The 72089-nt window shown below is 40.7% G+C and overlaps 1 protein-coding gene across 1 annotated transcript; it reads right to left on the reverse strand.

The window, feature by feature from the left end:
* Window positions 1-18672: 18672 nt before the first annotated feature.
* On the reverse strand, window positions 18673-41503 carry LOC118842720 (zinc finger protein 2 homolog). Its single transcript, XM_036750096.1, has 7 exons — window positions 41480-41503; window positions 41037-41228; window positions 37086-37244; window positions 36892-36987; window positions 24081-24207; window positions 23424-23519; window positions 18673-20473 (listed from the first exon to the last, which is right to left on the reverse strand). The coding sequence occupies exons 1-7, from the start codon at window positions 41501-41503 to the stop codon at window positions 18804-18806; spliced, it is 2364 nt and encodes a 787-aa protein (XP_036605991.1). The 3' UTR covers window positions 18673-18803.
* Window positions 41504-72089: the final 30586 nt, after the last annotated feature.

Consider the following 72089-nt stretch of genomic DNA (forward strand, 5'->3'; position numbering starts at 1 on the left):
GGAATAAGTAGGGCTTTGGGGGAGCTTCCCATGCAAATGCACAGAGATGGCAGGTGAAATGTCATATGTGAGCAGCTGCAAGAAGGTCAGTGAATTTTTATCTGTTCAGGGCTGTGGGGTGGGTGGCTGAAGAGCTGAATTTTGATTTGCTGGACTGGGAGGGATACTCTCATGAATACCTTTACTATAGAGATTCTTAAGGCCTTTGGGCAGTTATCGAGCGATCATTGCTCTTCCCCGACAAGAAGTCCTTGCTTTGTACAGCTGGAAATCAGCAGCTTTGTTATGCTACCCCTGAGGCTGCCCCTTCCACACTATCTGTTCACATAGGTCTCAGATTCTCCACTATAATCCCAATGTAGATAACTACAGACTTCTCCCAGCAGAATAGGAATGTGTTAAAGTGAACTAGTTTCTGTGAGCCCACATCAAACCCTCTGTCCAATCACTGATACTACTTCACTGGCATGTCCAGGCATGCCCTCTTATCTTTAAAGAGAGAGGCCAAAACTGAGTTCTGAGATATCTCTCTGTTCTCAACACTTTCCACTTATTTCCCCTTGAATAGGGCTTCCAGTTTCCAAACCAAATGTGATCTCTCAGCTAGAGAGACATGAAGCCCCCTGGCTATCAAGGGGAGAAGATTCAAGACACGTTTCAGTGGGTGGGTAAAAACTAGGCAGGTAGATTGTGCAGTAGATAAAGTACCGGGCTTGGAGTCAGGAAGACTCAGCTTTCTGAGTTCAAATCTGACCTCAGACACTTTCTAGCTGTGTGACCCTGGGCAAGTCATTTAACCCTGTTGGCCTCAGTTTCCTCATCTGTAAAATGAGCTGGAGAAGGAAATGATGAACCACTCTAGTATCTCGGGCACAACAAACCCAAAAGGGGGTTACAAAGAGTCAGACGCAACTGAAAACAACACCAGGCATAGAGAGGAGTCATGGCAAGCAACAGCTTGGCTGTTTCATTAGAATGTGTTACCTTTATGCTGGACATGGAGCTCTCTTTAGAGGTCCTTAGGCCTGCAGAGAAGAACTATGGTTGTCCATCCTGTACTCCTTCCTATAACCTCATCTTTCATGTCAAAAAAAAATTTCTGCTCTTATCTGCCCTTCTATTTCTCTCTAGTCTCAGTAAAAGAGGTATTTCTTCCACCTGTACTCTGGATGCCATCCTTTATTTCCATAATTGTTTTCTCTTCTTCTTGAATCCTTAGACTTTTTTCTCTTTGAAGAGTCTTTCTGAGAAGTGAAGGGAAAAGAGCTTTCAGACATAGTTAAGTTTTTAAAAAAACAAACCATTGCTTCATCTGATTGCCTATTTCATCTTTCACTTTTGTCTCATCCTTTTCACTGACAGATCCTATAAAGATGCCATCTACACCTTATATCCACTTCCTACTCCCTTTACCATCTTGAATTGCTGCAATAGACCTTTTATTCCCATGGCTTAATGGAAAATTACCCTTAAGGTCATTACTGACTTTGTGCTAATAATTGTTAACTAATATACCAGTAGCACTTTATGTTTTACCAATCTTTGGGTTGTGTGATATGTGTATTTATCCCCATTTTACAGATAAGGTTTGTGAAAATCAATGGTGTCTTAACTTGCCCATGGTCACCTACCTAGTAAGTGTCACAACTGGTACTCAAATCTAGGCTTTCTATCTCATCAAATCTAGGCAGTTTTCCTAGTATGTGGTAACATAGGACATGAAAGTAGGGTCCAAGGATTTGAAGGGTTACCAAATGGAAAAAGCACCGGCTTCAAATCTCCCCTCTGACACTACCTGTATGACCTTGGGTGAGTCACTTAATTTCCCTAGATCCCAGTTTCTTCTTTTGTAAAACGAATTAGATGGATTAGATGGCCCCTGAGCTACTTGGTTCCGAGCTCTGCACCTGTGATCTGAAGTTCTATGATCTGAACTCTGTATTCACTACTTTTTGAGGAAGGGTATTCACCTGTCTACTAGTCCAATCAACTACACAATCATCCAAAGCCATAATTTTTCTTCTCCACAAAGATCCATTGAGACACTTTATCAAATGATTTTCTGTACATTAAGTACTCAAGATCTATGTTCTTCATCTACCAGGCTAGGGCTTTAGATAAAGGATATACTTTAAGGTTTTCATGATCTGTTCTTAATAAATCAATTTTGAGTAATGAGGGTCAACACTGTTTTCCTCATGCATTCACAAACCATCCAGTTGATTATGGTTTCTCCAATTTTAAAGAGAGGATGGTATAGCAAATAATCAACCTCAGAGCCCAAAAGACCTGGGATCAGGTTGCACCTCTGACTCTCACTGGCTGCGTAACCTTAGGCGAATCACTTGACCTCTCAATGTTCTTTTTTTGTTCAGTTGTGTCTGACTGTTTTTGACCCTGTTTGGAGGTTTCTTGTCAGAGGTACTAGAGTGGTTTAGCCATTGCCTTCTCCAACCCATTTTTCAGATGAGGAAACTGGGGCCAACAGGGTCAAATGATTTGCCCAGGGTCACACAGCTAATAGTGTCTAAGTCAGTATCTGAACTCAGGAAGATGAGTCTTCTTGACTTTAGGCTCAGCACTCTATTCACTGTGGCACCACCTAGCTCTTCAATGTTCTAGGAAGCTCTAAAAACTACAATTTTCAGAGAAGGTGCCAGCCAGCTTTGGTAGAGGGAGTTTCTTCATCTGGGAATGCATTATATCAATAAATGCACAGCTTCAATCACTATCCCTTCTTCAGTTTTACCAGAGATCTACTTGAAATATCACAGTGTATAGTTTTTTTTTAGATTTAATGTTTTCCTTTCTGAAAATTTCAACATTTTTGAGGTCATGAGCAGTTCTGTTACTTTCCCCTCACCTTTCTTGGGTTTCAGCAACTTCCTAGCCATTTTTGTTCTACCTTTTCCAAATTAGTCACCCTTTTCCTTACTGGAGAAGACTGAATCTCAAATTTTGTATAAAGCAATTTTCTTTTTCCCACAGCATTGAGCAATGGGGTTGACACTTTTATATTCCTTTCAGATTCCTCTGTTCAGAAAATAGAAAGTGAAACCAAGAAGTCAACTCCAAAGCAATGTATTTCTACAAGAGGGCCATCCACAGAGAGACTCAAAAAGGATGGCTTCTGGAATTCTAAATTGGGAGAAGCTTGGAATTATGAAATCGGATTAGAAAGGCAGATAAACAACCTGAAGAGACAGCCCAAGAAGGTAATAGTCAATCATAGAAAAACTTCTCACAAGTTCAATGTTCCAGAGTTTATTAGATTTGGGAGAAAACTCAGTTTCCATTTAATCCTCAATTCCACAACAGAGAGTTTCTATAGAAAAATGTTTTCATAAGCATAATAGAGTTGGAAAGTTCTTCAAATGGTTTTCAGACCTAATTAAACATAACAAATTTCCATAGTGAAGAAGCTTTTTAAGTTTAATAAATACAAGTCTTTCAGTTACCACTCAAAACTTAATCATTATCATAGAGTGCATTCTCAAGGTGAACCTCATAGAAGTAATGATTGTGGCAAAACCTTCAGCATCAATTCACGCCTTACTGTACATCAGAAAGCTGATAATGAAGAAAAACCTTTTGAATGTAATAAATCTAGCAAAACTTTTAGGCAGAGGAGATATCTTAATATATTAGGAAGGCAGAATTTATGATTTCAAAGAGAATCTCATATGTGTCTAAAAGGTCCGGAACCGCAGGATATAAGGAATTCTCTAGGCAGAAGGCAGGAGAACTAAAGCATGTATTTACACTCCACAATAACAAGCCCACAAACCAGCGTCCCCATTTTGATATTTTCATCAAAAGCTTCCAGGCCCAATGAGTCCGCCTTACAAGGGTAACCAGGAGGCCACAGAGAAGCGAGATGGTATAAGGCAAAATCGTATACATGCTTCCCCTCTATGGTAAGAAGATTACCCACTAGCCTCTAGTCAGCTCTGCTACTGGCAGCTCAGCTTCAGCTGTAGGCGTCTCTGGCTCCAACCGGAAAAGGAAAGGAGGATCTTCAAGCTGTCCTCTCCCCTCTTATAGAGTTTTTGACATCATCAAGTGCCGCCTGAACGACCAGGGCCGATTGGTTCTTGACTTGGCCCCTCCCCCTAGCGTAGACCACGTTAACACACCTCCCCTCAGCCAGCCCCACAACTCATCACACAGGAAGCTCTCTGATCCCTGGCATGGTCGCTGGGCCTCCTGCCCCGGAAGAGCAAGCCCCAGCATCCAGGGAAGCTCAACGAGGCAAGCTGAGTCATTCAAAGAAAACAAAGTCCATTCTGGCTACACTTAGTCAACATAAGAGAATTCATACTGGAGAGAAGTCCTATAAATGTACTAAGTGTGAGAGAGCTTTCATCAGTAATCAATGGCTAACTCAACATCAAATAATTCATACTGGAGAAAAGCCCTTTGAATGTAAGGAATATAAGAAAACTTTTAACCAGACAAGTTTTCTTAGTAAGCATAGTAGAATTTGTTCTGGAGAGAGACCCTATAAATGTCAGGATAGTGGAAAGTATTTCAAAAGAAAGGAAACCCTTAATGTACATAAGAGAATTCATACTGGAGAAAAACCTTCCCAGTGTAATGAATGTGGGAAAATCTTTTATCAGAAGGGAAATCTTAATACACATAAGAGAGTTCATACTGGAGAGAAACCTTTTCAGTGTAATGAATGCGGGAAAGCCTTCAGCCAGAAGGAGGCCTTGATTCACATGAGAGAATTCATACGGGAGAGAAACCCTATAGATATAATGAATGTGGAAAAGCTTTTGTGTGGCAAATGAGCTTTATAAGGCATAAATACATTCACGCTAGAGAGAAATCTTTTGAATGTAAAGAATGAGGGAAAACCTTCAGCCAGAAGGGAGACCTTACTTCACATAAGAGAATTCATACTGGAGAGAAACTTTTTCAATGTAATGAATGTGGGAGGGCCTTCAACCAGAAGGTATACCTTAATTCACATAAGAAAATACATACTGGAGAGGAATGCTATAACTATAATGAATGTGCAGATACTTTTAAATGGTATAAAAACTTTAAAAAGCATAAATATATTCATGCCAGAGAGAAATCCTTTGAATGATGTTGGAACAGCCAACAAGTCAGAGTCCAATCTTCACATAATAATAAAAGAGAAACCCTTTGAATGTAATGAATGTGAAAAAAACCTTACTGCACAGCTCAAACTTTAAGAAACATCAGATAATTCATAGTGGAAAGAAGTCATCTAAATGTAAAGAATGACAGAAAGCTTTCAGCCAGCAGGAACACCTTAATAGATCTAGTAGAATTCATCCTGGAGATGAATTTTTTCAATGTAATGAATATGGGAAAGTTTTCAGGTAGATTGAAAATGTTAAAATACATAAGACAATTCATACTAGAGAGAAATCCTTTGAATGTAAGGAGTGTTGAAAAGCTTTCAGGAAGAAGCAACAATTTATTGTACATCAGAGCTTTCATTCTGAAGTGTTTAGTGTAATGAATGTGGGAAAGCTTTCACACCTTAAGGACTATAAGAGAATTCATACTGGAAAGAAACTCTGAATGTAACAAATGTTGAAATACCTTAAGGTTAAGGCAAAGCTTTGCTACACATAAGCAAATTACTACTTTTGACAAACCCTTTGAATAAATTGTATTTGGAAAAGCCATGAGCTAGAGAGAATACCTTATAGAATATTGGATAATTCTTACTGATCAGAATAACTGCAGTGTAATCCATAAATTTAATGAATATAGTTTGTCCCTCCTTGTAAATTCCATGCTAACTGTATTGATGTTAAAATAGGGAAGACTTTGTAAAATTTTATTATTTAAATTAAATTATTAAATAAATCATTTAAATTAAATATCAGAAAATCTGTCAGATTTTTGTCACCAGCTACAATATTTTTTGTTTCTCATATGTGTTCTTTCTTGTAGCACATATTAGCTGGTAGTTGAATTGCACTATTTAGGTGCTAGGGAAGAATAATTAAAACTTGGTTGCTGACCTCATGAACCTCAAAATCAGGGTCTGAGACTTTGAGGCTAGGGTGGGGATCATGACATATACCCAGATAACTATAATACAAAGTGTACAAAAGAGGTACATCAGAGTATGTGAGATCCAAGCAGGTCTGTATCCTTACTGACCAGGGGAGATCAAAGAAAGCTTTATGGAGGAAATGTCATTTGTGCTGGGCCATAAAAGTTAGCTGAGTTTTCAAAAGACTGAAGGGAGTGGGGAGAACATTACAGATTTGGAGAACAGCATAAGCACAAGCATGGAGGCAAGGAAGCATGAGCTATGTATGGGGGTTGATGTGTAGCTGGTTCAGCTAGAGTCATACTTGTAAGAGTGTAGAAAAAAGCACTGAAGTTGGAGTCAAAAGATCTGTTTGCTATCCCAGCTGTATTCCCTTTGGGACCTTGGGCAAGCCTGTAAAATGAGAGCATTGGGTTGGGTCAGGGATTCTTAGCCTGGAAGTCCACAAACTTAGATGGAAAACTAATCTTTTCTTCCACCAACACTTAACTGAAATGTAAGCATTTCCTTTATGAACGTAGACTACGAACCACAGTATTAGGCTTTATCAAATTGTCAAAAGTGTCCATGACACAAAAACAAAGTTAAAGACCCCTGGATCAGATGAAGCCTAAGATCCTTCTCATCACTATTTATGATACAATTATCCTAAAAGTGAAATACAGCCAAAAAGGTGGGGTGACGCCAGATTAGGGAGGACCCTAGATTCTAAGCTAAAGAGAAAGATCTGTGCCATAGGAAGATTAATTCAACAGTCTTAAAAACGATGAATTGGAACAATTGCATAGAACAAGGACAAGTTAGTGGATCACTGCTGTAGTTCATATGGGTGGTGTTGAGGGCCATATTAGGGTGTTGGCAGTAGAAACAGACAGGAAGCCTAAAACCAAACCGCACATGCTTCATTCAGTCTTCTGCTACTTCATTCCACTGTACTCTTTGGAATCTCCCATCCAATAAATAGCCTTTTATTCTGAACCTTTGTTTTATGTGTTGTCTCAATAAAGGTCTGACTTTAGATTATAACAAATTCCCTGGTGTCCTCTACTTTGGGAGCCTCACCTCTCACTACTATGAAAGGGTAGTCAGCATCAGTTCTGGACCACTAATCTACCACCTTTTCCCCAGTTTTCTTTGCTATAAAAACATGCCATCCTCCAAACATGTACCATCCACATTCTTTACTCCCTTCTCCAGCTCTTAGCCATCCTCTCTTAGAAACAACTTCTGCTTTTCTAAGTGATGTAAGCATTTGTTTCATATTTCACTTCTCTGTATTAGAAATGGTATTTTCCTTGTTGACTTTAGCATCTGGTCTGACATACCAGACTTTACAGTTCCTCGACTTCCCTGACCATCAGCTTCATTCAGGATTCCACTAGCAGGTCAGTGGACCTCAGACCCATATGACATCACTTCCCTCCAAAGTCTCACAATTGGTAGCTCCAATTTCCAACAACAAACTGTCATCCCAAAATCTCTCAGTGCTGAGCGTAGATGTTCCCAGAAGTGGTCAGGGGTGCTCTGTTCAGTTCCAGGAATGCTCTCTGGGGTAGACTTGAGACCCTTTGTTATTGCAATTACATCTAAAATGTCTCAATAAATTTTTTTTAAGAAAGTCATGACTGTGTTGTGTCTTCCACTCAAAAACGCTATTCTATTCCAACCATACCACCTTTTCAGTTTTATTAGTATAAACCATTTGTGGTAAGTGTGAGGTTGTGAGAGAGTGATGGGCAATTTTAGAGAGGAGAACTGATGTGGAAAATATACTAAATGAGATTAACAGCTGTCTTTATAAGTGAAAAAAATATTAGAAAGCATAAATTTGTAATAGTATAATTCTGCTTGGTTCAATTCAATAAACATTAAGTGCCTATGAGAAAGGCACTGTTCTACATCAGTTTATTGATTTTGTGCTGATGAGATGTGAATAAAGGGGACTGTGAGGGTAATCCAAAGAGCCACAGTGAATGGGCCAGAGCTATAGTGAATTAACACTAAAGGAATCATTTACCATAGAATTTGGACAGAGTAGTCAAGTGTGATTAGGGTGGGATTTAAGGTTAGTATAAAACGGGAGAGGTTGAAGGGTAATCCCAACCCCTAGGGAGGAATAAGCCAAGGATTATAGGATTTGAAACCATAAGGGACTTTAAAGCATGTATAATCCATCCCCAGATAGAGAAGGCAAAGCCAGTGACTTGTCCTTCAAGAGTCATACATATAGTAAACAGAGTTGGGATTCAAATATATGGCTTCATTCCCATTTCAGTTCTTTCCCTACTGCGGCACATCACCTTCCCTAAAAATGCTTGGGATCACCACATTATACCAAAAGAAGAAAAAGCTAGGAAGACACCAAGTCTCACATTCCAGATACCAAGTGGAGTCCTTTGAAGGCACTGGGTAGAAGCAGGGCTAGATACCTCTCCCATCCAACAGTGCTTCCTGAGGAGCTCCAGTTCTGAGGGACTTGGACAGAGCTTGAGGTTGTACATCCTCTTATGCATTTAGCTTCTATATTTTCTCCCTTTTATGTAGGTAAGTACTTAGTTTTAAAAAGCAACATGGCATAATAGATAGAGTGCTAAACATGGAGTCAGGAAAACCTGCTTTTGAATCCCACCTCCAATACTTGCTGGGTGGCTGAGGAAAGTGAGGGAATTAGAATAGCAAGTAGTTAATTGTGGAAATTGAGTGAACCATATTGATTCCATCTTGCGATAATTCTAGAGCTAGCTCAGGTCCATTTCTATTCAATTATACATCTAGTCCAATTTCTGTCTTGTGAGAAAATTTTATTCAGTTGTGGGAATTGGGAGGAAGCCTTATTGCATTGTTTGTACCTAGCCCTGGAACACCTCTACCTGCTGCTTAGAGACCCTTAACCAGACCTCAGTTATGCTAACCAGAAATCTGGTCAGATCCGAAGACTGATATAAGTTTTCTCACAACTGTAATCTCATACAACACATATGTCTTATATGAAAACTGGCCCCATACTGATCAATCAGTTATTGTTTCCATGTTCCTTTGATTGTTTACAGACACAGAGGGGAGTAGGACACCTCCTTTTCTGATGTCAGGGAATTTCACTCTCCCCTTCCCAACTTGGAAAGTCATTCATCCAATTTCATCCAATTAGAAATCAGATTACCTAATGTATAGTTTCCTTTTAATTAATTGATCTCATTTGGTTAATTGTGTGGGTTTTTTGGTTTGTTTTAGCTTTTTGTTAATTGTTTTCAATATATAAAAATGTCTCCCTCTATATTCAGGGTCCAGCCCTAAGCTGAGTAAGGGGCCTGGTCACAATTTGTTCAACAGTTGGTATGCATTGCTTAATAAATCAGAAGTTCAAACATTTGTTTCCTCAGTATATTAGGAAGGCAGAATTTATGATTTCAAAGAGAATCTCATATGTGCCTAAAAGGTCTGGAACCGCAGGATATAAGGAATTCTCTAGGCAGAAAGCAGGAGAACTAAAGCATGTATTTACACTCCACAATAACAAGCCCACAAACCAGCGTCCCCATTTTGATATTTTCATCAAAAGCTTCCAGGCCCAATAAGTCCGCCTTACAAGGGTAACCAGGAGGCCACAGAGAAGCGAGATGGTATAAGGCAAAATCATATACATGCTTCCCCTCTACGGTAAGAAGATTACCCACTAGCCTCTAGTCAGCTCTGCTACCGGCAGCTCAGCTTCTGCTGTAGGCGTCTCTGGCTCCAACCAGAAAAGGAAAGGAGGATCTTCAAGCTGTCCTCTCCCCTCTTATAGAGTTTTTGACATCATCAAGCACCGCCTGAATGACCAGGGCCAATTGGTTCTTGACTTGGCCCCTCCCCCTAGCGTAGACCATGTTAACACACCTCCCCTCAGCCAGCCCCACGACTCATCACACAGGAAGCTCTCTGATCCCTGGCATGGTCGCTGGGCCTCCTGCCCCGGAAGAGCAAGCCCCAGCGTCCAGGGAAGCTCAACGAGGCAAGCTGAGTCATTCAAAGAAAACAAAGTCCATTCTGGCTACACTCAGTCATTTCATCTTTCACCTACCACAGTGACCCTGAGTGTATCACATAACTTTTCTCAGACTCAGTTTCTTTACCAGTAAAAATGAGATAATTGTAGCATTTGCTTCAAAGTGTTATTATGAGTATCAAAGTGATGTAGAAATATAATTTCACTTTCTATAGCTTATCAATTTATGTAGGTATCCTATGAAGAAGGAAGAAGAAGAGAAGAAGAAGAAGAAGAAGAAGAAGAAGAAGAAGAAGAAGAAGAAGAAGAAGAAGAAGAAGAAGAAGAAAAAGAAGAAGAAGAAGAAGAAGAAGAAGAAGAGGAGAAAAACCCATCCTCCTGGGGATTGTTGCCCATGCCAGACATAGACTAATATAGATGCAGCTGGACAAGCCTCCTGCTTATGCCATTCTTGAGATTAGGTATCATTTGTCCACTAACTCCATTAAAAGATTGGATGCTTGTGGGGAGTGTGTCTAATACTTCCTTTCTCCAACTTGTAAAACTTTTCTGAACTGGATATTTGGTGCATTGAGGAGATAGTTATGGAGAAAAGAAATGAAACAGGAGGTAAGATGACTGTCGATTATAGCCCTGTGACTTAGCAGCTAGTTAACCTCATCAATTAGTTCTGGAATCCAGAGAATGTGCCCAAAGAAAATGAGGGGCTGGAAAGATGACAGTTTTGGCATTAGAGCATTGAGAAGAGGAGACACTTCTGGAGCATGGGGAGGAGAGCACTAGAAAGGGAAGAGCAAACCCAGGGACAGCTAGAAGACCTGATAGAGATCAAGGAACATTAGCTGTATTTCATTTTTGTTCTATAGAGTATCTAAGTTACCTTCTATTGTCCCAAGGAAATGAATATTTTAGGAGACTTTTAAAAAATAGTTCTGTATTAAATATTTCTAATTGGTTGTGTATCTGAATGCGTACTTGTGATTTGTGTAATTAAATTTGTGTCTTAGCTTGTTTACATGATCAAGTAAGTTCATATGTTTTCCACATTGCAAAACCCAAGATAATTTAAGAAGTTGGATAGAGTTTATCAGTCTCTAACTGTGAGTCACTCTGAGGAAACTTTCCATGAGAGAAGAGATGGAGACTTTTGCACAGTCTGGAAGAGAAAAAAAAAAGAACTATAACAAGAAGTTGACTAGGGATTTATCAATCATTCCAATTCATCTAAAAATACAATTTGCCAATGAGAGTGGGAGTTGGGATAAGATAGATTGACAATCATTTACTTAGGAGCAGGAAAGAATAAAACAAAAAGACAGAAAAACAGCAGTACCAAGCATATATAGCTCTAAGGTGAGGAAATAAGGGCATGTGACCTATGTCATTTCTTGTCTTCATTCACAGCACCAGAGAGAGATTTGGTCAGTTAGCACCTTTTGTATATCCACTCAGTTCCAGCTCTACAGCCAATGAAAAGGCTTTTATCCATCTCTGAGGAGCACAAGAAATGCTTGTGTATGCTCTGATTCGGGAGTAGGCTCCTCATCACACACCTCCCAGGTTCCCAAGCATTCACCTGGGTTGGCAAAGCAGAGTGACTATGCTTCTGGGACTGGGACCTCATTGGCTAAGCCCACCCCCACCCCAACCCATCCCACACACACCAGAGTAAATTTTGAGAGGAAGACACTAGCATCTTGGAAAGTCTTTATATAGGTGTTACTGAACAGTTTTTTGAAGGAAATGAGGGACTCTTAAGAGGCAAAGGTAAGGTGGGAAAAAAGGCTTTATATAGGTGTTCTTGAAGAGAGTTTTGAAGGAAATGAGGGACTCTAAGAGGCAAAGGTAAGGTGGGAAAAAAGCAGCAAGACCAGTTTGCCTAGAATTCTGAGAATGGGAAAGAGAACAATGTCTAATAAGGTCGGAAAGGCAAATTGGAATCAGTTTGTGAAAGATTTTAAAAGCTAAACCAAGCTTATATTTGACCTCAGAGACAATGAAGAACCACTGGAGTTTATTGAGTTGAGAAGTGACATAGTTAGACCTGCATTTCAGAAAAAAAAAATCACTTTGACAACTGTGGGTTGGTCCAACCATTCAGGAAAGTAACTTGGAACTATACCCCAAAATTTACTTAATTTTGATTACCCTTTGACCCAGCTATAGCACTAGTAGGCCTATACCTCAGAGATCAAAGAAAAAGGGAAAGAATATATACATACAAAAATATTTATAAGCATCTCTCTTTATAGGAGCTCCAAAACTGGAAATGAAGGGAGTGCTCTCTTTTTTGGGGAATAGCCAAAAAATTAGGGTCGATGTATATAATGGAACATCATTGTGCCATAAGAAATTATAGAATAAACTATTTCAGAGGCAACTGAGAAGACCTCTATGAACTGATGCAAAGCTGAGTGAGCAGAACAATTCATACAACAGCAATATCATGAAGAAAAACAACTTTAAAAGACTGTAGAATTCTGATCAATGCAATGAAAAACCACAAATCCGAAAGACTGAAGGTGAAACAAGACCCCTCCTGCTAGAGAGGTGTTAAACCTAAAATGTAGAAAGGCATACATTTTTTGACATGGCCAATGTGGAAATCTATTTTGAAGAATGATGTATATATGTAATTAGGGAGTTTGTTGGGTTTTTTTTTTTCACTTGAGAGAAAGGGCAGATTTGAAATTCTTGTAAAAAAAATTTAAAGAAAAAAATTAAGAATAATTTTCCTCTTATATTAGGGATTAAGTGTACAGTGGAAGGGTGACTGAAGTATGGGTGCTTTGGTGTGCAACTTCCCATTTCTAATGTCAACACCCTAATTTGGCGGCACTCAGTGCTACCAAAATGATCTGTGGCAATACTCTATTAACCAATTCTCCTTTCTCTACTTTTAACATCCCAATTAATTCTTCATACAACCACTAGATTTTTCTCATAAACAGATTTGATCATGCCCCTTCTCTGCTCAAAATTCCCGAGTAGCTTCCTACGACCTGCCACATAAACTTCAAAATCTAGGTTGGTATTTAGGCCTCGCCCCAATATTGCACCATCCTAATCCTGCCTTTTTAGCCATATCATACTACTTGTAAGAACATACCTATGTACCATTTTGTTTGTGAGAATGTCATATTCATCTGCCATCAGATCTTGACTATAAGGTACACAAAATTGAGGCCTATTTTACTTATTTTCCTTAAAACATAGCAGAGTGCAATCCAACTGCCATGTCATGGTGGCTTCACCAATCACAGGATTTCAGAGTTGGAAGGGGCCTCACTGGCTATCTAGTCCAAATAATACCTGAAAAAACCCAACCACAACCTACTTACCTAATGATCTTCCAGCCTTTGCTTGAAGACCTCCAATGAAAGGGAACCTGCTCCCAGTGAAATTCATTCTACTTTCGGTTCATTCTGTTAGGAAGTTTTTCACTCCAGATGTCTAACTTTGCTTCTAAATTTGCCTACTGCTCCTGGTTCTGCCTTTTGGTGGTAAGAAACAAATGTCTAATCTCTCCTCTACATGACAGTCTTATGAATAACTGAAAACAACTATTATGTTCCCTGGGAGTCTTCTAGTCTCCAAGATAAGCATTCCTAGCTCCTTCAACTAACCCTGTCAAGAATATTCTTTGGCTAACTAATGTCATTCATAATTTGTGGTGCCCGGAACTGAACACAATACTCTAGATGTGGTGTTCTAGAACAGAGTACAGAGGAGACAATCACCTCCTTACTCCTGGAATCTATACCTCTCAATGTAATCCAATATCCCATCGACTCTTGGCTCCCATGTCACAATGTTGCCTCATTTTTAGTGAACTGCAATTCAGAGATGTTTAGAAGACAAACTATTAAACAGGTATGCCATGCCCTACACTTATTCATTTTTTTATTTTATTTTTTTTTAATTTCTTTATTTATTTTTAGTTTACCACACACGGTTCTACATAGTTTTGAGTTCCAGATTTTCTCCCCTCCCTCCCCCCTCCCTCCCCAAGACGGCATGGAATCTCATATAACTGTCATGTATAACTTCGCATTGAATTAATTTATGCACTAGTCAAGTCGTGGAGAAGAATTTTGACCAATGGAATGAATTATGAGAAAGAAGAAACAGAACCAAAAAAAGAAAAAAAAACCATCCCAAAAAAACAAAAGAGAAGCAAAAAAAAAAAGGCGATCATGTAGTGTGCCTCGATCTGTATTCAAACTTCACAGTTCTTTCTCTGGATGAAGATAGCATTCTGCATCGTGAGTCCCCTGGAGTTGTCCTTGCCCCTTAGGTTGCTGAGAAGAGCGCAGTATGTCAGGTTTGGTCCTCACGGAATCCATATATCTGTGGCTGTGCACAACGTTCTCCTGGCTCTGCTCCGCTCACTCAGCATTATGTCGTGTAGGTTTTTCCAGGTTGTTATGAAGTCTGCATCATCCCCATTTCTTATGGCACAATAGTATTCCATCACCTTCATATACCACAGCTTGTTCAGCCATTCCCCAATTGATGGGCATCCCTTTGATTTCCAATTCTTGGCTACCACAAAAAGAGCTGCTATAAATATTTTTGTACATATGGGTCCTTTTCCCGCTTGTGTGATTTCTTTGGGATACAACCCTAGAAGTGGTATTGCTGGGTCAAAGGGTATGAACATTTCTATAGCCCTTTGGGCATAGTTCCAAACCGCCCTCCAAAATGGCTGGATCAGCTCACAACTCCACCAGCAATGCAACAATGTTACAATTTCCCCACATCCTTTCCAGCATTTATCATTTTCCTGTTTTGTTATTTTAGCCAATCTGACAGGAGAGATGTGGTATCTAAGAGTTACTTTGATTTGCATTTCTCTAATCAGTAGTGATCCAGAGCATTTTTTCATATGCCTGTAGATAGCTTTAATTTCTTCCTCTGAAAACTGCCTGTTCATATCCTTTGACCATTTCTCAATTGGGGAATGGCTTGCATTCCTATATATTTGGCTCAGCTCCCTGTATATTTTAGAGATGAGGCCTTTATCAGAGATACTAGTTGCAAAGATTTTCTCCCAATTTTCTGCTTCCCTCCTAAGTTAAACGACATTAACTCCTGTTTGATTTAATCTTCTTGTAGGCTGCTCAATATTCTAACCTAATTCTAATTAAAATATTTTTCAATTCTATGTGTCATCTTGTATGTTAGCTACCCTTTACAACTTTGAATGCCATTAAAGTATATTACAAAAATGAAGGCCATATAAAACTGCCATTCCTACCTAAATAACCCCATCTCAGAAAAAGAAATTGAGCAAGCCATCAATGAACTCCCCAGGAAAAAATCTCCAGGGCCAGATGGTTTTACATGTGAATTCTATCAAACATTTAAAGAACAACTAATTTCCATACTTTATAGACTATTTGGGAAAATAGACAAAGAAAGAGTCCTACCAAATTCTTTATGGTACTTAATACCTAAACCAGGAAGAGTCAAAACAGACAATGAAAATTATAGGCCAAATTCCCTAATGAATATTGATGCAAAAATTTTAAATAAAATATTAGCAAAAAGATTTCAGCAACTTATCATGAGAATAATACACTATGACCAGGTAGGATTTATTCCAGGAATGCAAGGCTGATTCAATATTAGGAAAACTATCAGTATAATTGATCATATCAACAACAAAACTAGCAGAAAACATATGATTATCTCAACAGATGCAGAAAAAGCTTTTGACAAAATACAACACCCATTCCTATTAAAAACAGAAGAAAGCATAGGAATAAACGGAGTCTTCCTTAAAATTATAAGTAGCATCTACCTATCTAAAACCATCAGCATTATATGTAATGGGGATAAGCTAGATGCATTCCCAATAAGATCGGGGGTGAAACAAGGATGTCCATTATCACCCCTATTATTCAATTTGGTACTAGAAATGTTAGCTTTAGCAATAAGAGAAGAAAAAGAAATTGAAGGAATTAGAATAGGCAAAGAAGAAACTAAGTTCTCACTCTTTGCAGATGATATGATTTACTTAGAGAATCCTAGAGAATCAAGTAAAAAACTACTTGAAATAATAAATAACTTCAGCAAAGTAGCATGATACAAAATAAATCCATATAAATCCTCGGCATTCCTATATATTATTAACAAAGCCCAACAGCAAGAAATAAAAAGAGAAATTCCATTTAAAGTTACTGTAGACACTATAAAATATTTGAGAGTCTACCTGCCAAGACAAACCCAGGACCTATATAAACACAATTACAAAACACATTTCACACAAATAAAGTCAGATCTAAATAAATGGAAAAACATCAGTTGCTTGTGGTTAGGCCGAGCTAATATAAAAAAAAATGACAATTTTACCTAAATAAATTCACTTATTCAGGGCCATACCAATCAAACTACCAAAAAACTATTTTACAAACCTGGATAAAATAATAAAAAAATTCATCTGGAAGAACAAAAGGTCCAGAATATCAAGGGAATTAATGAAACGAGATGCTAGGGAAGGTGGCCTAGCCACACCACATATTAAACTGTATTATAAAGCAGCAGTTATCAAAACTACTTGGTACTGGCTAAGAAACAGAGTGGTGGATTGTAGTGGCAATTGGATTTGAAGATCTTTCCCACCCATTGGTGGGCCATGTGGCCCGTTTACATCACAGGAAGCCCAAGTTACATGGTGGGAGAAGCTTCCTGATAGGAAAAGAAAGTTATGTCACAGAATATGCTGAGAGAGAAAGATGTTATGGCTGCTGATGGCTGCTACTGGCCACCCTTGTGATTGTTAGAACTGAACAGGCTGACTTAGCTGTACTGTGAATTTGTTTTGGGGAGACCCCAGCAGGGCGTCAGAGAGGTTTTGGGATGGTGAGTTTCCAGGTTGTGATATTGTGTGTGCAATGTTTTACTGCTGTGGTAGACTGGATAAATGGCTTGTGGGATATGGTTCTCTGGTGTCTGAATAAATGGTTTACTTCTATGTTCTATGTGGAGAGTCTCTTATACTTTGCGATACAGAACTACATAGGCATTTTGACAATTATCATCTACATTGTTATTATTACCTTACTGTTTCACGGATGGTTTCACGGTTAGGTACACAAGATGCAGTAGTCAACGACTACAGCAATCTACTCTTTGATAAATCCAAAGAATCTAGCTTTTGGGTTAAGAAGTCACTATTTCACAAAAACTGCTAGGAAAACTGGAGAACAGTATGGCAGAAACTGGGCATAGACCAATATCTTACACCATATACAAGAATAAAGTCAAAATGGGTTCATGATTTAGGAATAAAGGCTGATACTATAAGCAATTTGGGAAAGCAAAGAATAGTTTACCTGTCAGATTTATGGGAAAGGGGAGAATTCATGACCCAACAAGAGAGACAGAGAACATTACAAAATGAAAAATGGATAATTTTGATTATGTTAAATTGAAAAGTTTTTGTTCAAACAAAGCCAATGTAACAAAGATTAGGAGGAAAGCAGAAAATTGGGAAAGAATCTTTACAACCAGTGTCTCAGATAAAGGTATCATATCTAAAATATACAGGGAACTGAGCCAAATGTATAGGAATACAAGTCATTCCCCAATTGAGAAATGGTCAAAGGATATGAACAGGCAGTTTTCAGAGGAAGAAATTAAAGATATCTATAGTCATATGAAAAAATGCTCTAAATCACTATTGATTATAGAGAAATGCAAATCAAAGTAACTCTTGGGTACCACATCTCTCCTGTCAGATTGGCTATCATGACAAAACAGAAAAATGATAAATGCTGGAGAGGATGTGGGAAAATTGGAACATTGTTTTATTGTGGGTGGAGTTCTGAACTGATTCAGCCATTCTGAAGAACAATTTGGAACTATGCTCAAAGGACTATAAAAATGTTCATACCCTTTGACCCAGCAATACCACTTCTAGGGTTGTATCCCAAAGAGATCACACAAGTGGGAAATGGACCAGTATGTACAAAAACATTTATAGCAGCTCTTTTTGTGGTGGCAAAGAATTGGAAACCAAGGGAATGCCCACCAATTGGGGAATGGCTAAACAAATTGTGGTAACGAATATAATGAAATATTATTGTGCTATAAGAAATGAGGAGGAGACGGACTTCATTATAACCTAGAAAGACTTACATGAACTGATGCTATCTGTAAGGACTAACTTTGATAGACTTGGCTCCTCCCATCAATGCAAAGTTCAAAGACAGCTCCAAAAGACTCATGATGGAAAAAGCTATGCACATCCAGAGAAAGAATTATTGAGTCTGAATTCAAATTGAGGCAAACTATTTGCTCTTTTTTTTCCTTCTTTTTTGGTTTTGTTTCTTCTTTCTCATGATTCATTCCATTGGTTATAATTTTTCTTTACAATTGGACTGTATGTAAATAAGTTCAACATGAAGGTAGATGTAGAACCTACATTGGATTACATGCTGTCTTGGGAAAAGGGGGGAGGAGAGGGAGGGAGAGAAAATCTGGAACCCAAAAACTTGTGAAACTGAGTGTTGTAAACTAAAAATAAAAAATGAATTTATAATTTAAAAAAACAGCCATTTTTCTCTCTCAAAGAAATAAGCAGTATTGTAGCTGAAAAAGTCTAATAACTCAATTCTTGTATATTTAACAAATGATAAAATTTTATTAAGCTCTCCCCCTCTGCACATCTCCAGCATGAAGTCTCTGATGAGTGATGAGGCATTTATTACATTTATGGAAATTCTCACCAATGTAAATTATATTAAGTCTTTTTAGGTATTCCCTCTAACTGACCACCTTCCCAAACACATATTCAAAGGGTTGCTCAATAATATGAATTTTCTTATGAGCAGCAAAGGTCTGCCTCAGCCTGAAAGCTTTCCCACATTCATTACATTCAAAGGGTTTCTCTCCCGTATGAGTTTTCTTATGTGTATTAAGGTTTCCCTTTTGGCTGAATGCTTTCCCACATTCATTACATTCAAAAGGTTTCTCTCCAGTATGAATTCTCTTATGTGCATTAAGACTTCCCTTACGGCTGAAGGCCTTCCCACATTGATTACACTTATAGGGTTTCTCTCCAGTATGCATTCTCTGATGTTGCAAGAGGTATGAACTATGCCTGAAGCTTTTCCCACACTCGTTACATTCAAAGTGCTTCTCTCTAGTATGAATTTTCTTATGTATATTAAGGTAAGTACTGTTGATGAAGGTTTTCCCACATTCACTGCAAGACCAAGGCTTTTCTCCAGTATGAAGTATCATATGTACCTTAAGACTTCTATTCTGGCTAAAGGCTTTTCCACATTCATTACATTTATAGGGCTTCTCTCCAGTATGAATTCTCTTATGTACATTAAAGCTTCCCTTCTGGCTGAAGGCTTTCCCACAATCACTACATTTATAGGGTTTCTCTCTTGTATGAATTCTTTGATGTTGGCTTAAATATTGATTACTACTAAAGGATTTCCCACATTCATTACACTCAAATGGTTTCTCTCCTGTATGAATTATCTTGTGTATATTCAGGTGAAAATTGTTGCTGAAGGTTTTTCCACATTCATTACATGAGCAAAGCTTTTCTCCACTATGAATTATCTTATGTGCATCAAGACTTCTCTTCTGGCTGAAGGCTTTCCCACAGTCATTGCACTTATATGGTTTCTCTCCAGTATGAATCCTCTTATGCACATTAAGGCTTCCCTTCTGGCTGAAGTTTTTCCCACATTCATTACACTTATAGGGCTTCTCTCCAGTATGAATTCTTTGATGTTGAGTTAGGTATTCATTACTGCTGAAAGCTTTCCCACATTCATTACATTCAAACGGTTTCTTTCCAGCATGAATCAGCTTATGTCTTTTAAGATTTCCCTTCTGGCTGAATGCTTTCCCACATTCACTGCATGGATAAGGTCTCTCTCCAGTATGGATTCTTTGATGTACGGTAAGGCATGAGTTAATGCTGAAGGCTTTGCCACATTCATTACATTTATGGGGTTTGCTTCGAGTATGTCTTCTATAGTAATGAATAAGGTTTGAATGATAACTAAATGACTTTTTGCACTTAGCATACTTACAAAGTTTCTTCCCTAAGGTTATATTGTGTTTAACTGGGTCTGAAAATGGTTTGCAGCTCTTTCCAAGTGGATCATATTTGTGAAGACACTTTCCTAAAGGAACTCTCTGTGGAAGAATGAGGATTGCCCCAAAGGTATTATATTCTTGAGTATTCAGCTCATTAAAAGCTTTTCTGTTTGGGATTGTCACTTGCCTGGACTCTTTCTCTTGACAACTTTTCTCTTTCTCTAACCTGATCTCACAATCCCAAGGTTCTCCCAACTTAGAATTCCATGCATCATCCTTGGTGAGTTTCTCCTTAGATAACTTTTCTATAGAAATAAGCTGTTCTGGAATTGACTCCTTAGTTTCATACCTTGTCTGCAAAACAAGGGAATCTGAAAAAAAAATATATAAATATCCATTATTTTCTGTGCTAGGAAAAAGGAAACTTGTTTACTAAATTCTAGATTGCGTCTTCTCAATCAAAAAGAATGGAGAATTGTCTTACTACTAAAGTCAAGTGACTGCTGTTATCTCCCTACAGGAAGAAAAGAGAAAGGAGTTTGAGGAATATCTGTCCATTCTACCAAGTAGCAGGGAGAATGAAATTAACATTTAAAAAAAGGGGGTGGAGGAACCTTGCAGGTAAAAACAATAAAGAAAAAAGATCTGAAGAGACCTTAACCTATGCCCAGAGGTTAGAGGAGGGAAGAACGTGAACAAAAAGAACAAAGGAAAGGATCATTGAACAACTGAAGCTAAATTATGGCTTCAAAAAAAAGCAACAATTCGAGTCAGCATGGCTTCATCAAGAATAGAATCCTAAGAAACTAAACTCATTTCCTTTTTTTGACAGCACTTGATAAAGTCTCTAATGTCATAATTGTAGATAAGACAGAGATAAAGGCTAGGGAGTGGATTCAGAACCAGTTAATTACCAGACCCAATTTATGTCAACTTGGAGCAGAGACTTTAAGAGGAATAACCTATTTAAAATTTCCATCAATGGCTTGAAGCCAAACACAGAAAGCATTTCTTACTACATTTGTATATAAGATAAATCTGAAAGGTATAACTTTATATGAGATGATCATATGAGATGACCGTGTTCCTATCTAAAATATCTCAACAGGCTAGAATATTGGACTTAATCTAATAAGATATTTATTAAGGGACAACTATAAAGTCCCTTGGGTTTCAAAATAAAATTTACAAGAATAAGAGTGGAACCTGCAATTCCCTGAAAGAAGTTCACTGAAAAAAAAAATGAAAAGAATAAGGGGGAGATTTACAAGCTAAGTGAACTAGAGAATGTCAATTTTATGCTACAATGAGAGAAGGTAAGTAGGAGTCCCATTATCCCATCACAATGGCCTGGTAAGTCCACCTTTGGAATGCCGTATTCAGTTCTGGACACATCTTAGGAAGGACTTTGATATGCTAGACAGTGTACAGAGTAGGCCTCCAAGATGGTGAAGGGACTCAAGAGCATGTGGTAAGAGATTAAAATGAAGTAAATGGGGATGTTAACCTAATGAAGAGAAGACATAAGATGTCTCCAATATTTTAAGGGCTACTAGGTGGAAAAGACATTAGCACTAGACTGCTCTCTTCTGCCCTCTGGAAGGTTGTAATACAATATACCTTTTCTCACATGTTAAAAGGTGGAAAGAGAATGAGCTAACCAGTCAGTAAAGGGAAGAAAAGTTATTGTGTTGCTACTTTGGAAGCAAAGTCAGAAGGAACCTTAAGAGCCATAAAATCGGGCAATACCTGAGGCGTCACTGAAGAGGAGCAGAACTCATCCACAGTATAGTTGGGAGGAGGAAAAGGATACCAGAGTAACAGACTAGAAACAATGGGGATAAGGAAAAATGTTGGAAGGTAAGAAGGGATTGTAGAGACTTTAAGCCTTCATTATTTTACATGGGAAGAGATGGTGGTAGCCTGAACTAGCGTGGCAGTCATGTGAATAGAGGAAAAGGGATAGATTTAAGAGACAGTACAGAAGTAGAATAAACAAGACTTGGCAACCGGCTAAATGTTCATGAGAAAAGTAAGAAAGAGGAAAGAAGAATACTGAGGTATGGGTGAATGAAGGAATATTAGTGTCCTTGATATAAATAGAAATGTTTAGAGCAAGGGGAAAACAGTAAGTTCAAATTTGGACAAGTTTAAATTTGAGAAACTAATGGAACATCTAAGTGGGATATCAAGCAGGCAGTTTGTGATGGTGGTTTAGAGTTCTGGAGAGATATGAGGGCTAGATGGATGGATTAGGAGTGATCTGTAAATATAAGGAAATTGAACCAAAGAGAAATAATCAAGGAAGAGAGTATAGAGTAAGAGAAGAGAAGAAAGAAGAGTTAAAACCTCTAGAATGGATGAACTGTCTGAAGCAGATAGAAGAGCAGAGAGATAAAGAAAAAGCCCTGAAGTGACACCTAGAATTGGTGAGAGTAAATTTGGGAGATGAAGGAGAAAAGTAATTAGGGATAACACCATTAGAGAGAAAAGATAACCAAAAGAGTGAAGCATCAAGGGGGACCACAGAATATCATAAAATCGCCTATGGGAGACTCAGAAACAAGATGGCCTTTGAATTTGAAGGACCCTCAGAGAGCATCTAGTCCAACTGAAAAACATCAACAAGAATGCCCTCCACAACAAATCTGAAAAGCAGTCAGTGGTCCTCTGCTTGGAGACCTCCACTGAACCCTGGAACCCACTGCCCCATAAGAAAGCTCATTATACTCTAACTGCTTCAAAGTTTTTCCTTATTATCAACTCTAAATTTGCCTCTTTATAGCATACTCCTATTACACCTAATTCTGCCTCAGGGGCCAAGAAGGATAAGCCTCTTCCAAGTGGCAGTCCTTCAAACACAGAACTATAAATCCCCCTCTAAATACCCCTGTTTGGCATCACCTGCCCCACCCCCTCCCAGTTCCTTGCACCTTACCCCCTCACACTCTGTGATGCAGTGACACTGGCCTCCTGGCTGCTCCCTACACGACACACCATCTCCAGTCTTGGAGCATTTTCACAGACTGTCCCCAAGGTCTGAAATTCTCTTCTCATCAGCACCTCCTGGTTTCTCTGGCTTCCTTCAAGTCCCACCTAAAATCCCAATTTTTCCAGGAGGGTTTTGCTGCTTGGTTCCCTTTAACACTAATGCCTGCCCTCTGTTTTTCATCTCCAATTTGCTCTGTATGTGCTTGTACAGGGTTGTTTGAATTAAGACTGTGAGCTCCTTGGGACTGTCTTTTGCTTCTCTATATCCCTTGCACAGAGGAGACCTTAATAAATGTATAGTAACTGAACAGCTACTTTTTACTCACTCACCTAACCGAGGGTTTTTTAGGACTTTTCTCTCTAGCAGCCATGGAGCTTCTCTTTTCTCCAAATGAGAGATCACATCTGGCTTAGAAACTGGAAGACCTGCTCATGGGGAAATGGAAAAGGAAAGAGGACAGAAAGACATCTCAGAATTTGATCTAAATCTCTTTCTCTAAAAAAGAGAGCACATGCCAAGAAGCCCCAGAGGGTGTAATGAATGAACTGTGAAAAAATTTTTCATACTGTATTCCCATCATGCATAGTTGATGGCTTATGCGGTTTGGTCTAGACTCAAGAAAATTAGTTCCTTTTAATATCCACCCTGCTGAGAGGATGAAAACCTTTCACATCTTCAAGTAGCTACTCTGAGATTTTCTTAAAGATTCTTCGATCAAAATGACCAGACGGTAGTCTCTGGAGCAGCACAATAAAGTTGCTAACTTATAGTCATCCAAAGCCTTCCATCTGGAATAAATACTGGGCCTCTTGGTGCTAAAGAATTTAGGAATCTCTTCACATTACAGGTATTCAGGAGAATGTCCCTGCAAACCAAGCCAGACCTCAACCAAGTACTGGAGTTATCTCACAGCCGTTAGGAAGAGCAAATCCAAAAATATCCCAACGGACAGGTGACAATTCCTGGGGAAAAAAAGCTGTCATTACCAAGGGAGATAAAATTCTCATAATTCTCCAGCATCACATCTCTATACATGTTCTTCTGAGCAGAATCCAGCTGGCCCCATTCCTCTTGAGTAAAGTCCACAGCCACATCTTGAAAAGTCAAGGATTTCTGAAATTAAAAAAAAATTCCTGTTCACCCAAGGAAATATAAGAATAAGGGGATGATCTGATCTGAATCTTTTATCATAGATGTAGACCTAGAAAGAACCTTAAAGGATATCTTATCTAACCCTTTCATTTTATATATGAGGAAACTGAGGTCCACTGGTGTTAAGTGACCTGCCTAGGGTCATACCAGCTATAAATGGTGGATTCAGGATAGGACACTTGTCCTGCCCCTTAAAAGATAACAGAATGTTAATGGGAAAAATGGGAAGAACATTATAAGCAAAGGCAAGAAGACAAAGCAATGAGGGGCATTTACAAGGGCTGGTGAATTTGGTCTGAAGGGGGAAAGAATGAAAAGCCTAAAATGGTAGGGTGATACTCCCTATACCACAATAAATATCATATACAGCCACGATCTAAATAAAAAAGATCACATCATAAAACAATTAGAGGAGGATGGGAAGATATAATTGGACAACTATGGCTAAGGGAAGAATGTTTAACTAAAACAAGGGACAGAGATCATAAAAGATGAAGTAGATGATTAAGATTACATAACATTACAAATGTTGTTGCAGTAACAAAAATCAATGCAGCTGGCATTAGAAAAGAAACAATTAAAAAGAAAAATACTTGCTGCAAATATTTCTTATAACGATCTAACAACTAAGATAGATAGGGAATTGACACAAATAGGTAAGAAAAAGAGCTGTATATTCTCCAATAGATGAGTGGTCAAGGGATATACGATAGAAAGAGCACTGGCTCTGAAGTCAGGGACATGGATTCAAAATTCCTCTGATGCTTTCTACCTATCTGACCTGGAGCAACTCATCTTCGCTCATAAACATCAGGAGAGGTATAAAACAAGGAGACATACACTCACCAAAGGTGAGCCACTATGACAGCAGAAACCCAAAGAATATGAAGCTTGCCAAAAAGATGAAATGCAAACTATCTGCAATTATGTGGGGGAAAGATCCAAATCATTAATAATAAAAGAAATTCAAAATTTAAATTCTTAAGTTTTCATCTAACACTCATCAAATTGGCAAAGGTGAGAGATGAAAACAGTCAAGATTGGAGGGATTCTCTGAAGTCAGTCACACTTAGTACTGTGTACTGGTACAAAACAAAATATTTATGAAAAGCATCTTCACATTTAATAAGGTCATCTGTGATGAAGGCAGAAGGAAACAGGCAGTCTTTCACAAAAAAATATTCTCCAACAGACTACAATGTTTGCAGCTAGACAACTGACTGAAAGGTATAGAGAACACAAGATTCCACTGTGCTTATTGTTTGCTGATATATATATATCTATATCTATATCTATATATACATGTGTGTGTGTGTGCGTGTGCGTGTGTGTGTGTGTATACATATGTATATTTGACACAAGATTCCACTGTGCTTATTGTTTGTTGTCTTTTATTTATAGACATAGATATAGATATAGATACATATTATATATATTTTAATTGGTAGATCAAAATGCTGTCTTAAGGGCTCTTGTCCACATTAGGTGTACACCCTATGGTGAACTTATTATAGTAGTACAATGACAAGAGTTACACAGGACAGGCAGGCACAAATGGGTTGCAAACTGTATTATTAGAAGGAACATCTAAATTGCTATGACCAGAGCTCCATTTGAAAATTTAAAGATTCCTCTTCAAGGAAGTGCCTCCCATGCATATGTTAAAGTTACAAAAGACTCCTTGAAAGAGGTGACAATAGCTTCTTCAATGATCTCCTAATTAATGATATTAACAAAAGTAAGGCATAAAACAAACATGTGCTCATCCAAGAGGTCTGCCACAAAGAGGGATTCTCTATAGAATGTCTTCCAGATGCTCTTGGTTTCTAGATTACGATGAGCTAACCGCATCCAGCCTCAGAACATAGAAGAAATTCCTAAACGAGATCTGCAATCACACAAAAGAATTGAGCCTAACTATTCAGAAAGGGAAAACCAAGTAGATAAAGAATATCTAACCAGACTATGATGCTTAGTTCCATTCATACACACATCTTGAGCAGGAACTACAGAGTAACAATAAAGTGGTTCCAGAACTGCAAACCAATAGAATAAACTGGATGTCATTTGGGAAACCTTGTAGAATTTAAATAATAACCCCCATTATTCTTCAACATCAATCCTCTTCCAGTCATATTATGTGGCTCCATGTGTTGGAATAACGTAATCTCTAAAGCATGCAAGATGTGGGACAGCCAAAGGGCCACAGAAAACGATGTGGTAAAGGTGAGTATACTGAAGCACAAAACCAATGAAGAAATACACGGGAAAAGTGGCATAAAGGAGACCAGAAAAGAAGGTGGGACAATCATGTGGCAAAATGCAAGGGCTCATGCATGGAGGGGCCAGGTATCGCAACTAAAAGGAAGGGTACCAGAACTGTGAGCAAACCCCCAGCAGAGAACTTACAGGAGGAAGTGGACAAGTTACAAAGGATGAAGAAGAGTCAGTAGGTTCTGAGAAGCACAGAGGAATATAGCACCAAAACTGCTAAGACTGCAAATCAATCACTGCTGGGCACTGAAACACAGAAGAAATCATGTGCCTTTAGCACAAGAATGCTGCTTCACTTTTTTCCAGAATTTGTTTTTGTTTTAGTATATCTACCTACACAAATACATTTTTATAAATACCTTCCAACACTAGAAGCTGCAGAGAAGGTGCCAACATGCATTGGCAGAGGTAGTTGCCTATACCAATGAAATCACAAGTCCAGCCATTATCTCTATCTTATTTAAAATTAAATCAAAACAGCTTTCAACTGGAAAAAAGGGAAGGGAAATAAATATCTACACAACTCCACTATGATATCAGAAGGCTGGTGGGCTGTGGAAGGCATCATGGCTTGCAGTCTGAGGTGTTCTCACCTAAAGAGGCTGCCTCTGAGTGAGCACGTGGTAGCATAGAGTGCAGCAGGTCCCCTGAGCAAAGGCAGTGAGGAGCCCCGCTGCATCTTCCAGCTGTGCAGTCCAAGACACACCCTCCACATCCTGCCACCAGCCCCACATCCCCACCAGGAGGTGGAGAACATCCTATGCAAAGAGGGGAAAGCCTCCCTAAGGCCTCAGGCTTCCCCTCTCCTGCTACACTTGTCCCATGAGGGAAGAGGAAGAGTAAAGTTGGTGGGGAAAGGGATTTCCTTCTTCTGCTGTGCAGATTCCAGCTCCATCTCCAGCAGAGTACTTTTCCTATCTAATCTCCAGTCTTTGGAGGGAAGAAGAGTAATAAAGTGGGTTCTCCAATCTGACCATCCAACCATGTGCCTTCCATCTCATGCTGCACTTGCCTCCAGCCCAATATCCAGTCTCTTATGGGAAGATGAGTGGTGCCCTCATCTCAATGGTTAACATTTTGACCCCTGGTCACAATCTTCACATCCCAGTGACTCTAAACTCCTGTAGACCATCATCCGAACCCCACTCCCCACTCCAAACCCAATTCTTCATTCCTGTTTACCTTCCCCCCCAAAGCTTCATCCTGCCTCCACCTAGTCCTGGAATACCCATTACATAGGCAACCAACTTCCTTTCATCTTAAATTTCTTCCTCTCCCATGCCTCTCATCTACTAGCTCCTACTGAAACCTGGTTTCCTCCTGCTGACACGGCTGCACCTTCATTCATTCTCCTCAGCTCACTGGTCTTGGCTGAGAGTTGGAATACTCCTTGCTCCCCACTGCCACTTCCAGGTTCTCCCCCTACCTCCATGACTCAGTAACTGCTCCTCCTTTGGGGTTCATACAACTCGTATCTAAATCCTAGTTGCTATTGTCTGAAGACCCCTAGGCCACACTCCTTCCTTCTTCAATGAGTTAGGAACATGGCTCACAATTTTTCTCTCCTCCCCAACAACTGCTTCATACTAGAGGACTTCAACATACATATCTGACCCTCCATCAAACACCCTAACCTTTCAGTTCCTCAACCTATTTAATTCCCATGAGTTACTCCTCCAGCCCACCTTAGTCACACACAAAGATGGTCATACCTTTGCTCTTCCCATCACCCACAAATATACCACCTGTAAATTCAAGAATTCTGAAATCCCTTTATCTAGCCATAATCTATTGGCTTTCACTTTTCCCACTGCCTTCTTATTAAAAAATCCAACTTTTCATCTGCACCGTGACCTCCAAGCCCTTAACCCCTCAATTCCCTCCCAAGGCCATCTGCCCTGCACTAAACATACTCTCCTTTTTTCCCCTTCTCGAACCCTTTCCTCCAGTTGCAATGTATGGCTGTGGGAGCTGGACTATAAGGAAAACCGAGCACCGAAGAATTGACGCTTTCGAGGTATGGTGCTAGAGAAGACTTTAGAGAGTCCCTTGGACAGAGAGGTCAAATCAGTCAATACTTAAAGAAATTAATTCAGGTTATTCATTGGAAGGTCAAATACTAAAGCTGAAGCTTAAATACTTTGTCCCCATAATGAGAAGATGGGACTCATTGGAAAAGACCCTGATGTTGGGAAAGATTGATGGTAACAGGAAAAGGAAAAGGAAAAGGGGACAGCAGGGGATGAGACAGATAGATAGATGGCATCATGGAAACAAAGAACATGAACCTTGACAGACTTTGGAGGATAGAAGGTCCTGGCATGCTATGGTCCATGGGGTCACAAAGAGTTGGGCACAACTGAATGACTGAACAATAATGACCCAATTCCTCTATACTGTCCTCCTCTCTTGAGTCCTTGGTCCCCTCATCAGATCAACAATTACACCCTGCCAAGGCACAGCCACTTTCTCCTCCTTGATACTCTCTTCTCTCTAGGTTTTCAGGACAGCCCTCTGTCCTGGTCCTCTTCCCATCTCTCTGACCACTCCTTCTCAGTCCCCTTTGCTGGATCCTCTTCCAGATCACACCCTCTAACCATAGTTGTCCCTCTGGGTTTTGTTCTGGGCCCTCTTCTACTCTCCCTCTATATCGCTCCTCTTGGCAATCCCATCAGCCTTTATCAGCTAGGTGGTGGAGTGAATAGCATTGGACCTGGAGTTAAGAAGACCTGGGTTCAAACTCTACCTCAGACAGTTACTAGTTGTGTTACCCTAGACAAGTCATTTAAACCTTCTCAGCCTCAGTTCCCTCAGCTATAAAGTGAGAATAATAATACCACCACCTATCTTCCAGAGTTGTTTTAAGGATCAAATAAGATAACATTTCTTATGTACTTTGTATACCTTAAAGCATTGTATGAAATGCTAACATGGAAGGAGTTTGGAGTAGTGTTAAGGCACTGGACTTGGTACCAGGAAAACCTAAGGTCAAATCCTGCCTCAGATTGACTTTCTAGGAAACCTTGGGTCAATCACCTGAGTTGTCCATGCCTCACTTTCCTCAGCTTTAAATGCAGGAGTTGGACTTGGCAGACTCCAAGTTCCTTTCCAGCTCTAAATCTATGATCCACGATTTAGGGAGAGATTTCAAAAGGCTGAAAGAAAGGCTAGGTAGGATCCCATGAACTAAAATTCTACACAAAGTCAGACTGGAAAGATGAGAAGCTCTCACAAATGATATTCTAAAGACACAGAGAAATAATTCCAAGGAAAAAAGGAAAGGGGTAGATGTATAAAGAGTGATGAAGATGCAGGGAGAACTTACAAACCAAGTTAGGATGGATATTTAGAAAGAAAAGAAAACTAATGGAGGACATGATCACATCAGTGATGGCTCAGAAAAAAGAAAACACAAGAAATGATGGCGTAAGATTTTTGGAACAGAGAATGAGATGCTGCTGGACTGAATCATTGACAAGGGCTCCCAAATACAAATAACCTAGACCTATTTTATTGTACTTTTGAAGAAGTACCGCACAAAGTCAATAGCATTCAATGACTTAACGTTCCCCAGGATAACATCCAAGATTCTCAAAGTGGCATTCAAGGACTTCCAAAATCTGACCCTGCCTTAATTATCTTTACCACTCCTAACATGAACTTGTCTATTACAACTGGTCCAGTCTCCTCGTATTCCCCAGAGATGCCAGCCACTGATTCTAAGCCTTGACTCCAGCTGTTCCTCCTCCTTGTAATGTCCTCTTTCATCTTTCAATTACTTTACTCACACTACAATCCCAGTCCAAATTCTGTTTCAGGAAGTCTACTCTCATCTCTCCTTTCTCTGAATTCATAACATTCCTTTCCTGTACCATTCTGTTTGGCACTTCCTATGAGGTACCTAAAAATCTATCTATCTATCATTATCTAACTTTTTCATCAATAGCAATACAAATTATAATTATTTCTGGTGTGTTTGTCCCACCAGGAATTAAGTTTTATACTTGTTCTCTTTGCAGCATTTTATCGAGTTCTCAGCCTACAATAGTCGAATGGATGAATGAAAGTTTGACAAAGGTCAGATGGAAGATATCTGGCACATGGGGAACATTTCTAGATTCCACAGTAAAATGGAAAGAGGACTGGACCATGTGTCAAGAGGTCTAGGTTCTATGAAAGGGTCTCCCACACCTCTCTGTATCAAATCAGAGGATTGGACCGCATGAATCTAGCAGTAATGATCTACAGACTCCAGGAATATCATCTATAAGAAGAAACAATCTTCTTGGAGAAAATAATTAATATTTAGGTCCCTGATTGTGGCTTAGTTGAGCTTAGAAAATGGAGGCGGGAAAAGGGAAAGAGATGCGTATATACCTTGAAAAATGGGATGGCATTTCAAGAGTGAGAGGAAAGCCTAACTCACCTCAGACCTGGCTGTCAGGAACCCAGAAGTCATTCCCTCCTCCTCCTCGCTTCTCCTTTCTCGGGGCAGGGCAGAGTCTTGAGATGCCAGAACTGAGAGAGGAGAAAAGTCATGAGGGAGACTAATCCTGCCTTGCAGCTCCAAAACTCACCTGGTGGAATACCTTTGGACAAGCTGTATGTGAATCTCATGGTCCTTACAGAGAGAAGTCACAGTTAACCCAGAAGCTGGCCCATCTTTTTCTGAACTTAAGGGTCTTTTCTAAGATCCTGACTTTATTCCTCTGTGCAAAGCAGGCTCCACTGACTTCTGGTAGGGGCATTACAACACACAGTGAATTCACAGCACTTCCTTTTACGTATCATTTGATAAGAATGAAACTCAAGCACTCTGTGTCTCAGTCACTCTTTAATTTAATGGGAAAAAAGTTTCCATTCTTCTCCCTAGTTTCTAACACAGATGAAGAATCAGTTTGCCAATTTTTTTAAGACAACTTGACAAGAAAGACAAAAAATGGCCAATAAAGACTTGAAGCCCAAGATAAGGAAGACAAAATGAAAGCTCATAACTAACTTAATGATTTCAATTCACAAAGCATAGAGGAACTCTGCCAAGTTACTGAAATAACGTTCAAACAGGTTTGCTAAGCCACTTCATTTTCTCTGAGAAATCTTGGACAATGGGAAAGGTGCCACAGGACTGGAGAAGAGAAAATACTATTCTGATTTTTTTTTTAAAGAAAGAAACAAAGGGAATGATATGTGAAAACTCTAGCTTGGATTCCTGGCACAATTTTAGAATACATTCTTAAAGAGCTGGTTTGTGAACACCTAGAAAAGTGATCAGAAAAAGCCAGCATGGCCTCATCACAAATAAGTAACACTAGACTCAATAAGAACATACCTCAGGATGAAGAACTACAAGCCAAATGACAGTACTATTAAATGGAAACTACTTGAATGACCATACCTAAAGTGTCAACCATACCTTAGTGTCAACCTAGGTGGTCTCAGGAGACCACTGTGGCGATCAGTGCCTTGCACTATTTAATATCTTATTCATGACTTAGATAAAGGCACATATGGCATACTCATGAAAGTTTTATATGACAAGAAGCAGAGGGGGATAGCTGACACAAAGCTGGGAGGGATATCTAACAAGTGGACAACAGAGTTAAGATCCAAATAAATCCCTGAGAGGCTAGAATACTAAAATGAATGTAATAAGATGAATACAGTTCAAAAAATTAACTCCACAAGTCCAAGTAGGGAAGATGTGGCAGGAAATCAATTTGACTGAAAAATATTTGGAGATTCTAGTGGATTACGAGCTCAAGCGGAGTCAACACTGTAACATGGAGATCAGAAAAGCTAATTTCACCTTAAACTGCATTAGAAGCACACTATACAGAATGATGGATGTTGGTGATGAGAGTCCTGATATATTGTCTTGGCCAAATCACTTCTAGAGCATTGTCTTCAGTTCTGGGTGGCACAGTCTAGGACAATGGATAGTCATGAGAGAGGAGCAGCCTGTGTTCTTGCTGAGGTATATGGTGCCATATATGGCCTCCGAGTTCTCTTCAAACTCTGAAATTCTCCAAGGGTGACAGGCCTCAAGATCATACCACGCAATGATCAACTCAAGGAAATGGAGTTGTTTAGCTTAGAGAAGAAAAGACTTAGGGGTTATATGAAGGAGGGGAATTAGATAGGTTCTGCTTGGCCCAAGGGCAAAACCAGGGACAATGGATAAAAGCTGCAGAGAAGCAGATTTACAGGTAGATATAGAGAAAAATGAACAAGGAACAAATGAGCTGCTTCATGAGGTAAGGGGCTCTGCATCACTGGTGATCTTCAATTAGAGACTGAATCACCACCCACCAGAGGTGCCCTATTAGGAATTCTTATGCACACAGATTTGACTAGATGAGACCTAGGGCTTCTTTCAACCCTAAGAAGCTAAACTCAACCTCATAGATGGGAGATTACGTCAGAGTAACCTGTTTCGTTTCAGAGAGTTAGTAGATTGCTAATCAGGTAGATACTACAGACAATGGATACTTGTATTAGAGCAAAGCTTCTGATAAAGTCTCATGATATATTCTTAAAGACAATCTGAAGACTTCCATGAGGTCAGATGTCAGGTAGAATCAGAACTAGTTGAAATACTAAACCCAAAATGTGTTGTTTGATTAATGGATCACTGTCAAAGCTAGTTTGAGAGGTAGCTATTGGAGGTCCCCAGGCAGTTATTTTTCCCCACTCCATTCAATAAATTTTTCAATGCACTGGATAAGTGCATAAATAGCATGCTTATTAAATCTGTGGATGGCATGAAGCTGGGAAAGATACAGCGGATGGGAAAATCACCATCCCCAAAAGACCTTGGCAACTTTAGAATATCCAGATACTCTAAAGTACACAAGTCAAAGAATTCATGAACAAACAACATGGTGGTTTTAATAGACTTTTAAAGATACACTATGCTGTAACAGACAAAAATGTTGTCACATTCATTTCTGTAATCTGGAAGGCCGGTTTTCATTTTCTCTTGGTTTCTTAGTAAAGTTACTTCAAAAATACAACTTTTTCTAAAGCAAAGAAAAAGCACTACACCCTCATATCAGGTAGTGTTGCCCACCCATTCTAGTCTACCCCGTCTGGTGTTGTGGTAGTCAGGGACCTGGGTCAGCTCAGAGTCCAGAAAACATCAGCTGAACTGGGCCAGATACATCCATGTGCGTGTTCAGCAACAGGGGGATAAAAGAGTCAGGATCAGCAGCATGATGATCTTTCACCTAGACCAGTCCCTCATGTACCCTCCCCAAAGGTATCTGTGCCCCTCTCCCACTGTCCCCGCCAAATTCCTGCACTTCTCACCTCTCTTAAGCATGAGGTCCAAGTCCTCCATAGTTACCCCCTCCTCTTTGCTGCTTTCCTGGATGGTCTTTCTGACTTTTCCCAAGTCTTGGCTCCCCAGCCACTATGGAAGAATTATAATCTACCTCCCACAGCAGTAGCTTCTCATTAGAATCTGGAATGAAGCTAAGGTGAAAAGTCATAGGGCAAGTATGTTTTTTCCTAGGATGGTTTCTTGCTCCCCAACATTATCCTCTAATACCTTCACCTCTCTGAAGAGTAGGCACTCTGATACCATAGAGTTCACCAGGGGCCAATAGAGCCACAGATAAGACTGAGTCACCAGGGGGGGATCCCAGCACCCTCAGCCACCCATTCCAACCTAGGGCCCTGCACAGATAACCAGACTACCCTGGGCTGACAAATGGTCACATGAATTTTATTCAATAAATTTTATTCGATAAATATGTAATGTAATAGGGTTCAGGCCCTGGGGTGGGCACAAGACTTTGTGACCTAGGACCAGGGTTAGCAACCTACCTCAGTCATAAATACATACACACACACACACATACAGATTTTATTGTTTGTTGGTATAACACCCCCTGATGCAGATCCCCACCTCTTTGTAAATTGACAGAAGGTTAATCCCTTAATCTTAGTTGAGAGAAGCTCTGAAGTTTAGGCATCAAGTAATCCAGGTTTAAAATAAATGCTAGTTGATGGACTGATGCAGACCACAAACACACAGCGTATGGGTCTTAATTAGTGTGAATAATGGAATTACTGCCCTGAAGTGATCACATCTGCATTACAGACTTCCATATCTGATACTCCTCAGTCACACTCCCCAAGACATAGCTGTCTACACACAGACACTCAGACATTTGCAAAGCCCTTTGCCCACCCTGACCTTCACAAGAAAGACAACCTCTCACATTTCAATAGTGCTTTGTGGTTTGCCAAATGATCACAACCTTGCATGGCATGTATGGTATCATTCTCTCTCTTTTAGAGAAGAGAAGTTACTTGGGGATCAGGAAACTTTTGACTCAGAGAAGTGAAGGGGTTTCTGTCATAGGAAAAACTGGAATCAGTAGGGAATGGCTGACAAGGTGAGGAATATGAATGCAATGAGATGTTATTTCACTGTAAGAAATGACAAACACAAAGAATTCAGGGAAACTTGAGAAGACTCATGAACTAATGCAGAATAAGAACAGTTTGCACACTGACTGCTATAACATAAAGGGAAACAACACTGAAAGATGTCAGAATTCTGGTCAATGGATCGAAGCTATGTTCAATCATGGCTGCAGAGAGGTGAAGGACTGATAGGCAGAATGAGACACATGGTGGTGGACACGGCTAATAGGGGAATTTATTTTGCTTGACTGCACTTATTGGTTACAAGGGGTTTTCTTTCCCCAAAAGGTGGATTACAAGAGGGAGAAGAAATTAATATTTGATCATTAAAAAATAAAATCTAAGTTGGCCAGTGAAATTTTTATTAACCTTAAATATATTTGTATATAATATTAATATTATTATATAATAGTAATTCTTCCTTATTTAATTATATATTATTTTATAATATAAATATATTTTTAATATACCTCCACTCTCTCACCTCCTCTAACTGTCCCTCCACTAAATACCTCTACTCCCTCACTTCCTGATTCTCCACCAGACAGCTCCACTCCCTCACCTCCTCTGATTGTCCACCAGATACCTCTACTCCTTCACCTCCTAAATTTCCCCCATCTCCCATTAAATGAGGTCACTTGGTCTATGACAAGACCAGTACCTCTGATACTTTGTTCACCTGGGAGACCTTCACCTCTTGAAATCCCTTATTTCCTAGACTCTGGTCAAGTACCACCTTACACATACAGCCTTTCCTGATCTCTCCCCCAATACCCAAGGTACCTCTCTAAAATACTTTGCATTCATTTTGTATGTACTTGTATGTGTTCATGCTGTCTCCCCCATTAGAATGCAACCTCCTTGAGGCCAGAGACATTCACTTTTGTCTTTGTATTTAGCACAGTACTATGTTTGCTGTAATAATCGCTTGTTGACTTTGGGCAAGTCACAACTTTCCAGCATCTTATCAGCCAGATTTAGGCTCACCCGGAACCTGACCTACAAGCCCTTACCCTGCTGATCTCTCTGTCAAATACCTGGACCTCCCTCAGAGACAGCTAGGTGGGTAAAGCACTGCACTTGAAGTCAAGAAGACCTAAGCTTTAATCCTGCTTGGACACTTCTAGCTCAACGACCCTGGACAAGTCACTTGTTTTCTCTAAGGTCTGAATTTCAGTCACCTGTAAAATGAGAGGCTTAGCCTAAATGGCATCTAAGGTCCCTTTTAGCTCTCCATCTACAATCCTGGGAGTCCCTCGCTCTCCATCTACCATCCCAGGAGCCCCCCTCTCGCTCTCCATCTACGACCCCGGGAGCACCCCTCTCCCTCTCCATCTACGATCCTGGGAGTCCCTCTCTACGATCCCAAGAGCCTTCTCTCGCTCTCCATCTACGAATCCCAGGATCCTCCCTTCTCGCTCTCCATCTATGACCCCAAGGCCCCCCCCCCCACCACTCCATCTACGACCCTGAAGACCCTCAACAGCAGCAGGCTGGATATGAAGCCGAGCCCAACAGCTGCTCCTCTTTGCCTTCTGTTTACAGAGGCAGCAACTTTCCACAGAACAAAAAAGACTGTTCTCCCTAACATGCCGCGGCCCCTGCTCTAGTGGGTGCTCTGGAACAAGGGAGCTAGCTCCCGGGCAGTCTGCATGGGGCTTGGGAGGTCTACATCGGGCTCGCCTCCGGATCCGTGACTGGAGATCACCCGGCTGGACAGACGAAGCATCGAACCCCACCTATGTCACGTGCCTCCCTCCAGGTCCCGCTCCTGCCTCCACAGCCCGGCCCTTCCCACCGCAGGGCCCTGGGTCCTTGGCTCGGCCGGTGGTGGAGAGTGGGGGGTATCCCGCCTGGCGTACTCCGTCCCAACACCCCTCCAGACCATACAAGTTCCCAAGAGCCCAGCCCCCGGATCACAATCACGCCCCCACTCACCAGTCGCCCAGCTGGAAGTGCGCCTGCGCAGGCGGACTCCGGGGCTGCGACCTCTGAGGGCGAGGGCCAGGCTGTAAGGTAAGCGCAACCACCGCGCTCCAGGATTCATTCAGACAGATCCTGGTCCAGGGCCGGAAGCGTGGCCCGCGCGCTTCTGGGAAATGTAGTCCGGGGCTGCGTCTATGCAGGCGCACTGCGCATCGACTGTTGGGGCTCCGACTCTTGAGATCCTGCGCCCCCGCCTCCAAACACTTCTTTACCCGAAGACTCAGTAGTCCTCGTTGCAAACCCCCGAGGATTGTCCACCAACTGGGGCAGATCGAACCTCCCGGAAAATAGGGTCCTGCCCCGACCTAGGCGGTTAATGAGCGTTTAATGAAATACTTACCCCGCGCTCGCCCAGCACGGCTCATGCACTAAGTGGAGCGCAGCTTTGCAGAAGGGAGCAAGGGCTCTGGGAGGCCCTGCTAGGGTTTATTAGGGCTTCACGCGTGTCCAGAGTGGCTGCGTAGGCGAGAAGGGCTGGAGGGCAGAGTTAAGATCAAGATCTTTTCCGAGCTCACGTAATGGACATAGACAAGCGATGGCCGTGGCCTTCTCTGGACACAGAAGGCTGTACAGTCAGGAGGGGAGAGCCCACCCCTCACGTTCTCCACCTCTGAGACCTCGAGCAGATCATTTCCTGTGCTACCTGGACCTAAGCTTACCCCACTGTAAAACGAGGGGGGTCGGACTAAAACCCTTCCAACTTTAAATCTATGATCCTATGAACAAACATACAAAGCACCTACTGAATGCAGACCACTCCACTAGACAACACGGTGGAAAGTCTGAATAAAAATAATCCGTGCCCTCATGAACTTGCAGTCAATAAAAGAATATGATACCAACACAAAAATACCTTACAAGTGCATTAGAGGGTGGCAAAAATTATGGGAGGTCTGAGGGGGGTCATTAATAATTGCAGGCATCAAAGAAGGTTTAAGGGCCCTTCTAAGTCTCGCCACTCCAATCCATCTTCCACACATCTGCAAAAAATGATTGTCCTAAAACGAGACCTGCCCACATCGATCTTTTACTCAAATTCCAGTGGCTCCAGGCCCCACATTTCCACCCTTGTTATACATCACTCACCTCCATAGTTCAACCAGTCTGGCCTTCTTGCTGTTCCTCACACTCTATTCCTTCCCCCATCTCTTTTCATTTGCACTGTCTGTAGTCTGCCTAGAACATACTGCCATTTCTCCTCTACTTTCTTTCAAAATTCAACTCAAGCTGCACCATCTACATCCAGTCATTTCTGTTTCCCCCTTTCCTCTACTTATCCTGCACTGCTAACCTCCCCTCCAAAATTACTTTGTAACTTGTACTTATTTTGTTTATGTTGCTACAGAAGGTATCCCCAAAGTCTTAGGATGAACAAGGTGTTCCAAAAAGTGGGAACACCCTGTACACACATGTCTCCTACTGACTCCTAGTAGGAGCTAAATAAATGATTGTTGATTCTATTTATCAATTTATCATCAACCAGTAGATTAATGAAAGTAATAGCATTTAAGCTGGATTGTTAAAGGATGGATATGAATCCCATAGGCAAAGGAGGACATACTAGGCAAATCAGGAGCAGGGTAAGTAAAGGCTCAGAGCTGGAAAGCTCAAGGCATGTTCTAGGTGACAATTTGGCTGGAACATGAAATATAGGGAAGAGGCAGTGTGAAATAAACCTGGAAATATAAGTTGGGGCCAAATTGTTGCAAGCCCTTTATATCAGTCAAAGGAGTCTGGAATATATCCAGTAGACATTAGGAAGCCATGGAAGATATTTCAGCAGGAAAAAATGACATAGTCATAAGAAATATGAATATGGCAGTCTTAGAAAGTATGGACTGGAGGAGGGAGATACTGGAGTGGGAAGTCCTGTCAAGGGCAGCCATTACAATAGCTCAGCAGGAAAATAATAGGGGGCTATACTCCAGGGGGTAGCAGTGGAAATTAACAGGAGGGTACAGATAAGAGGTATGTTTATAGAGTTAGAATCAAAGAGACTTGGATCAACTGGACATTTGAGGATAGTACAAAGGAAAAGCCAAATGTAACAGCAAGTTTTGAAAATGGATAAATAGTTTAATAGTAGTGGTTGTTAATTTTTGTTTGGTTGTATCCAACTCTTCATGGCTCTATTTGGGGTTTTCTTGGCAAAGATACTGGAGTGGCTTGCCATTTCCTTCTCCAGCTCATTTTTCAGATAAGGAAAGTGAGGCAAATTGGGTTAATTGACTTGGCCAGGGTCAGATAGCTAGTCACAGCTATCTGAGGCCAGATATGAATTCAAAGATGAGTCTTCCTGACTCCAGGCCCAGCACTCTGCATTATGGTGCCACCTAGCTGCCCCAATAGCAGTGATTCAATTGGTGAAAATGGAGAAGTAGAAATCAGCAGCTTTGGTTCTATTTGGGACAAGCTGACTTAGATCTGTGTCAGAGGGTCATCCAAAGAAAGATGTCCTGTGGTCATTAGGAAATGTGGGTCTGGAGCTCTAAAGAGAATTCCAGACTGGTGAGAGAGAGATCTAAAGTTATTGACATGGAGGTAAGAGTTGACCTGATGGGAGTGATTCAATCTGTTAAATGTTGAAAGAGAAGACCCAGGATGGAGGCTTTGGGGAAACCTACCTTGGACATCCAGAAGAAGAAAAAGAACTAGCAAGATCAGAGGACATTTATTAAGAGAGGTAGGAGGGGAATCAGCAGCGGGGGAAAGGAATAAGCATTTATTAAGCATCTACTATGTGCCAGGCACTTTGCTAAGGGCTTTACAAATATCTCATTTGTAGAATGTAGTAGAAGTTAAAAGTAGAATGTTTCAGAGGTGGTGTTTAGTAGTATCAAATATTCTACTGAGTTTGTTCATTCTGGCCTTTTGTTTTCACAACAATCATTTCCTGATATTAGCTCAGCCCCATTGAACCCTCCCTGATGACAGAAAAACAATTTAGGAAAACCAACTGACACAACAACTGCATGTAACTCTGTAGCAGGAGTCCCCTATCTCTCTACTGAGAAGAAAGAAGTGCTTCATCATCTACCCAGGTGGAATCGGCTATTAATATTGCTCAGTCTGGCTATCTTTTAGTGTTGTTTTCTTTTGCATTATTATTTTCATTTGTAGTGCCTATTTTTCTTACAATTCTGTTTATTTTGTTCTATACCAGTCCATACAGGTCTTCCTATGTTTCTCAGATTTATTTATATTGATCATTTCATATGGCACAGTAGTATTCTATTACATTCATGGTCCAGTTTTTTTCTACGAAAAAGTACTGTTAATGATGTTTTGCTACATATGAAGTCTTTCTGTTTTTGATATCCTGGGGGTATAAGCCTAATAGTGAGATTGCTGAGATAGCAAATTAACAGTTGAGTCATATTTCTCACATAAGTGCAAGTTATATTGCAGAATGGTTGAATTGTTGACAACTCCACTGTGTTAGTATGCCTGTCTTCCTTCAGTCCTTTCAGTACTGGGAACAGCCATCTTTCATCACTGACATACTGACAGTGCAAGGTCAAACTTCAGAGTTGCTTTAATTTACATTTCTCTAGTTATTAGCAATGATATTTTGTTTCATATGAATGTTAGAAGTCTACCAGATTCAGTAGCAAAAATCCATTAGAGCTCATAAGAGTCAAGTCTATCTCAAGGTTGCCTCTTGGTCATCACCTGATTCATACATATCTCTACGGGTACCAACGTTACCATGAACATTGGTAAGTCCGCGGGACTTACCCTGCAGCTGTTTGGTGAGTGTGTGAGTGTGTGAGTGAGCGCGTGAAGGGCAGAGTGGGAGCAGGGATGGGAGGGGGCGCCGCGGGCCTCTAGTCAAGGGCGGGGGGAGGGGCTCCGATCTTGGTCTGAACTCAGCGAGGCAGCACCGCGGGCGGGGAGGGGGCTTAGCTGAGAGCCCGAACGTGGGGAGATGGACTCCCCTCACCCACTACCCCGCAGTGAGGACAACAGAGACGGTTTCTCCTTTGACCTCACCGCAGCTCCCGGGGGTTGGTGCCCACTCTTTGATTGATTTATTCATTTTTCTTTTACAAATGAGGAAACTGAGGCAGAGCCCTAAGTGACTGACCCAGAGTCACCCCGCAGAGTGTCTGAGGCGGGATTCGAATTCGGGTGTCACTGACTCCAAGCCTGGCACTCTCTCCATCGGGCCGTCTCTTTCGTGCTCTTGTCCATAGAGGGGCATTCAGGGGTCCGCCAGCTGGAGCCCGCTCTGGGGCTCTGGGGCCGGAGTTGGCAGAGCCTCGGCCTGGACTCAGCTCCAGCAGACTCTAGAAGGAGCAGGGCATTGCGTAGGGAGAGGACAGAGTCAGACCTCCCCTTTAGGAACATCGCCTTGGCAACCACAAGAAGGGAGTGGGAGAAACCTTAGATACCGAAATTCAGGCGGTGTGGTCTAGTGAAAGAGAGGGAGCCAGGAGTCAGGAAAGATCTGGAAAGTTATGTCCTGTATGTAAATAAGGTTTTCTTTGTTGCTTGTTTGTTGGCACCTATGATTTCATCTCTGGAGGAGGGACTTTACCGATGCTGATGTGCTTAGAGACATAGGGCGTTCACGGCCACCGAGAGGATCACACAGCCAGGAGGTGTCAGAGGTGGAACTTGAACCCAGGTCTGCCTTTCTAAATGGCCAGTTCTGTCCACTGTGCCATGATGCATTTCTGAAATTTGAAATCATGAAACCTGAAATTTCTGATTTCTGAAGTCACCAGACCTTCCTTCAGAAGGGCTATTGATGTAGTGGGTAGTCTTGCTTCTGACCTGTGCTAGCAATGGGATCATGGGCCAGTGCTCCAGGCAACTTTTTAGGATTGTTAAGTTGCAGATGAATTGTTATTGGCGTCAATGGAGTGTTTCTATACCAGGAATTCCCTCTGCTGATGTAATCACAGTTATAGACTTTTGAAGAAAGCAACCATGAGAGAAGTGCTTTGCAAACCTTAAAGATGTGTCTGTGTGTAGTTATTAGCCCCAATGACTATACAGGATTGTGAGGATCTAATGGGGTGATGTATGTGAAGAATTCTGTGAGCCTTAAGGCAGTGTGTCTGTATTAGCTTTGAGCCTGAGCAACTCAGACCTTTCATCTTCCTCCTTATTTTATTCCTTACCCTCATCAACGTGGTCCAAAGAAAAGTGCACAGGATTGGTGTATATATCTATATAGAGATAAATAGATATATACACATATCTACTGGCGCCTTCCGTTTTCCTTGCAAACATGCTCAAATTTTCTCCATTCTCTCCACAATCCCCTTAAGTTGCCATCCTATATTTCTCCTTTTTGCAGCCAAATTCCTAGAAAATACTGTGTATTGTCCTTGCCTAACTTCTACCATTCTCTTCTCCCCCCTTGCCATCTCATTTCTGATCTCACCCCTCAACTGAAACTGCTCCTTCAACATCACTTCTCACCACTTAATTACTAAATCTAATGGCTTTTTCTCAATCTTTCTTCTTGGTCTGCAACAGTGTTATCACACTCAAATGGAAATAATCCTTGTGGACCCATAATGACTTAGAAAACCACAACGAATTAAAATTATCTGTTGTATGGTATTTGTATTCATTTTGTTAAATATTTCCCATTTACATTTTAATCTGGTTCTGCCTGACATTCGAGGGCCATGGATTTGTCACTTCTGGTCTACAGTATTAGACCTGACTACCCCTTCCTCTTGAATAGACGACTAAATAAAGTATTTACTAAGTACTTAGTTTGTGCCAGGCAGTATACTAAGTGCTGGGAATACAAAAAAGGGAAGATGGTCCCTTCTCTTAAGGAGTTTACATTCTAATGAGGAAGACGAGACATAAAGGGGAGGTGGGGATGCCCTACCCTTTCTTCTCTGGGATTCATGACACTGTCAGCTGAATCACAGTTTGTGGAGGAGAGTGAAGTGTGAGAAGACAGAAAAGGTAGAAGGGGTCAGGTCATAAAGAGCCTTAAATGCCAAAAAGAGGGGTTTATATTTGATCCTAAATAAGGAGGTATTTTTGGTGTTTACTGAGTGGGATGTGTCATGGTCAGACCTACCCTTTAGAAAAATCACTTTGGTAACGATATTATTGCTCATATTGGTGCTCTCCCTTTTCAGTACATTGTAAGCTGTTGTATCTGCTGTAGGACTTGGAGTACAGTAGGTTGCGGTAAATATATTTTTATTACGCTTTTTGTCTTTTAGTGATTTTCTGACATACAATACTTCTCCCTTAATAGAATCCTTCCTTGTGACAAATAAAAACAGTTAAGTTATGCCAACCAACACAGTAACTGGGTTTTTAAAAGTAGACGTGTTTTTTGCTAAAGCGTCCACAGCTTCAAGTGTTTGTATCGCCAGCACCTTGCACAGTGTCTGGTACAAAATAGGGGCATATTAAATACCTGTCAAATTGGAAACCTGTGCAGAAGTGTTTTTCTTCATCTGTCCTCCAAGATCAGTATTTGTAGTTGTGTTATTTAAATGCTTGTTGAATGAATGTCAGTTGAGTAAAACTCATTTTTTGTACCCATTTGCATATCCAAGAAAGTCTGACCATTTGTACGGTGGCTATAAAACTGATAATACTGGACTCTTCTTGGTCACTGTCTCATAACTGATCTCAGTTCTGCATGTAGATGAACATCAATGCTAGAGAACAAGAATCAGTCCTAGGAGTAAATATCCTGGCCATAAGACCCTTCAGAACAGAAACTGCTGAAAAATTTGCTGCTGGTACTACATTAATTTGCCCATTCTGGCTGAGGAGAGAAGACTGGGGAAAAGTTAAAACATAAGGAAGGAGGTGACTAGAGTATTGGGGATTAATGTTTGAGGAGAGAAGTGAAAAGTACAGAAATGACGTGGGAAACTGTGTATTGTGAGGAAAACAAGATAATTACCTGGGACAGTATGTGAAAGACTTGTCAAGTTGGAAGAAATCAATATATGTCCCAGGTCCTGACTACTTGTCTTCCTCCCTCACAATGCACAGGCTGAGCTGGCACATTTCCCTCGATACCACCATACTACATACACTGTAGAGGTCCTTGCCCAGGATGGAGAAGATCACTCTTCCTGTTCAATCTGGAGAAAGCAGTTTTTCACAAGAAAGTTTAGTAAGAAATTACAAGGAAAAAACCTAATCTCCATCCAAAAGAAGCAGGATAAGGAAAAGAAATAGGTAGAGTTCTATTGCATGTTAAGAAGGTATACTCATAAAGAAATCCAGAAACTAGAAATGAGAAGCATGAAGTGGAGCATTTTTGTAAATACCAATGAAGGAGAAAACAAATGTATTCATCATCAGCACACTATATACCATCTGGATAGAACGTAGAAATAAGGAATTTGAGGAACAGGATAGTCCTAGCACAGAGGCAGGATATTGTAACAGGGAACTTCAGTTATCTGGATATCTGCTGGAACGCCTGGCCAGCTGCAGAACTGCTAATAATGTCTTGGTTTGCCATAATCGATGGAGGAATTAACCAAGGGAAGTTCTGTAATGGATCTCCTACTACTGAGCTAGCATGAACTGATGGAAAGGATGTGAACCTTGGGGGAAGTGCCCACTACTACAGAGTTTGATAAATAAAGAAAGTACAACTGGGCATAGTCTGATGTGCAGTCTAGATTTGGGGGTGGCAGAGTTCATAGGAATAGGTAGCATGTCATGAACTAAACTCATCAGGAGAAGTCAGTCCAGAAAGGACGGGAAACAAAGACAAATTCAAAAGATAGAAAAGGAAAAATGAGAGCCGTATGAAGAGACTTATGTATGTGCATGGAAAACTCATTGTTAGATTTTTTTCCCTTTTTTTGCTTTTAATATTTTTGTTAAATTTGAGTTACTGTGGAAGTGGATAATGTCTCCCTTCAAAGGTCCTTTGTAGTTGCTTTGAGTATTCATTTCAGAATAGCTTATTCACATTCAAATAATATTGCTATTAATGTATATGTTTTCTTGGTTCTGCTCATTTCACTCTTCATCATATCATGCGAGTCTTTCCATGTTTTCCTAAAATCAGCCTGCTCATCATTTCTTATGGCACAATGGTATTCCATCACAATCATAAACCATAACTTATCCAGCCATTCTCCAGTTGATGGGCATCCCTCAATTTCCAGTTCTTTGCCACCACAAAGAGAGCCAACATAAATATTTTAGAACATATAGGTTCTTCTTTTTCCCGGGTCACTTGGGAAGCAGACCTAGTACTGGTATTGCTGGGTCAAAGGGTACACACAATTTTATAACTCTTTGGGCATAATTCCAGATTGCTCTCCACAGTGGCTGGATCAGTTAACAGTTCCTCCAACAGTGTATTAAGTTAGTTTTTTTTTAAAGAAGTATACGACATATGGTAGCAAGGGCAAATAACAAATAAAAGGTTTGCTCAGTCCTGCAAAAAGAGTCTCTGGAGTGTTAAAGCTGAAAATGAGCCAAGTCTAAAGAGGAAAAATAAGGGCAACAAAAATCTCCCTCTATGCAGTTTCACTTAATCTCATCAGCCCCCACGGTTTCAAGGGTCATTTTTGCTGAAGATTCTCAGATAACTAACTCCGGACTTGCATCCCCAGCAGGATGTTCTGCAGGCATTAAACACTCAACACCTCCAAAACAGCTCACCCCACCCCCACCCCCACTACTTAACCCCCTTCCTGTCCAGAGTACCACCATCCTCCCAGTCACCCAGGCTCACAACCTAGGAGTCAAGGCTCCTAGTCATAACAACCTAACTCCTCATTCTCTTACTACAACCCTCTCCCCATCCAAACTGTGGCCAGGCCCTATCGATTTTACCGTTGTAACATTTCTCATATATCCCCCCTTTCCTCCAGCACTGACCCCACACTGGTGCAGGCCCTCATCATCTCACACCTGGACTATTGCAGAAACCTGCTGGCGGTTCTTGCCTCACATCTCTCTCCACCCCAATCCATCCTCTATTCAGCTAACAAATAGCTGAATATCTTCCTAAAGCACATATATGATCATGTATCCCCACCCACCCCTATTCAGTAAACTCCAATGACTACCTGTCACTGCAGTGATTAAATAGAAATTCTTGTTAGACATTCAAAGCCTTTTACAACCTGGCCCCTTCCTACCTTTCCAGTCTAACACCTCCTCACTCCTCACTTAGCTGTCCAGTGATACTGACCTTGCTGTTCATCAAGCAAGATAGTCTGTTTCCCTGCTCTGGGCTGACTGTCATTGCCTGCCTCCCATGCCTAGAATGCTCTTCCCCTCCCCCTCCCATCTCTACCTCCTGGTTGGCTTCAAGTTCCGACTAAAATATCTTCAGTGAAAAGCCTTTTCTCATCTCCCTCCATACTAGTACCTTCCCCCTATTTTGAATGTCATCTCCCCCATTAGATTGTGCCCTTCTTGTGTTTCACCTTTCTTTTTATCCCCAGCACTCAGTGCTGTAGCTGGAACATAGTAGGCACTTAATAAATTCTTATTGACTGACTGAAATAGGACAATAAGCATTTATACATGTTAGGCACTGTGCTAGATGTTAAGTACACTAAATGTGAAAGTCTCTGCCCCGCCAAGCAGATTGCATTCTCCTAGAGTAATATGTATCAGGGGATGTTGTTGTTTGTACTTTGTTCTCAAAGAGGACCATGACATCAGGAAGGTGATGCCATGACATGCAAGTGAATTGGATTTAAGTGAGGGAGGGCTGTGCAGAGTCACCAGCTTCATTTTCTCCTCTGGAGCCATTTGGGTTCAGTGGCAATACATAGATCAAGATGACTGGAGATGGCCCCCATATCAGGGATGGTGGCCAAGGGAAGGAAGCTTTGTTCTAAATCAGGGGTCCTTTACTTTTTTTGTGTCTTGGGCCCCTTTGGCAGTAGTGTGGTGAAACCTCTGGAGCCTTCTCAAAATAATGTTTTTAAATGCATAAAATAAAATGCAGAGGAAGCAAATTAAGTTGAAATACAGTCGTCAAAAGATTTTTTAAAAAACAAGTTCACAGACCCCAGATTAAGAACCCCTGATCTAGGCTGTCACAGACACTTTGAACAGAGCCATGGGACACTAGATTGCCCCACCTTTTCTAGTAGCAATGGTAAGATTTAACCCTTATTCTCCAAAGCTGCCTCCAACGGGGGCTTCTCCACTCCAGAGTTCCAAAGAGGAATTGATCAACTTGGGGGTAGGGGTGGTCCAGAAATAGAATCCAAGGAAAGACAGGAAGGCTTTCTAGGGTTGGCAGAGTGATGATGGGGAGAGGTGCTCAGCTCTCATTTGCTTGTCTTTTCTCTGCTAAGGAAAATGACCTTTGTGCTGGAAATGATAGAATAAAGGATGTCCAACCAGGGAGTTATAAGCAGATTGGGGGTATAGTAGATATAAAGAGTGCTGGAATTTGATTCAGGAAGACCTGAGTTTAAATGCTGTCTCAGATACATAGGAGAAAGTCACCCAACCACCTTCAGCCTCAGTGTCCTTATCTGTGAAATGGGGTAATAATAGCACCTAATCTCACAGGATACTTGAGTAATTCAATGTAAAGCAAACCTTGGAGCACTATATAAATGCTAGCCATTATCATGGATGCTTGAGATACTAGAAGAGAGTACCCTTGCTGTTCTTGATGAGTCCAAGTCACAGGGCCCACATGTGTGAACCACAGTCTTGGGTTCTGGAAACAATGGTGGATGTGACGGCTGAGCCGTCAATGGTGGATGTGAGTTTTGGAAGATCATAGAGCATAGGGTGAGTACCTCTGGTTAGAAGGTCATATGTCCTGATTTTCAAAAAAGGGAAGAGAATGGAGTATGCTATCTTATGGCCAGCGAGCTTGACTTTGATTCCTGGGAAAACTTGAACAAGTTATTTATTTTTATTTTTTTTCCTACTTAATAGTATTTTTTTCCAATTATATATAAAGATAGTTTTCAGCATTCTCTTTTATAAGATTTTGAGTTCCAAATTTTTTCTTTCTCCCTTCCTCCCCTCCTCCCTCCCCAAGACAGCAAGCAACCTGATACAGGCTATACATGTACAATCATATTGAACCTAAGTCCACATTAGTCATGCTGTGAAAGAAGAATCAGGACAAAAGGAGAAGACCGCGAGAAAGAGAAAACAAACAAAAAACCCCAAAATAGTGTGCTTCAATCTGTATTGAACAAGTAATTTAAAAGAGATGGTTAGTAAGAATCTAGAAAAGATGTGGAAAATCACAAGCTAGGACAGCTAGATGGTGAAGTGAGTAGAGCACTGGCCCTGCAGTCAGGAGGACCTGAGTTCAAATGTGGCCTCAGACACTTGACACATTTACTAGCTCTGTGACCTGTGTGGCAAGTCATTTAACCCCAATCACCCTGCCTCCCCCCCCTCCAAAAACAAAAAAAGGAAAGTCACAAGCTGCCAACGTGGCCTCATCAAGAATAGGTCTTGACAAACTAACCTTATTTCCTTTCTGGACAGGGCTACTAAACTGGTAGGTCAGGGAAATTCTATAAATGTAGTTTACCTAGATGTTGGCATGGTTCTGATAAAATATTGTAATTTTGTGGAAAAGATATAGAGCAGATGTTGACAATTAGACAGTTTTGGAACTGGCTGAATGGCCAGACTCAAAGAGCAGTCATTAATGGTTAAATATCGTCTTGGCAGAAGGCCTCTAGTGAAGTGCTCCAGATTTGGTCCTGTACTGCTTAATGCTCTAATCTGTGTTTTGGATAAAGACATAAATGGCATGCTTATAAAACTGCAAGTGACACAAAGCCCAAGGGAATAGTTAACATACTGGAAGACAGAATTGGTGTTCAAAAGATACCGTCTAGAACATTGGGCTGAATATAACAACATAGTTATATCCTGGTTGGACAGTTTTAATGTCATTTGCCGCTTCAGAAAGGAATTTCATAAGTACAAAATGGAGGGGCATGATTAGATCAAAAAGATCCAGAGTTCTTAGTGAATTGTAAGTTCAATCTGAGTCGGAAATGTGATGTGGAAGCCAAAGAAATTAATGCATTTTGATCTACCTTGAGAGACTCATCCTTTAAGAATAAGTAGGTCCTGGGGCAGCTAGGTGGCGCTGTGAGTAGAGCACCAGCCCTGGAGTCAGGAGGACCTGAGTTCAAATGTGGCCTCAGACACTTGTCACACTTACTAGCTATGTGACCTTGGGCAAGTCATTTAACCCCAATTGCCCTGCCTTTCCCCCTCCAAAAAAAAGAATAAGTAGGTCCCTCTTCCCTGTTCAGACCACATCAGGAGTTTGATGTTCAGTACTGGTGGCCTTGTTGGAGGAAGGATGTTAACAAGATGGAGAATATCTAGAAGAGGACAAGCAGGTGAAGGACTTTGAGTCTGTCATGTAATGATTGGTTGAAGGAATTGGGGAACCTGGAGAAGAGAAGGCCCATAGGAACATAGAGACTTTGGAGACAATCTAGTCCAATCCCTTCATCCAGGGGAGATATGATAGCTGTGCTAAAGCATTTGAAAGGCTGTCTTGTCCCCCAAAGAGGAATTCCACTTGGTTTTTTTGGTGGGGTGGATCATAGGATAGAATCACAAACAATGGATGGGTTTCAGAGAGGCAGATTTAGGCTCCAAGTCAGGGAAATATTCATGAGAATTAGGGGCTGCCTCAGGGAATAGTGGTTTCTTTCTTGGAGATGATCAAACAGGGCCTGGAAGATCACTTGTCAGATATATTAAAGTAGGGATTCATGTAGGGGTATGGTTGGGTGAGGCAGCTGCTGAGGTCTCTTCTAACTCTGGGATTCTTTGATTCTCTGATACTCCAATATGTAGAAACATAGAAACATTTTGCCTACTGGATCATAAAGCTGAAACAGGGGGCAGCTAGGTGGTGCAGTGAGTAGAACACTGGCCCTGGAGTCAGGACTACTTGAGTTCAAATCCGGCCTCAGACTTGACATATGTACTAGCTGTGTGACCTTGGGCAAGTCACTTAACCCCAATTGCCGTGCCAAAAAAAAATAAAAAATAAAGCTGAAGCAATACCAGCTTTCCCGCAATGAACTGTTGTTCTTACTCAACTTTTGTCCTTGACTTTTTATCTCTACTTAATTTTATATTACTTGTTTGGGGCTTGTGTTCTAAGCTGTCAAGATCTTTTTTATATGTTAATATTATCAATGCACACTTCCAGCTTTGGGAATACACTGTTCCAAGTTTGATAAGCATATCATTGCTCTCCTTCCTCACCTTCTCCTCCTGCCTTCCCTGCCCTCTTTCTAGGCGCAGTTCAAATCCCACTTTCTGCAAAAGGCCTTTTCTCAGTCACTCCCACTGGTAGCACCCTCCCCCTGAAATTACCTCCCATTTACACTCAGTGTATGCCCATAGTTATTTCTATGTTATCTCCCCTCTTAGAAGATCAACTCCTTGAGGGCAGAGACCAGTTCTTTCTATCTCCAGTGCTTAGCACAGTGCCTAATACACAGTAAGTACTTAATAAATGCTTGTTAACTGACTGTCATCTCTACCTCCTGATAAAAATGATGAAGCTGACACTGAGAGATGGCTGGAGAACTCCCCTAGAAAACCCTTGTCTGGGTTGACACTGTCTCTTAAATCACCACACCATGTGCAATCATTCGACCAGTTTTGAATCTAGTCTTCATGTCTCCATCTTGTCCATAAGGCTATAAGAAAGTCTGTCAGAGTCTTGCTGTGGTTAAAATATCTTTTGTCTACAACATTCCTTTTATACGTTAATTTAGTAACCTTAGCAAAAACGAAAAGAAGGCACTTTGACAAGCTGTCACAGAATTGGAAGGTCAAATGGTGTGTCGGATGTCATTTTGTCTTAGTTGTATCTGTCTATGTTCAGCAGTCAGTAATTCAGCCTCCATCTGGAGACCTCCAGAGATGTAGAACCTGAACCCTCCAGAGGCAGCTCCTTGTTCTTCTGGGTAGCTCTGATTGTTGAGAAGATGTTCCTAGATTTCACCCACTGTTCTTGGGGCTGTAGTTGGAGCCAGACAGAGGTGTGTCTTTCTGCCTCATCCTTGCTTCATTGAACTGATTATTACATGGCATGATCTCGAGACCTTCATTTGCCACCTGAGAATTTCAGAATTTCAAGGCATCTCAGAGGCCAGTTAGTCCAACATGTATCCAAACAGAAATAAAAGCTGACTTCCTCTGGACACTTTCCACCTTGTCACTGGTCTTTCTGAAATGTGGTACCCAGAACTGAACACAGTGCCCAAGATGTGGTCTGGCCAGAGTGCAGAGAGAGGAAAGCATCACTCTCACCTCCCATATTCTAATTAGCATGCCTCCTCTCATGCATCCTGAGACTGCATTGCCTCTTTTGATGGTTCCGTCACACTGCTGACTCCCTGTGTTCTACAAATACCTCAACATCTTCAAATGAAGTGCGATCTCTCTCCACCACTCCCACCTTAAACTTGTAACATTGAGGTTTTGAACCCAAGGGTAAGAATGTTTTATATCCATCCTTATTGAGTTTCATCTTCTTAGATTGAGTCCTGTGTTTTAGCTTTTCACAGTCTTTTTGGATCCTGATTCTGTCCAGGATGTTGGTCATCCTGCTCAGTTTTGTGTCATCTTTAGATTTGATAAGCATGTCTTCTTTAGGGACTGGATTTGGGATTTCTTTGGTAGAAGGCACTCCCTCTTGATGCAGGTCAGCCTTTCTCTGCACCTAGCCTTAAAGGAGTGGCCTAGAGCAAAAGTGTCAAATACAGTGAGGCCTGAACCAGATTAAAATATAATTGGGAAATGTCTAACAAAATTTAAAAAACCATAGATAATGTCAGTTTGTGGTTTTCTAAGTCATTATGCTGCACAGGGATTCCTCTCCACTTGAGTTAGATGATATTTACCTAGAGCACTGAGAGGGCAAGTAAAGTCACAGATGGAACTTAAATCCAGGTCTTCTTGGCTTCCAGTCCAGCTCTCTATCCATTTTGCCACACTACCTCTTTACTGCTTATGCCTTTCTGTATGATAAAGGTGTTAAACAGTGCACATACAAAGTTTTATTACTAGAGCATTCCACTGGAAACCATTAATAATTTCTCCATCCATTCAAGTAGTTTCTAGTCTACCCAGCTGTGCTTGTGAATTCCCAATCTCATGAATTTACTGGAAAAGGAAAGGAAGTTAGTCTGGCATGCCTCTGCTGTGATGGAGCTGAGCTCCTGGCCCTGAATCTATTTTCTAAATATTTGTATGTCTTTGTTGCTATCAGAGTCAAGCTCATTAGTTTTGCTCATAGTCTGCAAGCTTTGCTCTCTTCTTTTTTTTTTTGAAAACAGGGACCTTGTTTGGCCAGACCTTTGAGAGATCCCTGGCAGCCATGGCTCAGCCATCACATCTTCTATTTCTTTCCTCTGGCTGGCATGTAGTTCCTCTGGGCCTCATGACTTAACTCATCAAAGGCTTTGAGATCTTTTCTTACTCTCTATTTATCTTGGGTCTTGACTGTTAGCCGTTTTTCCCCCCTTTCCCATCAAAAAATTTTTCCCAAAGAATTCAGCAAATGAATTCCTCACATTTCCTCTAATGTTGAAAGAGAATTAGAGTGCTAGTAGAAGAACTGGGACATACAGGCTGAATTTATGGCACTTCCCCTATGTGCTATGTGAGAGACTTTGGTACCTCAGTCATCTCTTCATATAATGAAGAAAAAAATATTCTAATTCTCTTTCAAGGTCACAGTGTTGGCACAGTACAGAGGAGGGGTTCAAAGTAGGGTCCTCTGACTCTAGAGCCAGGCTTTATTCCACTATAAGGTGCTGTGTCACCCATCCCTGATGTATCTCTTAGAATTTAAGTTCCTTTAGTACAGGAATTGTTTCATTCTTTGTATTTGTATTCCCACCCCCGCCACCACCCCCAGCCCAGTGCCAGAAACCTAGTAGGTGCTTAATGAATAAATGCTTATTGATTGTTGGATTTTTTGATCATTGTACATTCTTTGTACTCCTTAGTATATCAATATTGCAAAATAATGTATTAAGCAATCCCTTTTTTCCCCTTATGGCATTTGATTTTTAAAAGTTTTATCAATGCCTTTTGTTTTTAGGCCTGAATTACTTCCTCATATGCCCCTACCACCACAGAAATTTCCTTTGTAACAAAGAAAAAATTAAGTAAAACCAAACCACAAAGGGAAATTTTCTGAAGGCATACATAACGTTCCAAAGACTTAGTCGACCACTTCTTTACCAAGGAGAAGGTATGTTTTATTGGATTTCAGGAAGTATCATTGGACATTCTATCTAACCTGAGTTCTGGTGTCTTTTACTGTTGTTCTCATTTACATGATTGTAGTCATTTTCTATTCAGCATCAGCTCATACAGTCTCATGTTTCTCTAAATTCTTCCTAGTCCTTGATAATTATAGGGCACTAATATTCCATTATCTTCATATACCTAATTTGTTCAGTTATTCCCTGATTGATGGGCACTCACTTTGTTTCTAGTTGTTTGTTACTATAAATAATGCTGCTGCTATACTTCTGCAGCCATGAAGCTGTCCAGCTATCCCGGATCTAAGTTTGAAATGATGCAAGGGAAGCAACTAAACTGGCCATATCTTTGGACACTGCTGGGCACATACCACAGGCAAGTCAAAAGACTTGGGGGGGAAAGATCCTATATATATCAAAATACTCATAGCAATACTCTTTGTCATAGCAAGGAACTAGAAACAAAGTAGGTGCCTGCAGATTGGGGAGCAGCTGAAAAAACTGGTATTTGAATATAATGGTATATTATTTTACAGTAAGAAATGATGAATCTCAGTAATTCAGAGAAACCTAGAAAGATTTATATGAACTGAGGCAGAGCAAAATCTGAGTAATGGAAAAACCAGTGAATGTTCTGGAGAAGAGATAATGATGCATAACTCATTCCTCACATTAGGGAGGTGGAGACTTCTGGAACAGAATGCTGTACGCATTGGCACATGAGCTTCTGAATTAAATATTTTTGCTCATTTTTTCTGTCACAAAGAGTTCAGTGGTTTAAGAAATAACTGTAATGTCAAGACAAAAGGCATCAATAAAACTTTTTTTAAAAAAACACTGTGATGAATATTTTAGGATATATAGAACCTTTCCACCTTTGGCCTCACTGGGCTATGTGCCTAGTAATGGGATCTCTAGATCAAAAGGTAAGAAAAATTGATTCATTTTTAACACATAAGTTGTTTTCCAGAATGGTTGGACTAATTTACAGCTTTGCTAGCAGTGTATTAATGTACCTGACTGTCCACAACCATTCAGCATTGACTATTTTCATGTTTTCTAATTTGATGAATGTGAGGGGGAACTTCAGTTATTTTCATTTGCTTTCCTTTTATCATGTAGTGTTTATGAACCCCAGGGTCCTGGGTAAGTGGGAGGGAGCCCTGAGCAGTAGCCTTTTAGAAAGAGAACCTTAACCCTAACCCTATGCAACAACAGCTTCAGTAATCAGCTCTCTAGCAAGGTCACATTCAGGAGTTAAAGAAAATGGCTTTTTTACTGAGAGAAGAGAGGTTACCTGGTCAGGTGACTCACCATGAGCTACTTATATTCTTATAAATTTGACTCAGTTCTCTATATATCTGAGAAATGAGGCCTTTATCAGAAACACTGGCTGTAAAAATGGTTTCCCAGCTTTCTGCTTTCCTTCTAATCTTGGTTGCATTGGCTTTGTTTGTCCAAAACCTTTTCAATTTAATAGAATCTTAATTATCCATTTTGCATTTCATAACATTCTCGATCTCTTGTTTGGTCATAAATTCTTCCCTTCTTCATAGATCTGACAGGCAAACCATTCCTTGCTCTCCCAATTTGCTTATGGTACCACCCTTTATGTCTAAGTCATGTGCCCATTTTGACCTTATCTTGGTATATGGCATAGATCATAGTTTCAGTGAGCCACACAATCCTGTGTGCCACAACTAGGTGGTGATCCATGTTACTCCTCTGCTAAATCACCTTTGGTGGCTCCCTATTGCCAGGAGAATAAAATAGAAATCCCTTTATTTAGCTGTTAAATCTCTGCACAAACCAGCCCCAACCTATCTTTTCATCTCTACTGATTATTACTCCTCCTCATTTATTCTGTGATCCAGCCCCACTGGCCTTCTTGCTTTTCCTCACACAACCTCCCTTTCTGCCTTTGCACTGGTTACCCCCATGCCTGGAATACACACCTTCTTTACCTCCACCCCACGGAGGGAGGCCCTCACTTCCTTTAAGTTGCAGCTCAAGCACTATTTGCCACATGAAGACCACCCTGATCCTTCCAGTGGTTGGTGTTCCCCAACCCAAATGATCTTGTATTTAACTACTTTAGATGTATTTATATTTTAGCATTGCATTTGTGGTGAATGTAGTTATATATACATTTTTTGTCTCCTGCATTAGAATGTAAATTCCTTCTGAGTAAAGATTCTTTTGTTGATTGTATTTATATCCTCCTTGACTGGCACAAGGTAGGTATTTAATAAATATTCGCTGATTGGTTAATTAATCAGAGAGAGCAGAGAATTATGCACGTACTGGTTAGTCAACAAGCATTGATTGAGGGCTTACTATATGTCAGACATTCTGCTAAACACTGGAGATACAAATAGTCAATAAATATTTATTAAGTGCTTACTCTGTGCCAGGCACTGTGCTAAGCATTGGGGACACAAAAAGAGGCAAAAGACAGCCCCTGCCTTGACTTTGCCCTCTGCTGGGAAACCAGAGCAGAGCTCACAAGCTAATGGGGAGACAACAAGCCAACAAATATGCACAAATAAGCTATATACAGGACAAATAGGAGATAAACAGAGAAAAGGCACTGGAATTAAGAGGGGTTGGGAAGGGCTTCCTGTAGGTGGTGGGATTTTAGCTGGGACTTAGAAGCCAATTGGCAGAGATTAGGAGGCAGAGTGTTCCTGGCATGGGGAATGAAAATGCCCCCAACTCTTTTTTAGCATAACATAAAATAAAAACACAGTCCCTGCTCATAAAGGAACTACCATTCTAATGGAGAAGACAACATATAAATAATTAGATACATGTAAGATATATACAGAGTGGAAGAAGGTCATCTGAGTGGGGAAGACACTAGCAACTGAGGGGCCAGGGAAAGGCCAATAAGAGGGAAATTGGAAAGAGGGAAGGACGTAGGGGAAGAAGATAACAAGCTCTATTTTGGACTCGTTGAGTTTGAGATGACTCCAATATATCCAAGTTGAGATGTCCAAAAGGTGATTGGCAATGTGTGACTGGAGCTCAGAAGAGAGACTAAGGCTGGATATATTGAGCCCTGAATCTACATAGAGCTGTTAATTGAATCTATGGGAGCTGATGAGATCACCAAGTGAGAGAATCTAGAGGGAGAAGAGAAGAGGACCCAGGACAGAACCCTGAGGGACATGTGTGGTTATAGGGTATGACCTGGAGGAAGATCCTGGATAGGACACTGAGGAGTGGTCACATAAGCAGGAGGAGAATTGGGAGAGATTGGTGTCATGAAGACCTTGAATGAAATGAGTATTCAGGAGGAGATGGGGGTAACAAAGTCAAAGGTTGAAAAGACATCAAAAAGGATGTGGACTGAGAAAAAGCCATTATATTTGACTATTAAGAGGTCTTTGTTAGGGGGAAGCTAGGTGGCTCAGTGGATGTAGTGCTAGACCTCATCTTCCTGGATTCAAATCATGCCTCAAGACACCTACTAGCTGTGGGACCCTGGGCAAGTTACTTCACCCTGTTTGCCTTGGTTTCCTCATCTGTAAAATGAGCTGAAGAAGGAAATGGCAAACCACTCCAGTGTCTTTGCTAAGAAACCACTAAATGGGGTCACAGAGAATTGGACATGACTGAAATGACTAAAAAGAAGAAGTTGACTTTGGAGAGGGTAGTTTGATTGAATTATGAAGTCAGAAGCCAGAATACAGAGGGTTTAGAAGTCAATGAGAGGCACTGAGTATAGATAATTTTTTTTTCTTAAGGAGTTTAGTTGCGAATAAAGGAGAGATATAGGATGAAAGCTAGTGGAGATGGTTAGATCAAGTGAGGATTTGGGAACTATGGACATGTTTGTAGGCAGCAGGGAAGGAGCCAGTAGATAGGGAGAGATTGAAGATTAGGGATGATAGGGCAATCTTCTGGAGAAGATGGAATGGGGAGATGCTCATAATAAGAGGTGGAGAATCAGGGGGAGAAAAATCAGCCTCAGTTTTTTCAGTGAAATGAGGCAAAGTCCTCAGCAAAGAAAATGGGAGAGGATGGAGGAAAAAGATGAGAGAAGGCCTGAGGAGGTTTGGAAAAGCTGCTGTGGGTTGGGATTGTGAACTGATTAGGGAGTAGTAAAAGCACTACCCAGGTGCTAGGGGAAGCATGGGAGAGCAAAAGGTTTTATTTTTGCCCTCTGCTTTTACTGGTCTTCCAGACCATTCATCAGAATTGGTTTAGCATTCGGAATCAATATTGGCCAGTTCCTTTGGGCAATTGGGAGGAGAGCTACCCAACTGAGTCCCTGTTTAAGGGAAGCCAAGCAAATCACATTCATCTCTGTGGGTTTTCATTTTTCAGAACAAAAGACAAATGAGTATGAAAATCAAGCTCTAAAGATTCCTCTCAGTTGTTTAAGTTTAGGGGTTTATCTAACATTGGGTTACTATTTTTATTTGTTTCTAGGTCTTACCTGGCTGACCTACTTTTCTGTTTTATAACTAGTACCAAATAGTTTTGCCAACTAATTTTATCATATGATTTCAGATTTAGTAATTCTTCATTTCATTTTAAAAAATTTGTTTCCCTTGAAATGCTTGACCTTTTGCTCTTTTTGCTATTCTGCCTAGTTCTACAAAGTAATGCCTTGGAAGATTGACATGTATTATGCTAAATATGTGATTAATTTAGATAAGGTCATCAATTTTTCTTACATCAGTATTTCCCTATATATCTTTCCAATGATCTAAGTCTTCCTTCATTTCTGTAAAGAAGATTCTATAACCGAATTTGTCTATCAATCAATTTATTTTAAATATGCTTTAATATTATTTAAATATTCAACAACACAGATTAATATATTTAACAATATTTTAATATGCTTTTAAAAATACCTTTTACATTTAGTTCACACACCTTTCCAAATATATTCTAGTTTTTTGCTACCAAAAAAGTGCTGCTATGAATATTGTGGTATGTATGAAGTCTTTCTTTCTTTCTTTTTTTCTTTCATTTCCTTTGGGTACTTGCCCAGGAGTTGGATCTCTTGGGCTAAAGGGTATGAATAATTTGATGACTTTTTTTGCATAATTCTAAGTTGTTTTCCAGAATGGTTGCACCAATTCACAACTCCACCATTAGTATTAATGTGCTTGTCTTTCCTGAGCTCCACCAACAGTGACTATCTCTGCCTTTATAGTCTTTATTTGCAAAGTTTGTAAAAGGCAAGAATAACCTTTGTTGAAGAGGCTGTGAGAAAGCAGGCACACTAATACTCTGTTAATGGCGCTATGATTTATCTTAGTCTTTTGTAGTTATAGTTATATAAGTCCTTTATATGTCTTGGCAGATTAATTCCCAGCTATTTTATGTATACTGAAATTATTTTGAATGAAAATTTTCTGTGGTTTCTATTAAAACTGAATGGAAGCGCTGATTTTTATGGATTTATTTTGTATCTTGCTACTTTACTGAAGCTATTAATAATCTCATTCAGTTTCTTTGCTGATCTTCTGATTTTTTTTTAAATAGACCATCACATCTGAAAAATGGAGCAGCTAAGTGGCACAGTGGCTAGAGTGTTGGCCTCAAGTCAGAAAGACCTGACTTCAGATGAGGTCCCAGACATTTACTAGCTGTATGAATCTAGAAACGTCACTTAATTCTGTCTTCCTCAGTTTCCATATCCGTAAAATGAGCTGGAGAAGGAAATGGCAAACTACCCTAGTATCTTAACCAGGAAAGCCCCAAACAGGGTCACAAGGAGGTGGACACTACTGAAAATGACTGAACAGCAATATCATCTGAAAATACAGATAGTTTGGTCTCCTCTTTGCTGACATTCAATACTTTAATTTTGTTTTCTTATTGTATTGCTATAGCTAGCATTTCTAGTACTTCATCAAAATATGGTGTGGCAAGGGGATATTCTTCCATTGCCCCTGAATTTATAGTGGTAGAATAATTTATACAGCATAAAGTCTAGTATAAAGTTTGGTACCGAGGAACTAAGTCCTCAAGAAATATTTGACTTGAAATACTGCAGACCTTTAAGGTTATGAAGCATCAAGATGGTACAGCAGATAAAGCACTGGTCCTGGAATCAGGAATACCTGAATTCAAATCCAGCTTCAACATTTACTAGCTGTGTGACCCTGAACAGGTCTTTGCCTCAGTTTCCTCAAAACTAAAATGGGAATTATAATAGCACCTACCTCCCAGGATAATTATGACGATTAAATGAGATAATATTTGTAAAAGTAACTTAGCACAGGGCCTGGTATAAAGTAGGTGCTGTATAAAATGATCATTCCCTTCTCCCTTCCCTACGATAATCCTGCTCTCTACATTCTGCCAGTTATTTGTCCCCCTCAAGTTCAGTGTTAGGGATGCTCCCAAGGTGTGAAAGATCATTTTCTGATCTTTCAGAAATTGCTGACATTCCAAGATGTGGCCGTGGACTTCTCCCAGGAGGAATGGGGACAGTTGGAGCCTGCTCAGAAGGCCCTGTACAGGGACATGATGCTGGAGAACTATGAGAACTTTGTGTCCCTTGGTAAGGACAGCTTCTTTCTCATGAATCATCTGGGATCTATTCTGGGAGTTTCTCATGTGTGAATTTCAACTTGGCATGTAGGTATACTCTCACTGACAGATGCAAGATGAAGAAATTTCTAGTTCTTTGATTCCAAGAGATAGAGCGTTTCTGTGCCCTCTTTCTGTATAAAGGGTCTTTGCTTTGTACCACTGGAAACTTAGAGCCGCATTAGGAGCAAAACGTGTTGCTTCTAATGCTAAAACTTCCCACCTGTTCATCCACAGCAAAGATTCTCCACTTGCAACCCAGGACAAGTCCTCAAACACGTGAAAACTTTTCTTCTTCTTAGCAGGAAGGGTATTAAGGCAAAAGAATTTTCTTTGAGCTGAAGTCAAACTCTTGGACCCATGCTCATACATGATAGAATCAAAGTGCGGACAGACATCCTCAGGTTTATGATACTACCCTTGGGGTCTCCCTAGGATTCCTTCAGTTCCCTAAATGGAAAGGGGGTAAGGCTGAATTCTTAGATGTCTCTGTCTCTAGCATGGTGCCATTATTCTCCATGATTAGGGCTTCCAGTCTCCAAACGAGACATGCTCTCCCAGTTGGAACAAAGAGGAGCACCATGGTCCAATGCACAAGTCCCAAGATGCACTTATCTGGGTGAGTAAACCCAGCCAGCTGGGGAGTTTGGTGAGCAGAAGCTCAGCTGGTTATCTTTAAAATAGCAGATAGAGAGGCATCCTTAAGGGTCAGCAGGCCCATGGTGAGGAGCTCCCTCCCAGTGACCTCATCTTTCACCTCACTTTACTTTCAGTGTCATTTTTCTGACATCTCTCCCCTCACATTTCCTTCCAGTCTCTAAGAAATAGGGGAAGGGGAGAAAATAAGCATTGATACTGCTTCTACTATAGCTCATTTATTCCTCACAACAACCCTTAGAGGTAGATGCTGTTATCCTCATCCTGGAGTTAGGAAACTGAAGCAGAGGTTAAGTGACTTGCCTAGGGTTACACAGCTAATAAATGGCTGAGGCTAGATTTGAACTCAGAACATCCTAACATTCTAATCACACACAAAAAATAAAAGAAACTAGGTTTTTACAATGCCAGAATTTGTGTCCAGAATAAAAATTGTGTTTATTCTCCCTACAATTTGAATTGTCTTTTGTATAACTTTATTACAAATTGGAAGAAGCATATTCAAAATTCTAATAGATTTTACATACCACACTGATGCTACAATTCATTTTAGAGCTTTTAAAGCTATGATTTTTCATAGTATTAAATAAATTTTGTATGAGTATTCCCTTCTATAGGCTGTTTGCTTTACCATAAAATTTCTATGGAGCATATTGGTCTTCAACTCTTACTGACCTTCCAAAGAAACCTTTCTCAAGAAGGCAACTACAGTTTTATGGGGTGAAAGTCAAATTCTTGTCTAGACTCCCAACTAAAACTTTGGCTTTGGTTTATCTGTTAAGAATGTTGACCTTTACTAGGAAATTTTTGAATAAACATATTTTTTTCTTGTAGATAATGGTATACCAACTATGTATTTTGTATTGGAAAGGGGGCGTTTCATCTTTTTGATGTTAACACTTCCGCTTTTGATCTGGGACATCTTAAAACACATAAGATAATTCATAATGGCAAAAAATTATCCAAATGTAATAAAGGTGGAAAAGCCTTCGGCTTTTTCAACATCTAATGATTCATAAGGCAAATAAACCTTATAAATGTAATGAATGTGAAAAAAGCCTTTAGCAGTAATCAATACCTAACTCGACATCAAACAATTCATAATGGAAAGAAACCTTTTAAGTGTAGTGAGTTTGGGAAGGCCTTCAGCCAAAAGGGAAGCCTTAAAATACATATGATAATTCATACCGGAGAGAAACCATTTGGATGTGATGAATGTGGAAAAGCCTTCAGAAGTGATCAATATCTAACTCAACACCAAACAATTCACACTGGAGAGAAATACTTTGAATGTCGAGTATGTAAAAAAGGATTTAGGCAGAGTTCATCTCTTATGCAGCATCAGAGAATTCATACAGGAGAGAAACCCTATAAATGCAGTGAATGTGGGAAAGCCTTTAGCCATAAAGAAAGTCTTAACGCCCACAATAGATTTCATACTGGAGAGAAACCTTATAAATGTGATGAATGTGGGAAAGCCTTCAGCCGAAAGGGAAGCCTTCATGCACATAACAGAATTCATACTGGAGAAAAACCTTTTCAGTGTAATGAATGTGGGATAGCTTTTAAATGGCATGTACATCTTAAGGAATATAAAACAATTCATACCGGAAAGAAACACTTTGAATGTAATGAATGTGGAAAAGGCTTTACACATAGCTCATATCTTATGCAACAGAGAATTCATACCGGAGAGAAACCATATGAATGTAATCAGTGTGGGAAAGCCTTCAGCCAGAAGAGACATCTTAATACACACAAAAAAACTCATGCTTCAAAGAAACCCTTTGAACAGAAAGAAGGTGGAAAAGCCTATAACCGTCAACTAAAATTTACAACTCTTAATAAAATGCATGTGCAAGAGAGATCCTTTGAATGTAAAGAATGTGGTGAAACCTTCCCACACAGCTCATCCCTTAAGAAACATTACAAAATTCACCCTAGAGAAAAATACTTTAAATGTAATGAATGTGGGAAAAGCTTCAGGCATAGCACATACCTTATGCAACATCAGAGAATTCATAGTGGAGAGAAACCCTATGAATGTAATGAATGTGGGAAATCTTTCAGGCAGAAAGGGACCCTTAATACACATAAGAAAACTCATACTGGAGAAAAACACTTTGAATGTAATGAATGTGGGAAAGGCTTCACACACAACTCTTATCTTATACAACATCAGAGAATTCATACTGGAGAGAAACCTTTTCAATGTAGTCAGTGTAGGAAATCTTTCAACCAGAAGGGAACTCTTAATACACATAAGAAAACTCATACTGGACAGTAATCTTTCCTGTGTAGTAAGTGGGTGGGAAAGATTTCAAATTGCATGGGAACATTAAAGAACATAAACTGTTTGGTAATGAAAAGAAATGCTTTAAATATGTAAAGTGTGTAGAAAAAGTCTTCTGGAGCAAGTAAAAGTCACTATAAGTCAGAGTTTTCATATGGGAAAAAGTATTTTCGGTATAATTAATGTTGGCAAATTTTCAAAGGAGTAGAAACCTTGGCTTATAAGAAGAGTCATACTAGAAAGAATATAATGAATCTTCGCCCCTTCTAAGAAAATTCATACTTGAGACAATTTTTTTGAATGTTCTACATTTGGGAAAACCTTCAGTTAGAGGAAATAGCTTACAGAATATTATAATAATAGAGGATCAAATGAGATACTATTTGTAAAGTACTTAGCACAGTGCCTGGCACATAGTAAGTACTATATAAATGCTAGCTATTATCAGTAGTGAAACTTGATCATGATGATGCTGGAGCTCACACAGATGTCCAAAAATGGAGGGAAAGCTTCATAAAATTTCTTGTTAAATATTTTGGACTCAATGTGTTACTTTTTTTCACCAGCATTAGTATTGCTTGTTACTTGTCACACCTACCCATGTGTTGTGAACAAAGGTAGAGAATAAAGTTCTGACTGGGTCTGCCGTCAATTTATGTTACACAACCTCAACTGGTCCCTTACTGCTGCTAGGAAATCCTACCATACCTCCCTTTTTAACTCACTATCCCACTCCACACAACAGCTCTTCCAAACCTCATCTTTCCTCCCATGGCTTCCCTCCCCACCCCCTGCCTACCCCAACTCTCTCAGCTGAGAACTTTGCTTAGTATTTTACAGATAAAATTGAGGCCATTTGCCAAGAGCTCCATCTTCTTCCCTCTTCCTCATTTTACATCACTCAGATGACTTCTGACACTATGTCCTCCTTCACCTCTCACATGAAAAGGAGGCCTTACTCCTTACCAAAACTAACCCTTCTAGATGCATAAGGATCCCATTCCATCCCATCTTCCCCAACAGATTGCCCCCTCTGTAATCCCCTCTCTATCACTTATTTTCAACCTCTTCCTCTCTATCAGCTCATTTTATACTACTCAAAAGCATGCCCATGTCTCTCCCGTGCTCAAAAATCCCTCGCATCCTTCCTATTGCTTTCCCCCATACCTAGGATGTTCTCCCTCCTCATCTCCACCTGCTATCATCCCAAATCTCTTCTGCTCTTTGTGGCAAAACTCCTTGAGAAGACTATCTACAATAGATGCCTCCACTTCCTTCCCTCTCACTCTCTTCTTAATACCCCCTATGATACATCTTCTGATCTCACAATTCCACTGAAACCATTCCCTCCAGTGACCAGTAATCTCCTATTTATCCAACCCATAGCCTTTTCTCAGTTCTCATTCTTCTTGACCTCTCTTCACCCTCTGACACTGTTGATCACCCTCTTGTATATTGTGTTCTCTCTAGATTTTGAGGACACTTGCTCCTAGTTCTCCTACCTATCTGATCACTTCTCAGTCTCCTTTGTTGGATCATCATCCAGGTCATAGCCACTTACTTTGGGTATCTCACAGGGCTCTGTCCTGGATATTCTTCTCTTCTCCCTTTATATGGCTTCATTTGATGATTTTTTGTACCTCCTGTGGATTCATTTATCATCTCTATGCTGATGAATCTCAAATCTACCTGTCCAGCCCTAACCTCTCTGCTGACCTCTAGTCTTGAACTGGGTGTCCAGTAGATATCTTGAATCATCTTTCCTCCTAAACACTTCCCCCTCCCAAACTTTTCCATGTTGCTTTTGAGGATACCACCATCCTTCTAGTCCCACATCCTCACAACCTAGGTGTCATCCTCAACTCCCCACCATCTTTCACCCCCACCATATACAATCTATTGACAAAGCCTGGCAATCATCTTTGCAACATCTTTCATATGTGCTCCTTTCTCTCTTCTGACACTCACCATTCTAGTGCAGGCTCTCATCACCTCACACCTGGATTATTGCAATGGTCCAATGATGAGTCCACTTGCCACAAGTTTCTCCCTACTCCAGTCTATTCTCCATTCAGCCACCAAAGTAATTTTCCTAAAGAATAGTTTCAACCATGTCACTCTCCTACTCAATAAACTCCAATGGCTTCCTGTTATCTCCAGGATCAAATACAAAATCCTTTGTTTGGCATTCAAAGCCCTTCATAACCTATCTTCACCCCCTCCATACCTTTCCAGTCTTCTTATACCTTATATTCCCCCACCTCCCAGCACCTACTGATTAATCCAGTGTCACAGGCTTCTTTGCTTCTCCACAAACAAGGTATTCATTCCATCTCCCTGCTCTGGGCATTTTTCTTGTTTTCCCCCATACCTAGAATGTTCTCCCTCTTCATCTCCACCTACTGATTTACCTGGCTTCCTTCAAGTCCCAACTAAAATCTTATCTTTTATAGAAAGCCTTTCCCAACTTCTCAATTCTAGTGCCTTCCCTGTTTTAATTATTTCCTATCTATCTTGTATATAGATAGGATAGACAGATAGATTGTCTCCCTCATTAGATTATGTACTTCTTGAGGGCAGGGACTGTCTTTTGCCTCTTTTTGTATATCTGATGCTTAGCACAGTACTTGGTACGTAGTAGGTGGTAAATAAATGTTTACTGATTGACCTTTCATTTAACCTTGTAGACAGTCCCTTTTTGTACTAGATGGTTTTGGATCAAGACCTGCATTCATGGACCCTTCTGTCCTTTATCACTTGCCTCATCATGTCCAGATCACCAGCCCTAGATAAATTCAGTTGTTAAAGATTTAAAAGAAAAACCTAAGGGGAACTTTTCAATATATTCAGTAGGGACTAGATTGCAGTATACTGCATGAAACATGGGTGGGAAGGGACCTGCAGGAGGCAGCCCATGGAGCAGCTTTGACTGCTTCTGGTAAGACTTGTGAATCAACATTGAATAGGCTCATTGCTTCAAAATGACAGCAATCCTTGGGTTGTCCTTGTTCTCCTATGCTGTGATGATGGCTGAAATGCTGGAAGGAGGCTACATCAAAGAAGCATCAGAGCAGGAATATGTTTTGCTCGACTATATATTTGTAATGAGTTTTGATTTTCTTGCTTATGTATTGGGTGGGGATGGGGGGAGAGAATTTGGAACTAAAAATAAAATTTAATTTTTAAAAGATGGATGAGATGTGGGGAAGGAGAGAAATGGTTTGGAACTTTAAAATGTAACAAATAAATTAATTAAAAATATTTTAAGATGGATCAGAGAAAAGTGGCCACAAATATCTGTCTCTGTTTCTCTGTGTCTGTCTCTAATGCTTCTCTTTCTTTCTCCTTCTCTCTCTCTCTCTCTCTCTCTCTCTCCCTCTCTCTCTCTCTCACTCTTTCTCTCTCTCTCACTCTCACTCTCTCTGGCTTGATTCATTTTGGGAGGGGCACCTGCCAACTACTGAAGACAGCCATTGAGAGAAGTATGGGACTAGCTTGGCTAGACTAACTTACCAGAACACAAGTGTCCAGCCTGGGGAAAGGGGAATAACACCATTCTTTCAGCTCCAAGCCTGTCTTCCCTTTTCTGAACTGCCTGAGGCCTAGAGCAGCTCCACATTGAGGCCAAACTCGTATGGACAAATCTAAACTCATTCCTCCATGATTACTCCTCCCTGGTCATATTCTCCCCATCCCAGTGATTCTGAACCCCTAGTTGTCATCAAACTCTCTCCTCTGATCCCTTATTTCCTTGCCCCTCAGCTGACCCCCACCCCAATCTCACTCCAAAGCTCCCCATTGCTACTATGCTTACTTTCATCTTAAATCTTTCCCTTTCTCCTTCTGTCTTCTAGCCCTCACTGAGATTTGCTTTCCCCCTGATGACACAGCCTCCCTGGCTACTCTTTCCAGAATTGACTGCACTTTCACTCATTGCCCCTGATTTCACTGGTCAAGGTGGGGGAGTTGGAACATTGATTGCCCCCCATTTTACATGTTATTTCCATACCCCCATCATTCGGTAACCTCTCTTCCTTTGAGGCTCATTCAATACATATCTACCACCCAACCAAAATTTGGATAGCTTTTATCTGTTAATCTCCAGGATGTCCCACCTCCCCTCTGCCACCCTCTTTCTTCAATGAGTTCAGTGCGTGACTCAGTCTTCTCTCCTCCTCAGTTTCTGCTCTAATGCTAGAGGACTTACATGTTGATACTCCCTCAAGCTCCCTAATCTATCAGTTCTTCAACTTACTCATTTCACATGATCCACTCCTCTACCCCACATCAGCTACACACGAAGATGGTCATAGCTTTGATTTTGCCATCACCTACAAATACATCAGAATCTATTGCCATTCCTCCTCTTCCTCTGCCTTGCAACCTCAAACCTTGTTCTTTGTACACCCCTGAATCCTCAATTCTTTACCAAGCTATCACCCTTGCACTAGATACACTCTCCTCTCCCCATCTTGATCCCTCGGTGGGCCAGTTCATCTCCACACTTTCTTCTGGAGTCCCATGCCGCCTTATCCTGTCACTGATATTGTCCTACTAGGCCTCATCCTTGGGTCACTTCCAGCATCCATTACCATGGCTCCTATACATATACTGAATGAAACTGGAGAAAATAAAAAAACTGACTGGGACCGCTAAAAATTCATGTTACTGAAGCTCAGCTGGACCCTCACTGCTATAAAGTAATTATTTCACTCCTCCCTAATTAACCTACTATCCTATCCACTTACCATAGCAGCTATTCCAAACCTTTTCACCAATTCTCAAACCTTTCATGGCTCCCCATCCCCGCCCCCCACCTACTCAGCTGATAATGTTGCTTCATATTTCACTGGAAAAAATTGAGAACATCTACCAAGAGCTTCCTTTTCTCCCTTCTTCATCTCGTATCACTCAGAAGTCTTGTCTACTACCTCCTCCTTAACCCCATCACAAAAGAGGTGCCCCTTCTCCTTGCCAAGGCAAACCCTTCTAGCTGTACAAATGATCCCATTCCATCCTTTTTCCAACAGATTGCTTCCTCTATCATCCCCATTCTCTCACTTACCTTCATTATTCCCTACTGTCTATAAACACAAACAGGTTTCCCTGATCCTTTAAAAATTCTTATGTGATTCATCCATCCCTATCATTGTCCCATATCTCTCATTCCTTTTGTGGCAGAACTCATTACAGTGCCATCTGCAGTAGGTTCCTCCACTGGCTTTCCTCTTACTCTTTTCTTAACTCTCTACACTCTGGCTTCCAACTTCACCATTCAATTGCAACTGCTCTCTCCAAAGTCACCTGTGATCTCCTAATTGCTAAATCTAATGACCAGTTCTCATTCCTCATCCTTCTTGACCTCTCCGCAGCTGTTGACATTGGCATTCATCTTCTTCTCCTTGATATCCCTTTCTTTTTAGGTTTTCTTGACTACTGTACTCTCTCCTGATTCTCCTCCTACCAATCTGACCACCCCTCCTCAGTCTCCTTTGCTGGATCCTCTTCCGGGCCATGCCTTCTAAAGGTAGGATTCTTCCAGGGTTCCATCCTGGGCCCTCTTTTCCCTCAATACTACTTCACTTGATGATCTCGTCAGTGCCCATGGAGTTAATTAGCCTCTATATGCTGCTGATTCTCAAATCTACTTATCTGGTCCTAACCTCTGTGTTGACCTCCAGTCTCACATCTCCAGCTACCTATTCTACATCCCAAATTCAATACGTCCAAAACTGAATTCATTATCTTTCTACCCCAAGCCTTCTTCTCAACTGTTGAGGGTACCACAGTCACCCAGGCTCACAATCTAGGGGTCATCCTCAATAACTTACTCTCTGTCTCTCACCCTCCCATATCCAATCTATTGTCAAGGTCTGTCAATTTTGTCTTTGTTACATTTTTTAATATCCTCACCCCCTTTGACAGTGCCACTACTGTGGATTGAGCTCTCATCACCTCACTCTCGGACTACTGCAATAGCCTGCTGGTTGGTGTCTCTACCACAAGCTTCCCTCCATTCCAATCTTTCGTCTATTCACCTGTCAAAATTATCTTACTAAAGTGCAGGTCCGACCATGTCACCTCCTTACTCCAGAGGCTCCCTATCACCTCCAGGATCAAATATAAAACCCTCCATTTGGCATTTGAAGCCCTTTATAATCTGGAGCCTGCCTTCCTTTCCAATCTCCTTCTGCCTTACTCCTCCTTCCTCCATGTATCTCTACCATCCAGTAACACTGGCCTCCTTGCTGTTTCTGGAACAAGACACTCCATTCCCTGATTCCAGGCATTTTCATTGACTCTATCTTATGCCTGGATTTTTCTTCCTCATCTCTACCTTTCTTCAAGTCCCAGCTAAAATCTCACCTTCTATAAGAAGCCTTTCCTGATCCCCTTTACTTTTAGTATCTTCCCTCTATTGATTATCTCCAATTTGTCCTGATTATGCCTTATAGGACATTTTATCCCCCCTATTAGATTAAGAGCTCCTTGAGATTGTAGACTATCTTTTACATTTCTTTATAGCTCCAGTGCTTAGCACAGTGCCCAGCATATAGTAGGCATTTAATAAATGCCTTTTCACTGACTGACTGATGTAGAGAGCATTGTCTGGATGGGGAAAAGCCAAAGCAAAAGTGCAATGCCAATTCAGCAGTCCTACAAACTGCTTTATGTTTTTGTTTTTAAGTCTCCACCTCCTAGGAAAGTATAGTAATTTTTGTTGTTTGAGTCTGTCAATGTATGTCTATAAGTGTCATGTTAAACATTTCTTTTGTTTGAAGGAACTAAATTGCTGTCCCATAACCGATTTGCATCGTACACTGAGTATCATTCTACTCCTCCCCACCTCTCATTTTGGGAAAGGCTTCTAACAAAAAGATTTTAGTTTAGACTTGAAGGAAGCCAAGGAGGTCAGTAGTCAGAGCAGAGAAGGGAGAGCATTCTAGTTACAGGGGACAGCCAGAGAGAATGCCTGGAGCCAAGAGATGGAGCATATTGAGGACAGTGTCTCTGGATCAAAGGATGGCAGTACCATCAACAGAAACAGAGGTGGGGTGGCTCTAATCCAAAGACAAGAATTCAGAACAAAGGAATTGAGTTAGTAGATACTAACTTCACAATGCACCACAACTTTATGTTCTTGCCTTCAGCCTCCTTCCATTTATTTGCTTCAGAAATGGGATTTTGAGGTGTTAAGGAAAACCTCGATGTCTCATGCCACACCACTTCTGTGGGATTTCTGTGGCAGAGACCTCTGGAGTAAGTTGTTGGCCATAGGATCCCCTCAAGGGGTATACAGAAGTTACAAGGGTTTTTCTAAGCTTAAGTCAGATAGAAACTTGAGACGATGATGTGGTGACTTCAAAAAGACTAAAGGCTTATGACTTCTAATCAGCAAGATGGATGATCTGCACTCCAAAGATGTTTGGCCCCTTGAGGACAAAGTGCTGGCAACTGACAGATTCCTCTCCCTAAGAGCACACAGAAACATCTGGGTGTGTGGGATCTTTCTTTTGACTTCTGGGCTCTATGCTAGCAAGAGCCCACTTCTCTCAGAAGAGTTCAGCTACAACTCAACAAATGGCAATGGAGAGAGGTGATGAGCCATAGAAAAGCAGCACACCATGTAATGGGGAATAGCAGGAACAACTTTCCCATTGGAGAGAAGGCAAATGCAATGCCAAGCAGGGGCCCAGCTAGGTCGAGTGGCAAGCAAGCCCAGAAAACATGGGTGGCCTGGCAGCATCGCAGGTATGACATGCCCTTCCACATGTGATCCACATGTTCATCTCACCTGAGTTTGCTCCAGGTATATGGGAAATCTGTTGTGACTTTCCTTACTTGGCTGTTTCACTAAATACCTTTTCTCTGAATTAATCATGTCTTCAAGTTGATTAGTTAAAGTCAACATCAGTGGACACTTGTGAACCCACAGAGTACCTCGAACTTGAGATAGCTTTTCTGGGGGGGCCTACATACAAATTAGGGTACCCCCAGGTATTTCATAGAGAAGTAAATGGAGAGCTAGTTGTCTGGAGGACAGACCATGACTTCAGTTATGGACTTGCTAACTTTGATGTGCTAAGTATAGGCAAAGCAATTCAGCAAGCAGTTGAAAACTTTATACTGGACCTTTTGGTCAAGGTTGGGGGTGAAGGGATAGATGTGGACTTCTTGATTACAGCAATACTGAAAACCATGAGAGTGAATTATCAGAGGTATCACATAATCCAAAGGCTGCAAGAAGCCAGCAAAACTCCCATGTGAGGTCAGAACCAGAATAAAATGTTACTGGGAAACATTTAACAAAATAAAAATGCAGTAGAACATAGATGTTAATTTGTGATTCTCTCAATCAAAATGCATCCTGCAGGGATCCATTTCTATTTGAGTTTGACATCATTGGATTAAATCACTAGAAAGAAAATACAGAAAGTGAGACCAAGGACATCAGAGGTAGAAAAAGGATAATGCTCCAGGAAAGGAGAAAGTAGAAATTTTTGGAAATAGGAGATATAGTATTATGTTAAGTCCAATGGAGAGGTCAAGAAGGATCAAAACAGAGAAGAGCTCACTAGAGGTTAGTGACCTTGCAAGGACATGTTTCAGTAAAGTCATATGGAAGGAATCCAAATTTAAGGAGTCAAAGAATTAGTGGAGACAGTGACAATAGACTATGCTTTCTAGAAGTTTATCAGCCAAGTAAGGGAGGGATAACTCCATATATTCAAGAAGCAGCAGGCTTAAGGCAATAATATTTTAGGATGAGATGAGTTTATTTTGGGGCCAAGAGAAAAGACACACAATGGTCTCTCCCTCTGGCCCCCAAATCCAGCATTCAGAATCCAGCATCTTGAGCAGAAGGAAAGGGAATATGGTGGAAGGGAGGCTTCCAACAGGGAAGAGATGGGGTGTGTGTTGGGGGAAGGGGAGTTATCAGCAGTCTTCATCCTATTTACCTCTCCTAGTCAAATCCCAAAGTTTGGTGATTCTTTCTGCCCCCAGAGTACCGAAAACTTAGCTCCGTTGACGCCAGAGGGAGCTCTCTTTCCTCATTTGCTAAAGCTCCTAGTACCAGGACCTGCTAAAAGAATAAATAGCTCAGACAGTGAGTCTTGAGAGCTTGGCTCCCGAGACCTCAGCACATACCTGAGCTGCTTTGCATACTCCTCCCAATAGGTCCCTTCTGCTCAGTCTGGATAAAAAGCCATCTCAGTTTCTGAGGTTTCTGATTAACTCCAGCTGCACTGCCTTTGAAGATGGCATCCCCAATCCAGCTCCTGGGCTTGTTAGTGCTCTGGATCCCTGGTAAAGGACAGAGAGATGGAGGAACAGGACATGGGAGGGAAGTGGAGCCAAAACCTTTGGTCTTAGTCTGACCCCACAGGAGAACAATAAAGGGAAAGAAAGAA

The sequence above is a fragment of the Trichosurus vulpecula genome, chromosome 3 (assembly GCF_011100635.1).
Source record: "Trichosurus vulpecula isolate mTriVul1 chromosome 3, mTriVul1.pri, whole genome shotgun sequence".
NCBI classification, from domain to species: Eukaryota; Metazoa; Chordata; class Mammalia; order Diprotodontia; family Phalangeridae; genus Trichosurus; species Trichosurus vulpecula.

Bases quoted from the DNA above. Each gene is read 5' to 3' on its own strand.
- LOC118842720 (XM_036750096.1), bottom strand. From the start codon at position 41,503: ATGTCTCTAAGCACATCAGCATCG. The intron at 24,208-36,891 runs GTGAGTGGGGGC...TTTTAATTTCAG, and splicing joins CACTTCCAGCTGGGCGACTG to AAATCCTTGACTTTTCAAGA. The intron at 23,520-24,080 runs GTAATGACAGCT...CCCCATGAGCAG, and splicing joins TGAGAATTTTATCTCCCTTG to GTCTTCCAGTTTCTAAGCCA.